The sequence below is a fragment of the Magnolia sinica genome, chromosome 14 (genome assembly GCF_029962835.1).
Source record: "Magnolia sinica isolate HGM2019 chromosome 14, MsV1, whole genome shotgun sequence".
Taxonomy (NCBI): Eukaryota; Viridiplantae; Streptophyta; class Magnoliopsida; order Magnoliales; family Magnoliaceae; genus Magnolia; species Magnolia sinica.
In genome coordinates, this window is record NC_080586.1 from 82539937 (window position 1) to 82612025 (window position 72089).

The window sequence follows — 72089 nt, forward strand, 5'->3', positions numbered from 1 at the left end:
AATGAAGATGATAAATCATGGAGCTTGCTTAGGGAGAGGAAGTTTACTCACATAAATTGACTTGGTAGTTCAACTCGTCCTCCATTCGAGCCATAGACCCGCTCCGTGACTCGACTCAGCTGAGTCGACCCAACTCGACCTCAGTAAGGCCAGGACCAGGCCCAAGCATTATCTAGGCCAGCTGAACTCGGCCCTAACTCGGTTCCAACCGAGTCGACTCGGCCCTTCTTCAAGTTTCTCATCTTTCCTCTCTCTCTCTTTTTCTTCTTCTTCCCTATCTTTTCTTTTTCTACTTTCTTCTTCCCTCTCTTCCTACTAGAACCCAGCTAGACCTAGACCAGTCCCCTGGTCAACTCGTCCCAGCTGACTCAGCGAGTCAACCCATAGCTTAGACCCAGACTCTCTCTTTCGTCCTCTACTCTCTTTCCTATCTTTTCCTTTCTTCTTCTTCTCTCTTCTACTTTTGCCCCTACATAGACCCACGCGTCCAACAAGGTTGCTGGAGTGAACCAGCACAACTCAACTGAAACAGGCCTAGTCAGGCCGAACTCGACCCAGTTGACTCGGCAACGAGTTAGACCATAACTCAGCCCCATCTCACCCTCTCTGCCCTTTTCTTTTCTTCTCTTCCTATCTCTCTCTTTTTCTTTCTCATTTCCTCACCTCAGCAAGATCGCTGGGCCGAAACCTGGACACCAACTCGCACCAGCGAGTAGCGTGAAGTGGTGCAACGGCTGCACACACCTCCTCTCTCTCTCTACTCTATTTTCTTCTTCCTTTCTACTGTCTGCTTCCAGAAATGCCTGGAGTGAGTCATCCCGACTCAAGCTGGTGCAACGGGAGGTCGAACAGTAACCCCCAACTCAGTTTGAGGTCGGCAGCAACCCGTGCGCATGGCCAGCAACTCGGTTGGGCTGAGGCAGTGCGGCGGACCGCACCCACGCACCTACTTCTTCCTTCTTCTCTTTTCTTCTCTTTCCTGCTACTGGAAATGCCCAGCAAGGAACGCCAGCCTGGCCTGACTCAGGCTCGGCCCGGACTTGGATGGTTGGTGCAGTGGAATGGCAGGGAAGAAGATGCAACGTTAATGGCAGATTGCAAACGGGAGTTTATTTCTTCGAACTGATTGTTGTAGGTGGTGTGTATGAGCTCAGAGGAGCTTGGAGAATGGTTGGAGTGAAGCTCCAGGGAGGTTTTCATGGTGGGTTCAAGGTTTGAAGGTGGCGGTCGATTTTCGGAGGTAAGGCTGCTAGGGACGGGGCAGTGAACTGTTCATCGTATTTATCCTCTTTTCTTGAAGCCCTAAGCCTCACAACACCGTTGGATGGATGGTGGATGGTCAGGATTACATCCTACAGTCCGGTTTTCACAAAACCGTGGGAATGAGCTGAAACCGTCCCCGGTTTCACCTAGAACGCCCTAAAAAAAATGGATGGCTGTGATAGCACCGGGGTGGACGGCTAAGATTTAGAGAGGAGGGCTCACACGGATCGCCCTCGAGGCAGCAGCGGAATGGGATTTCCATTTTTAGCAATTTGTGTTTGTAGGGCTGATTTGCGCCGTAAACTATGCCCACACACACGCGCTTCAACACGTGAGGTGAGTTGGGTTTTGGTGGGGCCCGTTGCCCGAGTCAGATGAACGGTTTGGATCATTGATATGGATGATGAAGGTGGGCCACCTCACGTCCCAAACGGACTCTGTCCATCGGCTGTGCAAAACGAAGAGAGAGAGAGAAATCTCTTTTTATGGAAATTACGGGTAAGACCCGTTTGACCGTGCTGGGCCGACTGGTGCACAGCGGGTGCACGTGAAATGTGCGCATGCAACATTTAGGTGGGGTCCACAATGGTGTTTGGATGAAATCCACTCCATTCACTTGGTTTCACAGATCCAATTAGGACCTTAAGCTAAAGATGAGGTGGATCCAAAGCCTAGGTGGGCCATACCAAGTGATTCTTGGCCTTAAGTACGGATCCTCGCTGATCCGCTTGTCAGATAATCTTGAATTTGGATGTCAACGGCTAAAAGAGTCCTAGGGACTTATTCAGGCAACCGGGACCACTTACACTATAGATTTAGAATATTAAATGCTATTACTAGAATAAGTTTTAATGTTTACTATTATTATTATTATTATTATTATTATTTTTCCTTTATGTATTTTATCATATATAATTTACATTATCACAAATTGTTAATATACAAATTATATGAATATCAGTAAGCAGAGATTAATAAGTATATATTATTATTTGTATGGTCAGATATGTGTTAGGTTTTTAAACTTTATACAAGTCATTAAATTGTTTGAAATATGATATTCATTATAAATTTTTCCAGTATATTTGATGTATTACAATTTCTATAGTTTGTAATTTACATTAATGATGTTGTAAGTATATGCATATAATATAGGTTATAGTTACATATCATTTTAATATGAAACTTTAAATATTTATAAAATATATAAATAACATTTCATAGTATATATATTTAGGTTGTGTATATATATATATATATATATATATATATATTATGTTTTTATATTAAATTACATTAAATGGTAACACTCGAGTACTGGAAAGTACGGGGTGTTACAACCATACCACAGGAAAACAATAGTGATTGGATATCACCATTAAAATTCTCCTAAGGCCCAATGTACTGTTTATTTGACATCCAATCTGTTGATTAGGTCATATAGACCTATATGAATGGAAAAAAACAAAAATCAGCTTGATCCAAAACTTTTATGGCCTCAAAAAGTTTTTAATGGTCGACGTTCATTCAACACTGTTTTCCTGTAATGTGGTCCACTTAAGATTGAGATATACCTCATTTTTGGTCTCATACCATAAAATGATCTAGATACATAGATGGACGACATGGATGAAACACATACATCATGGTGGGGCCCACATAGCTCTGACCAACAGCCATTGGCTAGTGGTAGGGGAGTAGCCAATCTATTTCTGCGGACGCGGATTGGAAACTGACAAGTTGAGTAGCGAGACTCATTCACTGAAGTTACGTCACAAGTTATGTGGGCCACATCATGATGTATTTTTTTGTATCCACGCCATACATCCATTTGGAAACATAATTTTAGGTAAAGATCCAAAGAATGAGTCAAATCCAAAGCTCTAGTGGACCTCACCACAGAAAACAGTGAGGAGAGTGACGCCTACCATTAAAAATTTAAATAGGCCACAAAAGTTTTTGATCAAGCTGATGTTTGTTTTTTACCTTCTATCATGTCTGTGTTAACTTGTGAATAGGTTGAATTTCAAATAAAAGTCACGGTGAGCCTTAGGAAGGTTTCAATGGTAGGCATCAATCTCGCCACTATTTTTTGTGGTGGGGTCAACTACATATTTAGATTTGCCTCATTCTTTAACTCATACTTTAAAATTAAATCCTCAAATAGATGGACGGTAAAGATAAAGCACATACATCATAGTGAGCCCATGGAACTTGATGACGTCGCGTCTCTAGCGAATCTCGCTTCGGTACCTCACACCAGCTATACAGGTGCTGTGTTGACGTAAGCAAGTTCTGTAGATCCCATCATGAGGTATGTGTTATATCCAAACCATTCATCCATTTGGCGAGCTCGTATTAAAGTTTGAGACGAAAAATAAGCTGCAAAAAGCGGCGAGGGATTGAATGTCTGCTCTTGAAACCCTTTTTGGGTTCATAGAAGTTTTAAATCAATATGATTTTTTTTTCTTCTTCATACATGTATTTGTGACCTTATGAGCATATTGGATGGAAAATAAACTTAAATAGGCCACGGAAATTTTGGAACAATATGTTTTCACTTCATCCAATTGGGAATGACCTTATAAGCGTACAACATATATAAATATAAGGTGGGCTTTATTTGAAGGTTTTGTTGCTACTGGTGTTCAATCCTATACAACACATCGTAACAATCTTCCCACTAAGAGGAATTAAGGGCCTTATGATGATATTTTAGTTTTTTATTAAGTATTTTAGTTTATTTGAATTAAATATAATGATTTTATTTTCATTTAATAAAAAAATAATTTCTTTATAATGTAAAACATTTCCAAACGAGAGAATGGGGGTAAATGTGTCAAATTAACATATTTCAGATATTTAAGATGTTTGTTAACAAGCAATTTGTTTCAAATTCAGTACTTAATTTTTAGACTTCAATCATAATTATCAAACAAGTTTTTTCAGATTCAGGCTTTAGATTTCAGATTCAAGCTTCAGATTTCACATTCGGCCTTTAGACTTCAGATTTAACAAATGGGGCCTTACTATTTTTGGTCGAAAACCATTCGCACTAGTAGGCATCACGGCCTTGTATAAATAGTAAGTTTACTATTTATAGTAAGTTGTGAATTCTAGGAATTTTAGTTGTAGTTTGATTCCGAAACTTTTTTTTTTTTATACACTCACGGACACCCCACACACTCACGCTGGTGGAATTTCACCACCTATGTGACACAGGGATGAACGTGATAAGGATAACTACTCCGAATCCACTGAGCTTCTCTGGACTCCTCACAGAGACTTCTCGAATCCATGAGGAAAGAAAGCAGAAAATAGAAATAAATTCTAAGAAATTCAAAATTGATTAATTGATGAATAAAAACGAGTTCACAACCCTTTAAATAGGGGTACCAAGCAATGTGAAAGAAATCAAAATCAAACTACAACTCAAACTCCTAGAATCCGCGACTTACTATAAATAGTAAACTTACTATTTATAGACGGTCGTGATGTCTACCAGTGCGCAAGGTTTTCGGCCAAAAATAGCAAGTGTCCTATTTGGCTTCACCAAACCGTTCTCCTAATTATTCTAAGCTCTTTTCACGTTGGGCACAACTCCTAAAGCCCGATGGATGAAGAGTTATAATCAAACTAAAACTTACTATTTATAGTAAAAATGAAATTAAAACAGAGAAACGACCATCAATCCAGGGGTTTTTCGTAATTCCGGGCTGCGCAACCTGGCTAAAGTAGCTCGTTCTACCCCAAAATCATATATTTTACGTCAGGTAACTCATTCCAGATTGCGAAATACGCTCAATCTAAGATACGGCGATCCGGATCACTTCTGTCGTCGACCAGGCCTTTTCTGATCCATCTTGGCCATGAAACTGTCTGCGACCCGCTCTACATCACTATTGGTACTCGAACCCTTGACCGAGAGTTGAAACTCCCGAGAGTCTACCACCCAAGCAAGATTAAGGACCCTTGATTCCGAAACTTCTCTGTTGGCTTAGTATCCCTATTTACAAGGTTGTGAACTTGTTTATTTAAATCATCAATCAAATTACGAATTTTATAGAATTTATTTTCTATTTTTCTTGCTTTTTTCCTGTTGGATTTGAGAAATTTCTGTGAGAAGTCCAGAAAAGATCCGTGGATTCGGAGTAGTTATCATTGAGGAAGACGGTGATCGACCTCAACGCGTTCATCCCTGCGTCATGGCCACATAAGTTTTATATCAAAATGAAAATTGTGTCTACCGTTTATCCCAATTGCAATGACTTATGAAATGGTTTGGATGGCATATAAGCATTTCATCTGTGCAAGTTTTCTAATTCTCACTGATTTCTATCCGGTGGCCCACTTGATTGTTGGATCATCCGAATTTGAGACCTTGTCCTCCCGCGAGCTTGAGAATGTCTGGGAATCTCAATGGCCTCGTGTAGCAAAGGGCCCTCGTGTAGCAATGGGCCCCGGATACAGGCCTGATTTGTTACAGACTCAATTGAAGACATCATAACAACTTTAAAACATATTCCATGTGGACTCGTTTCTAATCATTATAGGTGGTCCAATCAAATCCCACCATGTTGTATCACCACACCAGACAATCTGCTCCAGGTGGTATGTCACAATATGGTGCAGTTACATACCCACACTAACTATAGAAATTCCATGGTAATAAACCATGGTAATTCGATTCATCAGGTCAGCCATACCCATGCCAAGAAAACAGGCCGTTAAAAAAAAGTCATGCTGGACATAAGCCCATGGGCCTACTTGTGCTTAATCATTAGTGCATGAGTCTCATAAGGTTTATCTTCTTTTTTTATTATTTCAATTTTTTTGAAATTAATATTTGTTCAACTAGCTTTTTCCTTAAATGATATAAGCCATAAATCGTAATCCAAAGCCATATATACAGTAGAACCAGACTAGGATAATTACACTCATCTACTCCAATTATGATTAGGTGGACCGCTTGACCTGAATCGTTCATCCTCAACTTTATATAGGCCCCATATCATGTAAATCATCTGATTCTGAGAGCTCACTCTTCCGCATAGACTTTCATCCCATTTGTAGGATATCTATCCATACAGAAGGTGGCCACACTACCTACCACAAAAGTGAGGCTGATCCACTCATTGGGTGGGCCATGCCAATGCACTAAGTCATACCAACGGATGTCCATTAATATTGATGCTGTATCTTGCTCTATGTGTGCGTGGACCTGATTTTCATATCAGATGTTCATCATGGTGTGGCCCACCGTTTGTTCCAAGTAGATATTCAACATATGTGATCTATTGGCCAGCAAATGTGGTTATAATATGTGTATCAGAACATTTCCCCATTTAACATACAAGTGTAGTCCAGAAAAAAAAAAAAAAAAAAAAAGCCAGGCAGGGTTTCGAACAGAGCATGTTCACGTGGAGGTCCACCTAATATATGGCTCTGATTCCGCCAACTTGACATGACTCAAGCTGAGTCACTGGCCTTGGCAAGAGCCCGAACTGTTGTGATAATTGAATACAACTCCTTTGACCATCTTTTTAATTTTAATGTAACCCGGTTGAATTTCGAGTCAATATCTATTTATGCCAAGCTTAGGTTTTTGAACTATGGTATTTCCATGGATCATAATATATACCATTTTTTATTTTTATTTCTTTCATTTGGGTCACACCTTCAATGGACCATGCTTAGAAAATCTACTCAATAGTACGACCCTAAGAAGGATGGTTCATCATGGTGCGGGACCCAGTAGGCCAATGGTCTCCATCAATGAACCATTTATCTCTACTCATGAGGACCATCAATAATTTCCAAGATCAGGTGAACCCAATGACATGCTTACCTAATGATGGATAACATTCCCAGGGACTACATTCTACAATCCATCAACTCCACTTTCCAATCCTAGAAGCCAATCTTCCAATCCTGAAAGATCCATCTTTAATTCGAGTGACACATACCTCCCAATCATTTTCATTTTTTCCAGTAGACACATAAAGAATTAAATCCAAGTTCTCCACAAATGGACCGTGATTTAATGGGCCCACAAAACATTGCACAGAAAATGGACCATATCTGCCATCCAACGAACAACATTCCATGCATGCATGTCTGTGCATGAGCACACATGATACCCCATGGCCCAAAGATGGTGTGTGATGGTACACAACTAAAAGGGATTTCATTGTAGGCCTGATCAATGGTTCAATGAAGTAGCAGGTCCATAGGTTCAAAAATCAAGCTCATCTAATTAGCTCACAACAGCTGATGTTGATTTGATTGGATAGATTTTTGGTTCGTCTGATCATTATGGTGGACACATATGTTGGACGAATGTCAAACACACATGTGGGTTGCAGTTTAAGGAACAAATAAATGAAGACATTTTAGTAATTTCTTCTTATAAAAATAGTTCCTCCATGCACATTAAAACCCATAGCAATATTGGGCGCACACACAATCATATACGTTGTAATCTGTTTGGTGTGTCTCGTTAACATTAAGTGGCTGTTTGGCATCACTATTAATAAGAGCTTATTGGCTTATTCTTTAAAAAAAAAAAATGAGTTCTTATTTTTTAAATAGACAGTTTAAGAAAGTTTTAATTTCAGAGTTTATTGTAAAAAAAAAAAAAAAAAAAAAAAAAAAGCTAAAAAATTCTTAGAAATTAAGTGAAAGGAAAATTATTTTTCTTTTAGAGTTTATTTAGCTCAAGTGAGTAGACATTTTTAGTTAATTTTTGAATAAGTTTGCCCCTAAATTTTTTTAACTAATTCCCGTCTTACCTCGTCTCTTCTCTTTACAATCTCAATAAGGTGGACCCACAATGAGCAACCTATGTTAAAGGTAGGCTCCATATGATGAATGGTCTATATCAAGGTGGGCTCACATGATGCACAGTCACATTAAAGGTGGGTGCTACATCAAAGTGTGGCCCTACAAGATGGACAAACCACATCAAAGGTGGGACCCACATGATGGATGGTGGATAGTGAAGGTGGGACCACATAATAGAAGGTTGACATCAAAGGTGAGCCCACATGATGAACGACCCATATTGAAGGTTGGGCTCCACATGATGGACGGTCCACAAGCCCACATCGATATGTGGTCCCACATGATGGACTATCCACATCAAATGGACCCCGCATAATGACGGTCCATAGATAAGGTGGGCCCCATGTGATGGATGGTGGACATCAAAAGTGAGCCTACATGATAAACGACTTATATTGAAGGTGCCCCCACATGATGAATGGTCTACATCAAGGTGGGCCCACATAATGCACGATTCACATCAAAGATGGGCCCCACATGATGGATTGCCTACATCAAAGTCTGGCCTAGCATGATAGACCATCCACTTTAAGTGGGTCCCACTTGATGGACGGTCCACATCAAAGGTGGAATCCACATAATGGATGATGGACATTAAAGGTAGGTTCACGTGATGGGTGGTTGACATCAAAGGTGGACCCACATGATGAATGATCCATATGGAAGGGGGACCCACATAATGAATGGTCTACATTAAGGTGGCCCACATAATGGACAGAGTGGGTCACACGTGATGGATGACCCACATCAAAGTGTGGCCCATCATGATAGAGGGTCCACATTAAGTGGGCCCCACCTAATGGACAGTCCACATCCAAGGTCTCGCATGATGGATGAACCATATCCAAAGCAGCCCAACATGATGGATGATCCACATAGAAGATGTGCCCCACACGATGGAGGGTGGACATCAAAAGTGGTCTCACATGATAGACAAACCACTTCAAAGGTGAAGCTCACACGATGCACACATCAAATGTTGATTCCACGTTGTGGGTAGTGGATAGAGATGTTGTTGTCTTTTAAAATTACATCAACAACTTCTAGAAAAACTCTTATTTGAATGTTTTACCAAACATGCTTATTACCTATAAGAACTTTTTTTAATTTTTTGAAAATTTAATTTTATTAAAAGAGCTTATTTAAAACAAGAGTTTGAATAAAAAGACCTTATTAAAGTTTCTTTTATTTGAAAAGTTATTATTAAATTAGAGTAAAGATGAGCCATAAGGCTATACCCATCATGAAACGATGATCCATATTTATTATAATAAAAAAGGTACACATTACCACCTAACATATGAAATAAAATTTTGACGATTCATCCTTCTTCTTTTTTTTCTTTTTTTCTTTTTTTAATTTTATTTTACCATATGCATGTGATAAATGTCAAGTAAAAATAGCAACACTCGTCGTTACAACTTACAAAGAGTCCTAACTCCTAACTAATCGCCAAGTATGTATTCATCGATTTTGGCCCTTCACCAACGTAATCCTCAGACTGCACATGACTAGTCTACAATATGTTTGCCCTTGTCAAGGCCTATTGTAGCTGAGCCTGGACCCGTGGCTCTCAAGTGGACAATCAGAAAATGATTTTACCATATGCATGTGATAAATGTCACGTAAAAATAGCAACACTCGCTGTTACAACTTACAAAGAGTCCTAACTCCTAAATAATCACCAGGTATGTATTCATCGATATTGGCCCTTCATCAATGTAAGCCTCAGACTGCACATGACTAATCTACAATATGTTTGCCCTTGTCAAGGCCTACCGCAGCTAGGGCCTGGACTCGTGGCTGGGGTTGGACGTGTGCTGGGGCCTAGACCCATGGCTAGGGCTGGATGTGTGCTGGGGCCTGGATCCATGACTGGGGCTGGACGTGTGTTGGGGCCTAGATCCGTGCCTGGGGCTGGACGTGTGCTGGGGCTTGGACCTATGGTTGGGGCTTGATGTAACGACCTTGGAATTTTTGTGCTAATCTTTCCTTAAGTAGTTGTTTTTGGGGTAATTAGCGCTTTACTTGATTGCTTGTGAAATTCGCATCAATCACTTTAAATTGTATCTGCATGGCTCTAAACGTGTAGATTAGTGAGCGCTAGGTTACTCTGAAATCTGGGATCCATCGCTAAATCCAGTTGTTCTGGGGAATTTTTGGAAGATCTGGATCGGACCTAGACCGCGCGTCGAAAGTCCGATGGCGATGATCTTAGGCTGTTGCGGTCACTGAGTTGGGCTTGGTCTTCACCTCGAAAATCAAGTCGATCTGATGTTCTGGGTCGATTTGGTTGAGCTCGGAGTGAAGAGTGTGAGAACGGTTGGAATTTATTAAGCTTTTATGAAATGTGAGTCGGTCGCTTGTGTGACGATTTTAAGCATTCTGACCATTGGATTTCGACCCAATTTCACCCTCGATCGGGATGGTTGGCCCAGGCATATCCTAGTGCTTGTGGACTGATCGAGTTTCCGTGACCGTAGAATTGAGTGTGGTCCGCCACGGTGATCGAAGAGCCGGTCGGTACGAAAACTCAACTTGACCTAGATCCATGGTCGGTGAGCTTAAGTCCGACCTTTCGTGGTTATAGGCCCACCGAAGTGCTTCGTTGGATCGAGAAAGGCGTACTTTGGTTATAACCTAAGTATACCTTGACCGGGTTATTTCCATCATTTTAAGGTCTATATATAGTCCTTAAACCCTAGCTCTCATTTCCATACGAATTTTCTCTAACCCTTGCTTGGAAAGAGAGTGGAAAAGAGAGAGGAAGTGAGAGAGATTAGTTGGTGAATCACCTTGATTCTTCCTTGTTCTTCTTCACCTTTGAACCTTCACTTTGAATCGTTCCTCTGACGATTCTGAGTTCTTTTGGGGTAAGTTAACCTAACCCTAACCTGTGTTAGAGCTTAGATTAGACTTGGTGTTGTTGTATCTCATTTCTATCCTTATTTTAGGGTATTCTTGCGCCGTTGACGAAGACAACTCGTCTAAATCAGTTCGGCGGTTCTTTCTTTGCTTAAGGTGCGGACTTTAAGTGTATAGGTTATGGTTTTCAAGGCTTTCAATCCCAGTTAGTGATTTATTCTTGTTATGGATGAGATTTCACATGTCAAATGTTATGTTTGCATTGCTTTCCTGATATGCATGTGCTATATTGAGATTTGTGTATTCTAAGTGTATTTATAAAGTACCGTATACGTATAAAATACGCACTTATGTTTGCCATGATTAATTGTCATGTATGTATGCTAGATGCATGTATGACAACTCCTTGGGAAAAGGAAATGTCTAAGTGCATGTGTTTCAACATACGTCATGTATGTTGTTCCATGAATGCTAAGTGTTTGTAGAAATGCATGAATGATCTAAGTGTAACTGATTACACTAATTGTGGGCGTTGAGAAGTGATTCTCAATACTCCTATCGATGCGCATGTTTTCCTTTATGCATTTACATTTCAAGTTATTTAAATTCAAGCATTCATATGCTTACATTTATATTAAGTTGATTATTCTTCAGATGTGTATGTAACATGATTTGAGTTGTTGATCCATTACTGTTTTACATTCCATATGAATATCTGTCGTAGTGTAGGATGTTTGGGACTATGCCTTAGTCCAGGAAATCGGTAATTGACCCTATGGTCGTGGTTGAGATTGCTTTCGCCACGTGAGACGCATTAGACGAACCCGAGTCGTATTAGAGTTGTCGGCAGTGGTTCGACCACGCGGAGTGTTTGCGCACTCCATGTCGTTCAATTCAACGTGCGCTCGTGCTAGTCGAGTTCGTCAAATAACCCGATTGTTCCAGTGTATGTTAACCATGTATGGACGCTACTGCTTGAATCTAGGGTACCGAACTTACCAGTGAAATCCTAATAACCATGGTACCTGATCCGCTAAGACTCATGAGCCGGACATGGTGGTATGGGACACCGTGGTCGAGCTGTCGGCCTACGCTGGGGTGACGAGCCTCCCCGTAGTGACCAGTGAGCAACTAAACTCGTGAGCCGATTATGGTGGTATGAGACACTATATTCGTGTTGTCGGCCTACATTGATTGGTGACGAGCCCTTTGTAGTGACCTCGAGCATACCTGGATACCGCAAGGAGGTGACGAGCCGATCTGTGGTAGTAAAGGCATGAAAAGCGTGCATTGATTGGTGACGAGCCCTTTGCTACGACCTCAACTATATGATCGTATGCAATGTCTAGGATTGACGACCCTAGTATGGATCACTGTTTGGATGGTGATATGAGGAAGGTATCTTAGCTTCCCAATCCTGTTGTGTGAAATGGACTAATAACAACTTGGTAATCATAACCATGCACCGCATTTGCATGTGCTTTGTAGATGTGGCGCACTTTGAGGCGATGTCATGCGTAACGTAAGATGAAGACGCTGAGGGTGTACGTGTGAGGGCACGCATCATATTGCATTCATACCTGCATTAATAAGAGTACTTAGGATTTATTTAATTGTCCTGCTTTATCATTACTGTTTGATTGAACTGATAGCATGTTAACCAGTGCCTTATTGTTCCACTGAGTTGATCACTCACTCCCACGTTTAGGCGGTGTTACACACCCACCAGACTCTGTCTTAGGCCCTGATGTTGCAGATGTGGATGCGCCGTCTGAGGCAGAGCGGGAGCTGGATGACGACGAGGCTGCCTTCTCCTATATGCAGTTTTCATACGGGTTCTAGCGAGCCTCGGTCTGTTGCGCGGGATCTATGGGATGACTATTTTGGGAACTGAAATGATGTAACTTGTACTTATAATTTTGATAAATAACACTTTTACACGATCTGGTTGTATATGTAATTCAGGGACTTACACTTGTACACATATTTTACTATAAGTCTTCCGCTTGCTTTATTCACTTACCCCTGAATCATATCTGCGTTTTGGCTTAATCTATCCCATGTTTATGTGCTAATACAGTCAACATACATCATTCATTAATTATGTTGCATAAGTAATGTTTTGGAACTCGGGAGCTGAGTTATGCTCGACCCCCGAATTTCAGGGCGTTACACTTGACTTGTGCTGGAGCTTGGATCTGTGGCTGGGGATAGAAGTTGCTAGAGCCTGGACCCATGGCTGGGGCTAGACATATGCTCAGTGCAGGAGAATCACAACAGCTCCAGCCATGACGATTCATCCTTCTTAAAAGTCACCTTAACGAGATGAACTGACCATCATAAAAATAGTTAAGAAAATGAACAAATTTATTTTTATTTGTATTTTTTCTCTAATAAATTAATAATAATATGAAGAATAAAAACAGCTCCACTATTCCATGATTTTACATAATATTAGAGAGTTGATCCCGTGCTATTAATTGTTACCATTTGTTACGTAATTTTATATGATTTGATTTTTGTACTCCTTATAATGATTTGACAAGCCTTATTGGGATTGTCCATGACAAGCAAATCATCATTTGATAGATATTAGCAAAATTCAATTAGAATATACTTCTTTGTTCAATCATTCTCTTCTACTGCAAATTTGAGCTCTATTTTTGTTGCCCACTCAGTTCATGATACCTATATCCCTTCATCCCCAAGCTTTTCCAGTCGCGCCGCCCCATTCATCACCAGCAGTGGCAATGAATAGGAAATTAAGTTCACTAGGTATGGGCAATGAAATGATAAAAAGAGATTTTTTCAAGAAATATAAATGAAACAAAAGTAACATTTTAATATTATTTTTTTTTTATAAAAGCAAATGTAAAATTATTACTTTCGTAAATTAGCTTCGGCTCTACTAAACATCTTTTTGTTTGATACATGTTTAACAATAACACAAATGATGTGTAACGCGCATGCAAGAAGAAGTCAATGCTATTAACCTATAAAAGCCTTGTGGCTTCGGCTCTACTAAACATCTTTCTGGGTCCTTGCTCTTGCTCGAGTGGTAGACTCTCGGGAGTTTCAACTCCCGGTCAAAGGTTCGAGTACCCATAGGTGGTGAAATTCCACTAGCGTGAGTGTGTGGGGTGTGTGTTATATATATATATATATATATATATATATATATATATATATATATATATATATATATATATATATATATATATATATATATATAAAACCTATGATTTCAAAAATCAAGCCAGTCCACACTTTTGGCCAACATAATGAATGACCCAGATCCCACAACTTTTGGCCATAATGGGCCATATAGGACATATCGCGTCTTTAGCATGCTTTGGTTACCTTGAAGAGTATGATAGTTTCATAGGCATGCATTCATAAATTTTGTAGCAGGCAAATGTGTAAGTCAGATCTAATCCTTAAATTTGTAGAGCACTCACTAGATTGATTATAAACGACAAATTCAACTAAGATGATGACATCTAATTATAATGGAAAAAATCCAACTATTCAACTACCATAATCAAATTTGAATTTTGATTCTCCAAATATTTAATTCTAGAAATTTTATTTTGGCATTATCGTGAAAATGATAATGATATTCTAATTATACAATGAGTAGCATGCAAATCTAGATGGTCCAAATTGTTACCCCAACTGTGAACAGTAACCCAAATATTAGACAGACTATTTCCTAACCATCTTATTTTTCATTTATAATTTGGAACACCTACTATTTTACTTTAAACTATCTGATTTGATAAATATCAATTACATTGTTAAGGTTGCTTAATGGGAGCTCTTTTAAAGTTTATCCACAATGTTACCATATAATCAGTGCTCTAAAATATGAGTATCACGACAGATGATAGGAACTTGAATGACTTGTAAAACATTAGAATTTTGATGCTCCGCCAATCTGACTAGTAAACATTCTATTAATAAAATAATGACTCCTAGTGTGATAAAAGATACTTATTTAAATAATAAACATCTTATTACATAAGACATTTTTTTGCATTTTCATTTATATAACTAAACTACCTACAAATATTCAATAAATTTTTATTTCTGGATTTAAATTATTAAGAGCATTTCTCTTATGTCACTTTAAGTAAATTGTAGAAAAATCTAATTAATATTATTTCGGTCATAAAAGTATTTAAAAAATGAGTTATTTTAACTTTTATATGTTGGTAGTATAGATAAGAATGTGTGTGTGTGTGTGTGTGTGTGTGTATGGTTCTATTTATCTTTAGTTATCACTAATTGCATCTTGTGCATAAGCTTTGTGATTGATAATTAGCAAAAGATGGATGTTTTAGAATGGTAATTGATCACTTATGACATCGGTACTACAATACTTATACCACATCATCTTTTCTGTGATGCCCTGAAATGTAACCCACCGTAAAGACATTTTGCACAAAAAAAAAAAACTAAATTAATTTTTTTATGAGGTGTGTTGATAGTTTTACTCAACATATAAGTGTGGCAACATATCAACCTGGTTTTTAAGAATAATAATCTTCTAGAGTAGCTTATCTTTTCATGGTATTGGTGTCCCACACAAGTGACATGTTGGATAAATTTGATGTGATACTAAGTTGAATATTAGTGATTAGTTCTCGTCTAGGAATTTAATTAAATAATGATTTCAGCACATAAAATGAAAAGAAAGGTAGCTATATAGATAATTTCATTATAGACTATCAATTGAAAAATATTTAACAAATGAACTAAATACTTACATGTTTTGTGTGTCATGTTTACTCCAATGTTTTACTTTGTTGCTTGTAAAATGCTACACATTCACTTGATATACAAAAAAATAAAATTAAAATAAAAATAAATTATATTGTCTTTAACTTCTTATTTGATTCTAACAATAACTAAATCAACTAAACTATCAACCATCATGTAAAGCATCTATAATATGAATAAGATGAATTGGTTGTGATCACGTAGAGCGGCTCATCGAGTGCATAAGAAAAAGATGTACCACATTATAATATGCTTATATTTATATTACAAATTTTCAAATTAGTGGCATTCTACAATATATTAAAATATATTTCTATTTTAGTAATCTTTAATTAATTGTCAGTAGAGAAAATTCTAAGGCAGAAATATCATATAATCACTCATGGCATGAGCACTACAACTTCTGGTATATATCGTATATACCATATTTTTGGCTGTAAGACATCTAGGCATGTGTACTACGGAGAAGAAGGTAACCACACCATGAAAATTACCTTACATAAAAATCAAACTAATTCCTTACAAGAGACGACAATCTATCTAAACACGTAGGTGTGGCCAACCTATTTAGAGAATCAACCTAATTTTTAAAAAGATCAATCTTCTAGAGTTGCCTAAACTTCAAGTCATCACAAGTGAAATATTGGCAAGAGATAGGATATGATGCCAAGTTGACCATAAGTAATTTGATTGAAAAAACTTCTAAGCACAAAATGAAAATAAATTATACAAATTAATTATTTCTTGATAACCTATCAAATTTAAAATATTTAACAAAAAACAAATACTTACGCATTCTTTGTATCAATTGTCCTCCAATGTCTCATTTTTCTACTTATGAAATACTTCAAATATAATTTTTTAAACAATTATGATAAATAAAAATTATTTAATTAATCCAACAACATTTAAGAATCATCTCAAAAACACAAGAAAATCTATACTTAAATATACCATCAATTATAGAGAGGGTAACAAATGAAAACTCTCACTGAATTAAATAAAAGAGCAACTTGAAGGGGAAGAAATGAGGAATAAGTTCAACAATCATAAGAAAAGCATGTTTTCACATGAAAAAATTTTTTGTGTGATAATTAGGGTGGCTAGCAAGTTGTGTGAATAGGCAACGAAGCATTTAATACTCTGGCGGCGTATGATATGCAGGAAGTTAGAAAATGTGAAGTGTAAGAAATTAACTCAAATTAAATCCACTATCGATGAGTCACGATCCAAACATTATGTGATTGCGTATCATCTATCACACTTTGTCAGAGTATCAAAGACCTCTTCATCCACCAACATGTCAATTACGTACCATCTATAGGGATCCCCATGGTTTGAATGGTTGGGATTGAGTTACGTGTGTGCAATGGACCGTGTTTCCATGCATGTATGGATCACCATGATCTATGTTGATGCATGCAAGTAATTAATAAATAGAATACCTGTACGTTGATCAGAACCATCCAAATTGAAGGCATCATTTTAGATGGGTCATACGCCAAAAAAAAAAAAAAAAACGGCCGGATTAATGAAATTTCTTTGTTTGGGCAACGTAAATGATGCTGCTTGACAACAGCTAAAGTTCTCACTTATGTACATGATATTGCAATATAATCATCATGTGGGGCCCACATGATGAAAGGACTATATTATCTGCAGGCGTGCTGCGTGTGAACGTGAGGGACGTGGATTGCTTGGAGACCTGGTCTCCGGTTATATCCCTGATGATCCGACTCTGTGGGGTCCACCCTTCATCCTTTCAACGGTGGGTATTATTATTATTATTATTATTATTATTGGTATCCCCCCTATTTCCTGTCGTGTGGTCCACTTGAACTTTGGAACTGCCTCGTTTTTTGGCTCATACCCTAAAATGATCGGGCAAGAGGGATGGATGGCTTGGATAAAATACATACTTCTCAGTGGCTCCCCAGTGTCAGGTCATCAGGGATGTCCCTGGAGAGACCCATATGTGAAATCCGCATCTGAACATGAATGAGTTCATTGGCAACTCCCACTCAGTCGGACGCGGATTGCGTCCTACCCCCACCCGGACGGTAATCCGTCCGGGCAGGGCTCTGTAGGGCCCACAGTGATGTAAGTGTTTTATTGACGCCGTTAATCGCTTTTATCAGACCATTTTATGCTATGCTTTTAAAAATGAGGCAGGCCCAAAGCTCCAGTAGACCACACCAAAGGAAGCTGCAGTGATAATGACAACCACCGTTGAAACCTTTCTTAGGGCCACTGTGATGTTTTTTTACTATCCAACCTATTAATAAGGTCATGTAGACGTGGATGAAGTGAAAACACAAACATAAGCTTGATCCGAAACTTCTCCATCTCCCAATAACTTTTTAATGGTAGAAGTTCAATCCCCACTTTGTGGTTCATTTAAGACTTGAACCTGCCAAATTTTTGGGATCATACATTAAAAAGATCTGAGAAAAACGACGAACGGCGTGGATAAAACACTTACATCACGGTGGACCCCACAGAGCGATGTGCATTTGAATTACCGCAGGAATACTGCCCTTTGGGTATATAAGTCTTAAATCCAACCGATTGGACTATAAGTGAATAACTACCAACCTATCATATAAGTGAGAAATCCAACCCTTCCGAAGTTCGGACTAGTTAACCTCACCATGAGGACCGGCCGTGTGCTAAAAAATGAGCCCCATCCACTCACGTGATCCACACCAAAGAAAACAATGCCTGGCCATTGATAGATTACAACTGTGGTCCACTCGATGAGTGGATGTTGCTAATTTTTTCACAATGTGATTATAATAATGAGACCAACCTATTGGACCGCTTGGATGCCACATGCACACGAAAGGTTGAAAGTTATCCACTGGATGGACGATATTGTGTCATCCAACCGGTTGGACTCAGACCTCTTACTCATTTGGTGATACAAAAAGTGTGACTTATAAGTGGGTGTCAAGGATCACTAATAAGCTATACCTTACCAATTCTTATAAGTGGGTCCCACCGGACAGATCACCAACCTCAGTACTAGAAAAGCTCTGTTGGCCCCACCATGATGTGTGTTTTATCCAAGCTGTCCATTCATTTTGCAAGCTCATTTAATAGGAAGAGCCTAAAAATAAAGCAAATCCAAGCTGGAGTGGACCACACCACAGTAAACAATGAGGATTGAATGCAGTGTTCATCAACACACTCATCAGGCACATGTGGACTGAAGTGGCCTATGGTTGTAAAAATATTAATACCCTAAAGAGTATGATAGTCTCCTAATCACACACCTCTTCTCTTAAGCTAAGCATCTACTCTTAAATGTTGTAGGTGAAAAACATATAATTTAGATCTAAACTTCCAATTCAGATCTGTTTTGGGAGGACCTCACGTGGGGCCCACCGATGTATGTGTTTTATCCATTCTGTCCATCCATTTTTCCAGCTCATTTTAGGGCCTGAGCCCAAAGACGAGGCAGACCCAAAGCTCAAGTGGACCACACCACAGGAAACAGTGGTAATAATGATGCCTACCATTGAAACCTTCCTACGGCCCTCCATTATGTTTATTCGCCATCCAACCTATCCATAAGGGCCCACCATGATGTTTATTCGCCATCCAACCTACCCATAAGGGCCCACCATGATGTTTATTTGCCATCCAACCTATCCATAAGGGCCCACCATGATTTTTATTCCATCCAACCTACCCATAAGGGCCCAACATGATATTTATTCGCCATCCAACCTATCCATAAGGTCACGCAGTCGTGGAAGAAAGAAAAGCACAAATATCGGCTTGATCCGAAACCTGTGGCCCACAAGAATGTTTCAACGGTAGGCATTCGATCCCCACCGTTTCTGTGTGGTCCACTTGAGCTTTGGATCTGCCTCATTTTTGGGTGCATGCCCTAAAATGAGCTGGTAAAACGAATAATGGCATGGATAAAACACATACATCACAGTGGGTCCCACAGAGTCAGGTCGGGTCACCCAGCAATCCCATCCCTACAAGAGGTGGGACCTGCTTCAATCGGACCTCCCAACCCACGCAGGTGAAGATTGTGGGACCTGGTTCAAGAGAACCGACACACAATCAGCTTCCGTACACGATCACAAGCTGGTGTTATTTGATATAATCTCTGGCAGAATGCACTCCCAGCCGTCGTACATTTACATGTAAAAAATCCAAACCGTTCAGTTGGTGGGACCCACTATATGCAATTTTGTTCAGAAATCCTGAGCTCTGGTTGGTTGAAGCTGTTTGTACCATCTGACTGTTGACAGTTTTTCATTTCAACCATCATTACAGCATCCGTGGGGTCCATGACCACTATCAGAAAATCATCTAAAATGCTCCTCAGTCCCTTGAAAAGACAACTTAGAATATTTAAAGAACATGGTAAGACATTTTGAAGGAAGTTGAGTTTTGCTCCTGTTGTTTAGATTTCACCTGTAAAAACTCTACAACGGCTTAGATTTTCCTGCATCTTTTCCTCCTTTGATGTGAGTAGACAAGCCATGATCTTTGCTGCACTAAACCAAATTAATACTCTGGCAGAGCAGGAGCATCAATACACCAGCAAACAGCCACCTTGCAAACATTCCCAAACTGCCCAATTTATTGGATCCACTGTAGATAAGGCGGACACGAAAAATCACATTGAAAGGATGGTAACTATTTGATTGTGCCCCATCAAATGGAGGGTTGATATGAAAAGACAGAAGTACAAAAACTTAATGACCCGAATTCAATAAATAAATGTCCAGGGAGATTAGAATAGACAAATCAAAGTGATTTTGGGGGATCTGCACCATTTGCAGTGGGGCCATCATTTGGACCGTTAGGATTGAGGTACACAGTTAACAAATGAACGGTGGCTATGGCATGTGGATCATCACGCTGCCAAGGCATCATTTTTCTCTTTGATACTACCTAGAATATGCCAGGATTTTTATCAGTGCCGTCGTTTATGAATTGATTACCGAATGCTTTGTTACTAAATAAAAGAAGAAAAAGAAAAGACTGACTAATCCAACATTAATACAAGGGGGTGCCTTCTATGAGCACTTACAGTGGTGTTGTACAAAAATAATCTCCATGAGGATTCCTTAAGTTCCGATGATGTAAATTCATGTGGAAGATCAAAACAAGTGGACCAAAAGCTCATTGGCTGATCAACCTTTCGCTTACTCAATTTCACCTCTCACCTCTCGTTCTCTCGCTTCTCAAATGCAGTTGCTCCAACTGAAATTTCATTAGTAGCTGTCACAGATTTAGATGATTTTAATGGGATATAATGCGCGCGCACACACAAATAAATTTAAAAAATAAAAATAAAATAAATAAATAAATAAAAACACTGGCATTTAGATAATTATGCATCATATATGACAAGAGGATTGTCAGGGTTCTTAGTTTGTAAAGTGAGGCCCCATGGTTTAGTAATCCAAAATACTGATATGATGGACCCACCATCGATGGCCTCATGCACCAAGAATCTCCCAGATGGAAAAATCTGAACTCTTCAATGGGTGGTAGGTAGCAAATAGATGGTTAGAATATTAGAAATGGTTCGAATTCAACCTTAAAAGGCCAGAGGATCAGATGGCTGGGGTATTCTAATCTGGGATATTTTGGGTGCATGATACAGGGCCTTTCATGTAGCAGTTTGAAACATTGAACCATCAGCCCACTTATAGAAACTGAAAGCTCAAGCAAACCGTACCAATTCAGACATAGAACATATGGTTTTTTGACGCTGACAAGTGGGGCTGATGGATCAGTAATCCAGACGGTTGATCAAAACAGGACAATCTTAACATTTAGATCCATTGCCCACAGATCAAAACATTGGCCCCACTGGAATGAGATACTAAGAAGAATCCAAACCTTGAAGCGGTTCCTCAAATGAAGGTAATGCCTCTGCTTTCTGTTCAGCTGCAATTACTGTTGGCTGCTCCTCATTTATGGGTGCCTCTGCTTTCTGTTCAGCTGCAAATACCGCTGGCTGCTCTTCGGTTGTGGGTGCCTCCGCTTTCTGTTCAGCTGCAATTACCGCTGGCTGCTCTTCAGTTGTGGGTGCCTCCGCTTTCTGTTCAGCTGCAATTCCTGTTGGCTGCTCTTCAGTTGTGGGTGCCTCCACTTGCTGTGTTGCTACGGATGCTGTCAACTGCTCTTCAGGTGAACCTGTTGCCTCTGCTTGCTGTTCAGCAACAGGCACCGTAGGTATCTCTTCTGTGGCTTTCAGTGCCTCTTCACTGGAAGACAAGCTGTTTGTGGGTGGGGTCCCATCTGCATAGTGTCACTCACCTTTTATTTTGATGCAAGACGAGATTTATAAGGAAGAAGCAAAATCGTACAAAAAAGAAAACAAACGAACAGTTCCAAATAATGCAATTGCAAAGGAAAGGAGAGAAACATGATAAGAGGAAATGCGAAGCTCGTTGTCTGGTGTCTGCGAAATATTTTCTAGTTAGTAATGATAAGCAGACACTAGAATATTAGTTAAGTACATCTCATTGTGAATAAAAGATCCATGCGGGTGTAGTTCCAACCTATAAGTTCATTGAGGGTGGTTGGCATTTTGTTAAGAGGATGGATGTGCCACTAAATGCAAATATTTAAGTTAGTCATCAAGCACACAATCTCAGTACACATGGCATGCACGTATAAAATCTAGACAACTCATCTTTTGGGTCTTACCATGGATGGGACCTTGCTCAAAATTACATAGATTAATCCAAGCTAATGTTGTCAATGGGTACCTGCACCCATAGGTATCTGATGGACTCAACCCAATTTGAACAGATCCAAATCCAATTTCCTTAACCCATTCAGAAATTGAGCCAGGCCCCAGTCAGCCATTTTGTACCCAATAAAAAAACAGGTATGGTTAGGTTCAGGTCATGTCCACCATCTTGGACCCTGTTAAAATCAGGTCCGGTTGGGTCTAGGTCAGTTCCAATTAAATTTAGGAGTAATATTATATATTAATTAAATATAGAATTATCACAATTATTTAGAGTCAGCTACATGAATGCTGTACCACCAGCCATACCTACAGTTGGACCACAAGTCATCAAGTCTTTTCTTACTACATCCAGTTAGACTATATATATCCCAATTGATATATATTTAACATAAGAAATGCACCAGTGGTCTCAGAGTACTGTAACTTATAGTGCTCCTGGTTGCATAAGAGTAACTTCGACAGTTCAATAGGTGGATCTAAACTGTCCATTGAGTCTAGAACACATTTCAAGGACTACCATGCATCCTAGATCGGCCTTATTTTCTTTAGCCATCAATTTTTCCAACCCATGGATGGGATGGCTAGGATTGCCTAACGGAAGTGATTCTTTAGAATGATAACAATCCGTGATGGGAACTATAAAATAGATGGATTGAACAATTGGTTAGACCTACTTTTGTACATGATTTTGACAGTCCATATTAGAGACCATTGTTGGATGGTTAATATCATTATATCAGTGTGACATTTGGAATGTGCCCATTTAAATCGTCGGATCGTACAGTTTGAAAAATATAATTTGGGTTATAGTTTGGTCGCAAACAGTGACCTAGACAAACTTACCTTAGTGTTTTTTTTTTTCCCATATCCTGAAGCCATTAAAAGGTCTTTTAGACCTAAAAACTATTTTATTTTGTAAAGATTGGAAAAGAATATGGAGAATAATTTGAATTGTACATGGACATTCCTATTCTAGCACATGCAACAATAGGTGTAAGCTGTTATTGATGGGTTAATATGAATGGTCGCTGAGAGCTGAAGTCACAATCGACGGTCAATATATACACTCCCTTCCACATGCCCCTCCACATCTCGCTCTTCAAATCTCCTGACTTCTCTCCTCTCCCTCTCACTTTTCAGATCTTCCCTCCTTCGCATGTAGATCAATTTGATTCCTTGGTTGCCAATGCAAAGCAGCAATTTTTCATGAGGAACTGATCTACCCAAGGCAGCAATGGCATGAACCTAGGGTTTTGTGGGAAAAGGGGGCCGGATCAGACAATCATCCTACTCAGATGGCTTGGGATGGAGCAGTGGCATCAGATGACCTATGCTGACTTGTATAGTTCAAGGGGGAGCCGTGGCATTTTTTGTTCCGGTGAGGGATCCTGATCAGAGGTTTTGACCTTTTTGGGCCCCATCTGTAATCGAATGGCCCAAACTGCATTCAAATTAACTGGTGGCCCCCACTTGTGATCGCACATCATGTGTGGAAAAGAAGAAAAGTCAACTGCAGACCCCTAAAGGCCATATAGAAGAATTCAGATATCCGTTTACTTTTCTTTATCTATTTAATTGCTTCTTTATTCGCAACAGACAGCTAGCAGTCGGATTAGCTAGGTCTTTTTATTAGTTTCCTTCCGTTATTAAAAGTCCTAATTGGAGGATATGCATACCTCTTCCTAATTAAAAGTCCGAATTCAACCATCTGGGAGAGCTTTGGGTCATGGTCTAACAGTTTGGGACTTTTTAGATGAAGGCTGTCATCTCTTTCTAAATAACATCACAAGGAACTTCTGCAAGACACCTTGATCCGTAGCTCAAGTGGTAGACTGAGTGAAAGATACCTCGTTTCAACACTGAGGTCTTGGCATCAATCCCTAGTGGGGGTGGCTAACAGTGAAGTGTGATCTGACAGTAGGGTGTACTAACAAGCTAACAAAAAAAAAAAAAAAGAACTTCTGCAAGGACATGCTAAGAAACATGATTCTGCACTTAAAACACAGATGACTCAACATTAATGGGAGCATTGTGGGGACTACCAAAATATAACACCCAAAACAAAGTGAAATGCAATGCCTTCTCAAAAGTCACATTATTTCACACTGATGATTGAAAAAAACCCTTCAATTGCATAAAGTTAGCTATTTGAAAATTTAAAATTTAAAAAAAAAAAAAAAACAACAACAACAACAACTTACTTGGGTCAACCTTGGCCGGTGGCTTCTCAGTCGGGGATGAGGGTGTGGAGTTAACAGTACTCTTTATTGAAGTTGCAACTTCATCAAGACCAATCTCCCGCTCCAGTGTGCTTTTAAAATCCCTGGATACTTCCTGCAGCAAAAGAAACACACATAACAATCGCCATCAAGAAACAAGTTCAGTCTACACACAGACAAATGCCTCTACACAGCCAAATGTGACACGGATAGAACATGTGTGATATCTGACCCACTCATAAATTGGGCCCCACCATTTAACGATCTCGCCCAATACTTAGGCAGGTCCACTCATTAGGCAGGATACGGATGTATATTAAATGTTCACTTGAATGTGGGGCCCACCTGATGAGTTCCCTGGCTTATTATTTGGGGAGGTCCCCAACATATTGAGGCACACCAAATCAACAGCTTGGATGTTGCACACATGCCCGGTACCACACAGGTGGGAAAATGGAAAGGTGTGTGGAGTGATGAATGCGTGCATAGCAAAACTCTTAAAAGAATCATATAAAAAGTATCATAACCGCCAACTGAGTTAATATTCAGGTTAACCTATCATTTCTCTGAAAGAACACAAATGCCCTATCAACAACTCTCTGACAATTTTAATTGAAACCTATTAATCTGAGTTCCACACACCTGAAGTTCTCGAATTGTGGGTTGAAAAGCACGGAGAGTCTGCCCCAAATTCCGAGCTACCTGCATTTTGGATTACTTAATTGAGAGATTGCAAATATCAATCCAATCTTAAAAACATCAGAGCTGTTGCATTTGCTTAAACATGGAAAACAAATAATTCATGTGCATACTTCCTGAATGTTTGCTTCTTTCTTTTCTTTTTGGTGTCGAGGTAGCTAATATAGAGCAGCATTTATCACAAGTCATATTCTTCCAAAATGATATGATATTTTTGTGATAGAATTTAGAATTTCTTTTCACTTTATTTTGTTTAACGTATCAATTAATCATTTTCGTACACATGGAAAACATGTACGAGAACCAAAGTCGATCATCAAGTGGGCCCTACCCTGATGAGATGCATCCCAATATTCACAGCGATTGGATAATCCTGATCCTTGGATTGGAGGATCTTTAACGCTTGGATTGGAAGGTCGTAGGATTTTTTTTGACTTTTACTTATTGACACTTCCTTACTTCCCACACAAGTCCTCCAATAGGGTGGTTACGAATTTCATATCGGTGCGTTTTTTGGGACATGTGTATAGCATACCTGATGATTGGTTTGGATGTCCTACGTGTTTGCCACCAGTGCAAGTTCAGGGAAAGAAAGTGACTAACATCAGTGTAGCCCATATTTTTAATCATTTGTTAACAGGAGAAAATAGAATATTTGGTTGATACATTTATCAACAGTCACAAGAGACAATGAGGTTTTCCATCCCTCACACATGCCATCTAGACGTGTGCATGAAGATGGTCCAGCCAAAAAATCAGGTCAGCAAAACCATTAGGTATACGAAAACAACGTGCAGTGTAGAAACTTCAACTTTTGAGTACCATGCATTATTTTCTTAAATTTCTGGCCTACCTTACTGTTGGTCATCTAATTTCTGCATCCCACCTGATACGTGGCTTGGATTTTCTACACACATGCAAGCTTGGCTAACATGGCTGCATGTCAAGGTACATTTCGGGCCAGCAAACCTCTATAAACTAAACCTGCAAATTGATGAAAATCTTCCACTAGAACTAGTGTCCTTGTGGATGAGATCCACGATGTTTTTTTTTTTTTTTTTCTTTTTTTTTTTTTTCAAACGGTGAAGAGCCATGATGTTTTTTGTCAACCTTACCAGAACAATCGCCATCCAAAAGTTATGTTAGTCCATTCATGAGGTTTTGTCAATATCTATGGAATTCATGCAGCCAAACACAAGATTTTTGAAGCCAAGCTCCGCCAACCACAAATCCAATCTTTGAACCTAAAAGGAGAACCACTACAAATGGTCCAACGAAATAGCTTTGTCCCATGCCATTAAAATGACATCATAAAGTGTTCCTACCAATCAATCAGAATCAAATGCAAAATAAAATTAGCAGCAGTTGCGGTAGGAGTCTTGAGTCTTCATGTTGCCAAAATCTCTTTATTATTATTAGCAATGTTGTCCAATCGCATAGGCGATCCTGCGCAACTGGGGGAGGCTGTGCACTTATGTGATTGAATAATTGCATAAGCAATCGCAGTTAACAGAAATATTATTAGAGACATATAGCCGAAGCAAAGCAGGAAAAGAATACTAGGGGAAAAGGAGAAAAAAAAAAAAAGAACCCTCCCAACAGGCACCCAACAGACCAATCAACACACAAAAAACAACCCAATCTGAGACTGCTAACAAGATGGAAACGTCAGTCGCCTCTATAGATTTAGAAATGTTCCAGAAGAGTCTTCGGTTTTTTTCACCCCATAAAGCCCACCACACTACCATCTATGTCATCAGCCACCTCTCTCTACCCCAAACTTTCCACCGTGCCTCACACACACACACACACACACACACACACACACACACACACACACACACACACAGAGACACACACACAAAATAATTAAAAATCAGGAAATTTATTTTTTTTTTAAAAAGTGAAAAAAGGTATATGTACTACAAGTGTCCCTCACTCTAGAGAGGTTGAGGCTTCGTTGGTGGGTGGAAAGATGCATGCAAGATAGGTGTCCAAACCCATTTATAAGGAGAGTCGGTCACATTCATGTCAGGGTGTCTTGAGGCGATATGCGTCCTGCCTGTTTTGGCGGTGAACGACTGTTAGGCATTGGATGGGACTTGGGAGCAGGAGCCAGCCTAGCAGTAGTGAGAGAGAAGCTCTCAGCAGACCAACTAGCAGGATATCATCAGTGATATTGTCAGGTGGACAAGTGTCAATGGAAACCCCCCTTTTTTTTTCTCTTTTTTTTTGGGTGTGGGGGGGGGGGGGGGGGGTGTAGGGAAAGAATAGAAGAAAATTACCTTTTGAAAAAAAATTACCTTTTGAAATAATAATAATAATAAAAACAATAGAAGAAAAATAAAAAAGAAAACATAAATTCCAGAGGAGCATGCTCTCATACCAGAAATATTGATGGAGATAAAGGCTAAAAATCAATCCAGCCTCAATCCCAATCCAACAATACCACAAGGAACACATTTTCCAAATTTCAGTAGCTTGACAAGATTATTAAATCACCTGTATGGGCATGCTCATTTTTCTGCAGGGCATTTGAAATGAAAACAATATTTATTCATAGATCCACCCAAAAAAATTGAAAGAAAAAGAAAAAAAAAATCCACAGAAATCTACTTTCCATCGTTTGCAAAGAAAAGGGCATTGAGTCCATTTTCCATTCCAAGCATATCTGCAAAAGGTGTGGATATTGATGTCGCCCTAAAAAGGTGTTAAATCTATTTCGAGGCCGGCGACCATACGACCATTGACATTTTTGCACTTCCACATGAATCCATGGAACATTGCACTATAATCCATATGAGAATTTATGGAATCCACTATTTCCCATTTCCTAGAGATTCCATGTTCATTTTCCATATCTGCATTTTGCATTTAACAAAAACAAACGCAACCTTGAAGTTCTTCAAATTCCACTAAATCACTCATAGGAAGCATATTGCAATAAAGAAAATAGGGCATAAAAGATGGGAGTTTTGCTACACTCACACACAAGGTATCCCGTATCGGTATCAGTTGGCGTAACGGTGCCCTCTGATACCGATGCGGATACGGGGGTGTAACGGCGATACGGGGGCGTAACGGCCCGTAACGATGCAATTTTTTTTTTAAAAACCAAAAAAATATGAAAAAATATGGATTAAATCCGGAATATTCTAAGCATTCCAAATATGCATTCATTTATAAATTGGAACATGTTTATGCTGGTGTAACGGTCCACTCTTTGGCAAGAAGTTGTATCAGACTGTCTGATGAATTTATGAACCAGATAACCTGAATTTGACTACAAAATTCATATATTTTCTAAATATCTAATTTATATACTTAACAATTTGATATCATTTCTCCCAATAGTTCTTTTAAAAAATTAAATTAAATTCAAAGTAGATCGCGTTGCCAATTTGGGGCTGACTTGGAGGACCAATCCATGCCCCAAATCAACCTCAAATTTATGCAATTTATTGGCATTATCCCACTTGTGAATTGATGGACATTTATTGGATAGTGAATCATGGAAAAGAAAAAATCAAAAGGCCCTATTTTAAAAAATAAGCATCCACAAATTAACAATTAAAACTATTCAAACAATTTGATTTTGGCATTTTGAGTTAGCAATTACAATCCATAATTTAATTGGTAAATTTTAAGTTAATACATGTCTCGTGTACAATTTTTTAAGGGCCCGAATTAGGTAGGACTCGGATTGTGAAGTGTAGCACACGAGTGTCAAAGTTTTTTGGACCCCACTCGTGATGAATGTGTTATATCCACACCGTCCATCCATTTTGCCAAATAATTTTAGGGCATGACCCCAAAAATGAGGCAGATCCAAAGCTCAGGTGGACCGCACCATAAGAAACAACAATAATTAAATGACTATCATTAAAAATTTATTGGGGCTACAAAAGTTTTAGATCAAGCTGACATGTGTGTTTTCCCTTCATCCACGTCAGTGTGACCCTGTTAACAGGTTAGATGGAAAATAAACATTACAGTGGACCCTAAGAAATTTTTAATGGTGAGCATTCTATAACCACTGTTTCCTATGCTGTGGTCCACCTGAGATTTGGATCTTACTAATTTTTTGAATCATAAACTAAAATGATGTGGCAAAATGAATGGACGGCATGGATAAAATACATACATCATGATGAGGCCCATGTGGCATGTGTACATTTTATTAAATTGTGGGACGCTGCTGCGTAACTCGTACGCGATCCATTCATGTGACGGAAGCAAGTCCTGGGGGTCTAATCATGAGGTATGTGTTATATCTAAACCGTCCATTCATTTGACGAGCTCGTCTTAAGGCTTGACACGAAAAATAATACAGATCTAATTATCAAGTGGACCACACTGCAAAAAGCAGTGGGGGATTGAACTTCTACCATTGAAACCCTTTTTGGGATCACATAACTTTTGGATCAATATGAAATTTGTTTTTCCTCTTCATTCAGGTCTTTTTGACCTTTTGAACAGATTGGATGGAAAATAAACGTTATGGTGGGCCTACGAATTTTTTAACGGTGAAAATCATCATCTCGCTGCTATTTTTGGTGTGGTCCAGACGATCTTTGGATACAATTCATTTTTTGGCTAATGCTCTAAAATGATATTTAAAAATAGATGAACGGTGTAGATAAAATAAATACATCACTGTGGAGCCCATGTAACTTTGATCTCCTTTGAACCGTTTGTACAACTCGGAGCTCGAGGAGTGTCAGCGCTCGTCTTAGCATGCCACGTACCTACAGCAGCTATACTGGTGTGTGGTACACCAGTCAATCCGCTTCCGATTTTAAAAGAAAAAAACGGGAGAGAGGGAAACCAAAAAGAAAAAGAGGGAAAGAAGAGAGAGAGAGAGAGAGAGAGGAGGAGGAGGAGGAGGCCCGGGCCGCAGCCACAGCTGCAGCAGGGCGAGAAGAAGAAGAAGAGGAAGAAGGAGGAGAAGGAAAAAAACAAAACAAAAAAAGGAATGTTTTTTTTTCTTTTTCTTTTTTACCATTTTTTTTCCATTTTTCTTTAGGGTTATGGACCGTAACGTTTGTTATGGTACCGTAACATTTGTTACGGTACCGTAACGGCCGTAACGGCCGTTACAAACCCAAAAAACAAAGGTGCCCCGTTTCGGGGCCGAATCACGTAACAGTTGATGTCGTTACTGTTACTTATTGGCCGTTACGGCCGAAACGTAACCGATTTGGGATACCCTGCTCACACATGTGTACTAGCCTTAGCTAATGCACATGCCACCACGTGTGCCAGCATGGCAGACAGGTGCAATATCCACGCCATCCGCCAGAAGGATACCACTATGTGTGTGCGTGTTTTCGTGTGTGTAATACCTATTATTATTATTACCAACATCATCATCATTACAAATAATTTATATATATATATATATATATATATATATATATATATATATATATATATATATATATATATATATATATATATATATATTGTAACATCCTCGATTTTCACTGAAGAGTGCCAAAAGCCGGCACAAAACTACAACCCAAACAAAATATACAACATGCACAAGACTTCAAGCATGAGGCCCATCCCAAAACCTCGAGCTTAATCCTCCTCTTTCTTTTTTCATTTTTTTCTTCTTTCTTCTTTTTTTTTTTTCTCTTTTCCTTTTTTTTTTTTTTTTTTTTTGGAGGGATAAAAGTTCAGCCCTCTTAATAACCTACAACATCAAGCCGCTTTTATTTCAAAGACAATGACTATTCCTTTCCTCCGAAACATCCCATAGAACTGCCATTAAGACCAACCACCATATTATCCTACCTTTTTTCCAACCCCACCATGCCAAGCCATGAGGAGCTCTTCAATTGTCCTGGGCATTACTACTCAGTGTTTTAAATAGCGGTAGCGTGGTGCGTAGCGCTCAGCCCTCTATAGCGTGTAGCATAAATACGTAGCGTGTAGTGTAAGCTACACGATACTTCTATTTTTTTAATTTAAAAGTAGGTTAAATATAATAAATAGTGAAAAAAAAAAGAAAAAAATTATAAAAATGCCTAAAAGATGATTCATTTTATCAATTCTAAGCATGTTCAAAAAAGTTATTAGTTATCATTTATCAAAAGCCAATCCACATATATAAGCCAAATCAAATAATTATCACATCAACAACTTTCTAAGCAAACCACTTGAATTTATAATGTCTAATTGAAAAGAAATAAAAATCCCATAGGTTAAAAGTATCAAGTATAATATAAGTGTCACATTCCTCAACATTAAAAACAAAGAAAATGTGAAAAAAATAATAAAAAAATAAAATAGTAAAAATATACATTGTAGCTTACGCTACGGACGCTACGTGCTACGTAGCTGTAGCGTACGCTACGACCCCTGTAGCGTATGCTACAGGGGATTTACGCTATTTGGAACGCTATGTAGCGCTACGGCCACGCTACGCTACGTAGCGTACGCTACCGCTACGCTACGGGCGCCATTTGAAACACTGTTACTACTATATAGATTTCCTAAGCCGTGAATAGATCAGTATAATAGTCAGCTGGGCCACAATTAACTGAACAAGTGGTGGTGGTGAAAAAAAAAATAAAAAATCGGCTGGTTTTCTAACTCGTCCACTTATTTCTAATACTGTGGCACACCAACCAAGTGGACCACCTTTATCTTTCAGCAGTAGCAACTGTGAGGTGAAGTCCACATGATGGATGGTTTGGATATTTCACCTGTGTGCCACCTGGCAGATGTGGGGGCATACACAGCTCACTAGTACATGCGTGTAGGCTTAAACAGCTCCAGAAGATAGATAAAGTGTTAAATAGGGAAAGGGGGATAGTTTTTTTTTGTTTTTTTTTAAGACACAGGGTGTTCCCACCTCTTTTTTAAAGTGTTAAATAGGGAAAGGGGGATAGTTTGTGGAGTGACACCGCATGAAGAAGAAAATAGAGTGTTACCCTTACAAAGTGTCTCACCTCTAGAGGATTTTTCCAATCTCAGGAAATTAGAAGGAAATAAATTTTATTCATTTATGGGCCTTAGAAGCATATAGTTTTTCATGGGCTTAATTCCACACATGTGGGGCCCACCTGTTAATCTAAAATGCTGTTTGGGACCTCTGGTTGCAAACGTGGGCCCCAAAGTGATTGAAACTGTCCAATCAGGCCCCTTGGACGGATGTGATTGCGTGATCCGTCCACTGGGTAGGTTGGGGGTCCACTTGGGCCCTATTTTAGTGATTGTGCATGGTCCTACATTGAATTCCCAAATCGAAGCAAGAGAAATAAGTCTAAAATTCACAAAAAATTGCCTTCATATCTGCCAAAAAACGAAAAAGAAAAAGAAGAAGAAAAATTTCAGCTTTTTACTTTCACATGACCAACAGCTCACCTCAGCAAGACCTTTGGGACCAAAGACCAACAAAGCCACCACTCCTATAACCAGAGCCTCTGGAGCTCCAACACCAAACAAAGAAGCATAAACAACCCTACCTTTACACCTTCCCTTCTCTGCAAAACAGCAAAATTGCAAATGCATTAGACATCAAAAGAAGGTATTGTTTCATAACATACAAAATAACATCAGAAGAGGAGAAGTAACACCAAAAACTAAAGAAAATAAACTAACAGAACCTAACATATGTGATATATCCATGACATTTTCAACCCATCAAAATAACAACAAAAGTAAAGTACATTAAAGACAAAATGATCCAAATGGTAAAAAGAAGCACCTGTTTTCCTTTATTTTTTCTTAACTGACACACAAATGCCTGCAGCCATTCCATGGCAAGAAAAAATCAAGGCCCAACAAGGGAATCGGTGTGAAATGATCAGACTATATGAATGATAAAAATGAAGAATAGAAGACAAAACAAGGAGCAGAAAGAGGTCTATATTTTCACACCCATAAATGGACCAAAAATATAGAGGAATGGTATCCACAATCCAAGGAGTGCATATTATCCCTGGTTTTGAGGTTGTAGAATTGGGGGCAATGGTTGTGAACATGGTCAAAAGACCCATATTGGAGATCACAACCATCAAACAATTGTCCTCTTTTTAGTTGAATAAGGACCATTGTAGTATTCCATTCTTAGTCCTTCATTTCCAAATTGTAAATTGAGAAGAATTTAAGGACATGTCCATGTTGGGGACCACCATTTCTACAGTCTGGATCAGCAAACCATGGGCTCCATTGGTGTTGACAGGTAAAAAATATCCAAGAACCCTCAATCCCAATGTTTTCAATCATGGGGACAGAGGGGATAATGGCCAGCCTTATAACCATTACGGCACAGCCTGTAACGTCTGTTACAGGCCCTGTAACAGTCAATTTTTCTTTTAAGGATGAAAACGTATCTGCCTCCTATCGGACAGTAATGACTATCAGGGCCATTGCAGGCCATATTTTTCAAAACAGGCATCGCAGTCCCTTATTGCACAACAGCACCCATCATTTTTTTAAGAGAGATACAACAGCACCCGTCCTCACCATTACATAATGGCCATTTTTTTTCTGAAAGTTAACGGAAATTTTATTAAAAGCCGCAAAAAGTGAAAAAAGAATGTACAAAACAGCAAGGGAAAAGAACTAAAGGCCCAACAGGGCGATAGTGACAAAAGGATCCAAATCCTTCAAACCCGAGGCCCAGTCTACTGTCCAAGACAAAGCTTTCCGAAAGGAACCCTCTGCGGAATCCATCTTGTTTTCAAAACACCTCCTGTTTCTCTCTACCCAAATAGGCCACAAGGTAGCCATGGCCGCCAAGTGCCAAACCGACTTGCCTTCTTTACCAAAGCCTCCTTCGTCCCATGAGGCTAGAAATGAGGGGATGGAAGCTGGCGTAACCCAACTGATCTTCAGAGTCGATAAGACCCATATCTTCCCTGCGAAAGGACAATGAATAAAAAGGTGGTCCACGGATTTTGCATCCCTCATACATAGGAGACATATATTTGGCAGCACCATGCCTCTCCTACGAAGATTGTCCACGGTAAGGATCTTGTTCCTTCCTACCAACCAGACAAAGGCAGACACTTCTAGGGGAGCACTGTACTTCCAAACCTGGTAGGTATAAGAAAGGGCCGAGTTAGAAGTAGCTAGCTTCTTGAAAAAGATCAAACAGAAAAACAACCTTATTTCTAGTCTCTCCAAATCAGCAAATCCTCCTCTTTGGCTAGCACGGCTGTTTTCAACCTGCCCAAAAGCCTGATGAATGTCTCAACTTCCTCATCACTCAAACCTCTACGACATGGTGGTGCCCACACTCCCCACTCAGATCTAGAAAAACAATCTGCAATACTTACGTTCTTGTCAAGAGCCAGAGCATCCAGACTTGGGAAAGCATCTTTAAGGAGACAGTCACCCAACCAATGATCTTCCCAAAATCGAATCCGGGAGCCATTGCCCACCAAATAGAGGACTTCTTCCTTGAATCTTGGGGCTATCGCGAACACAGCTTTCAAGATGCCCAAAGCTATGTATCTCAAAGAGCCCTTTAACCACCACCCCCCATGGCTTGGGACATATTTACTGGATATCACCTCTTTCCACAAGCTTTCTTCTTCTGTAGCGAATCACCATAACCATTTACCCAGAAAAAACATTGTTCATAATGTCCAACACTCTCAAACCAGCTCCACCCTCTTGGATCGGCTTGCAAACATCCTCCCATTTTACAAGATGGAATTTCTTCACAGGGTCTTTACCCCTTCGTAGGAAGTTACGCTTAACTTCTCCAATTTATCAAGCATCGTTTTTGGGCACTTGAAAAGTGAGATGACGTAAATGGGCACGTTAGAGAAAGCCGCTTTGATCAAGGTCAAACGGCCCCCTAGCGACAAATGCCTACCCTTCCAAGAAGAGAGCTTTCATTCCATTCTCTCGATCACAGGGTCCCACAAGTGCCTAGCCAGCTTTTCCAATAAACAAAGGGAGACAGAGGTACATGGACGGAAAGCTACCTGGCCCACACCCAAAAATCTCCGCTTACCTTCTAATCTCTCCTCTGCCATGTGCACTCCAAGCAGCTCACATTTGAGATCATTCACTTTCAGCCTTGACACAACATCAAAGCAAGCAATATTCTTTCACAAGTTATCAACCATAGCAACCTCCACTTCATAAAATAAAATAGTGTCGTCCACAAACTGACAATGGGTAACTGAAGGCCATGTTCTCGCCACCTTGAACCCACGGATAAGGCCTGAGTCTTGCCATTTTTGGAGCATTTTGCCTAGTGCTTCTACAGCAATCAAAAAAAGAAAAGGAGACACGGGGTTCCCCTGCCAAAGACCTCTAGAAGCCTTAAAGAAGCCTTTCGGAGAACTGTTCACTAATATCGAGAAGGAGGCTAAACCCACACACTCCAACATCCATCTTCTCCACAATAGACCAAAGCCAAGCCGCCCCTACATATAGATCATGAAGCCCCAATCGACGTGATCGTAAGCCTTTTCGATGTCCAACTTGCATACTACACTTGGTTTGCCTTCGTTGTATTTGGAGTCGATGCAATCGTGCGCAGGCAAAGCACAATCCATAATCGATGTACGTCTGGTTCCCTGAAATTATGCAAGGAAGGACCTGTTGGAATCTGGTGGCAAGAATCTTTGCAAGGATTTTGTACAGACTCCCCAATAGACTTATTGGCCTAAAATCTTTTAAATTTTCAGCACCTTCGATTTTAGGAATAATAGCAATAAAAGAATCCTCCATCTCCTTGGACAATATCCCTCTATTAAAGAATTCTTTCAAGAAAACCGTAACGTCACTCTTTACCTCTTCCCAAAAGACTTGGAAGAAAGCAAGAGGGAACCCATCGGAACCCAAGGCCTTATCTCTCCCAAGAGCATCGACGGATGCCTTCACTTCCTCTTCCAATACTGGTTTCTCAAGGTCGAAGGCTTGTGACTGAGATAACAAAGTGAACTGAAGATGGTTGAGACGAGGCATATCCATGCTCAATCCGGACCATTCATAGCATCAAAATCATTCTATTTCACATGCAAGTACTCCCATAACAGTAGATCAAGCTTCTATGGTCATCAACAATAGCCAAGAACTCACGATGACTTAGATGGTCAATCCGACAGTTCAACATCACACTAACAACCACATAATCCTCAAGTATAAGTCAGGTCAAGGTTCACAACATAAAGAGTGTCCCCAACAAGCTCAGGAACGTTTGGATCCCAGTAAAGTTTTATGTTGTAAACACTTTACACCTGAAAAGAGTTTCAGGTGTAAACCGTTTACATGCTATTCTGTTTGCCTTTTAAGTGGTAATCTATTTACAGGTAAACAGTACCAGGTGCCAAAGCAGTTTCTGCTGCACAAGTCAACTCTTTGTCCATCCTCCATGGCACCTGAGGTCAATCTAGAGGTTTAAGAATACACCAAGGATGTCCACGCATCAAGTGCACAAGTAGAATGAAAAAGAACTCAAAATCAAGCATTCCCACACATGTTGCAACATGCGAAGGCCTGTGACACAAGGTATGTCACAAATGGTGTGCCGCAAGCGACAGCCATGCCGCTAGGCATCACCTGCGGCAGCCATCCAGCAATAGGTGCTCCATCATAGGTAGTTATAATTATTGCCTACAAGGGGGGAATGTGCAAATGTGATCCTTATCGCCTCCAATGGTCTCCAGAGCCCTATAAAAAGGGAAGACCATCAGAAAGGTTCCCAAATTTCAGCAACACCAAAACTCTGTCAAAATTCATTCCTGGAGTCTACAATGCAAACCTGCAACAGCATGAACCTCTAGTTTTCTTATTTCTCTTGTTGTACTTTAATTTAGAGTTTAGAAGAGTGCAAGGTATGCACCCCACTCTTGATTCAGCGAGTGATTGAAGTGAGTAATTCTTGTATTCGAGCATTCACAAACCTATCAAATTAAAAAAGGATGTATTCATTGTAAAACAACTGGTTACACTAATATAATCTCATAGCACAACAAACACCATCCCAAAATGTTATCATGTTTCCAGCACCGTCTGTGGGAAATTTGCAACTCCAGCAACTCTCCATAATAACGAAGGTGTTGTAATAATGACTTCCTCGAAGCTTGTGGTGCACTCTCATCAACATAAATTCGATAAATTCCTCAATGCAATGGGGCAAAAGAAACTTGGGGCCTCCCTCAAAGTCCAAATGCCTGGAAAATTGCCCAAAGTTTGCAACTGGCGAATTCCAATAACACCTCACACGACACATTTCGTGTTGTGGAGACCTATCATGCAACCTCTGGCCTGCCACGAAGGGCATGTCACAGAGAAATATACCTGCCGCCCAGCCCCTGTCGTGTGGCTTTAAGCCTATTGCTAAGAGTGTGTTGCAAAAGATGAAAATTGGCACCTAGTTTGAAGCGCAACTCTAAGCCTGCTGCAGCTAAGTTGGTGCAAAAGTCTAGCTCTGCTACAGCCCAAAAAGGTGAGCGGCACCAAACTGGATCTACAACGTGGAAGTTGTCAACTAAATACCTGCCACATGAAAGGCGGCATGTCGTGTGGCCAAGGCTCTGACGTCCAAAATGCATCCCATGACAGGCCCAGTAAAGGCAATATGTATGGTTCCCCTGACACCCTTAGGGGCGTCCAGGATAATATATAAAAATTTAAATTTAAAAAATATATATAAATAAATCCTACAGAATCTTGCTTTAATGGGCTTCACCATTGTGCTCTGCACAACAGATATTCTGATGCAAAATCTGTGATGCATAACAGTATCTTGGTGGAACCCACTTCAAAACAAACACATTAAAGCCCCAGTCGGATCACCTTTCTCTCACACCAAGCTCTGAAGTCAAAAAGAGGAACCTAAAAGCACCTCAAGACAGACCATATAAGAGCGAATTTAAGTTTTCACAGACTATTTTAGAGAATTCTAAGGCCCAAATTCATAAAGACTTGCCTCTCAAAGGGCCTCAGCTTGGGACAAGCTATCTTTCCCAGTTTCCAGTGGGTTCGGACCTCTTGCCACTACAAACCAAAAAGGTCAAACAAAGCACCATGATGCATCGACACCTAGAGAAGAAGAAAAGGCACCCACTGATTGCTAGGTTCAAACCGGACTGGAACTACCCCCACCCACTCAAAAAGAAAAGGCTACCACAATAACATCCCAAGAGGGAAAGCTAGTCCTTCAAAAAAGCTGGATAGCGAAGAAAAGACCGCCCCAGGCAACCACCTACCACATAGGCCTACAATTGGCCATAATCTACCTCTCATGCCCATCAATTCAGCATTCTCACCATCTCCTTTTGCTTTCAAGCAAAGTCAATGTAATGGCGGCATCGAGCAACTCCAAGACATAGAAATAGACATGAGCTCCAGCATGGCTACAAGTTCAAATGAAGTTAACAAGGAAATGTGTTCGAGTCAAGGGTGCTGCTTCAAGCACTCTCACATGTTAGGAACACACCTCAAGTCAATGTCACTCAATATAAACTTGCAGCACCACTTTCAAAGAATAGGTTGCCATTATCTCCAACAGCTCACATATGTGACACATTGGCAGGAAAGGTGTAGCATAGTAAGCTTAGAATGATATGGTTCTATGTGATAATTTCACTGGACAAAAGAAAAAGAAAAGGAAAAAAAAAAAAAATGGGACCCAGATGATAAAAAGAAAACACTTAGGCAGTGTCGTTAAGGGTGAAAATGCATCAAATCAGATCAAGGGTAGTTCCAAACCTGACATGTTTATTAATTGGGTATAGATGTCCACCCTCTACATGGCATTCAAGAATGGTTACATAATACATAACAGCCATAATGGTTGTTATGTAACAGTAGCTTGGGAGCCATTACACGATATGGGGCTGTAATGCCCATTCTGAAAAAATGGCCCATAGCAGGCCAATAGGTTGAGTCAAAGATTAAATGGAGCCAGCAGTCTAGGGCTTTATGGTTGAAAGAGCATGACAAGAACGCAGAATTCTTCCATGCAATGGCAAGCACTCAAGCTAGAATAAATAAAATAAAGTTTGTAATGGTGGAGGGAGAAAGATTTGAAGGCAAAGCTAAAGTGTGTGCTTCAATAGTTAACTTCTATAATAAGTTATTATCGAGGGAAGCTTGGATAAGACCTAAGTTGGATAACTTGTCGTTTGATTCTATTTCAATAGAGGCGGCGGATTTGTTAGAAAAAGTTTTTTATAAGAGGAAATGAGGAATGCAATTTCTGATTTGAATAATGATAAAGCTCCTGGACCAGACAGTTTTCTATTTTTTTGGGATCCAATAAAACGTGATGTAGTTGGTTATATAAATGAAATTTATGAAAAAAGGAATTTTATATAAGATTTCGGCAAAGTTCTTGGCTTCAAGATTTCAAGCAACAATTGGGAAAGTTATTTCCAGGTATCAAGGAGCATTTGTGGCAGGGAGGCAGATTGTAGATAATGCGTTGGTGGCACACGAATGTATTGATTCATGTAATAGGAAAGGCTCGAAAAGGGTGTTTTGCAAGTTAGATAGCAAAAAAGCTTATGATCATGTGGATTGGAATTTTCCTGGACTATATGCTAGGGCATTTGGGATGTGGTGAGAAGTGGCGAGCTTGGATTTGTGCACGTGTCGAATCGACTAAATTTTTTTCCTGGACTATATGCTAGGGCATTTGGGATGTGGTGAGAAGTGGCGAGCTTGGATTTGTGCACGTGTCGAATCGACTAAATTTTTATTTTGGTTAATGGCTCTCTAAATGTTTTTTTTTTGTCATCTTCGAGAGGGTTGGGGCAAGTGATGCAAGTGCATCTCTGCACTGGGGTGGGGCGGCCCACGAAGTGAGGCCTGTGAGATGTAGGATGGTCATGGGGTGGGGCCCATTGTGGGACCCATGAAATGCAGGGTAGCCTGTGGGGACATCTTGATCGAGTTACCTAGGAGAGCCAGGATAAAGGGATATTCCAGTGCTTCCTCAACAGCTCTGGAGCTTTTGGTGAATTGTTTAGTACTCCTTGCATCAAGTGGTATTAGAGCGGGAGGACCAGCGTTCGAGTCTCCTTACCGTTGTGGGTTGATGATGCAAGTGCGTCTCCACATTGGAGTGGGGTGACCCACGAAGGTGGGAGGTCTCGGTTGGGTTGTCTGGGAGCGCCGGGATAAAGGAATATTCCGATGTTTCCCCAACAACTCTAAAGCTTTTGGTGCATTGTCCAGTACTCTTTGCATCAACAAGGAGACCCCTTGTCTCTAATTTGTTTGTGGTAGTGATGGAGTCTTTTAGCAAAATGATTAATAGAGGTGCAATTGTGGGCTTTGTGAGAGGTTTTGGAGTTGATATTTCAGAATTACACACATTTATAGAATGTGGATGATACGCTTTTGTTGTGTGAGGCGGAGCCGCGGAGGAACCCATTATAGATAACCTTCGCATGATTATAGATGCTTTGAAGTGGTCTCCGGTTAGAAAGTTAATATCAATGAAAACGAGTTATTGGGGGTTAAGATTTCAAGGAAGGAGGTCGCTTCATTTGCTAGTTCACTCGAGTGTAGAGAAGGATTCGACTTAGCACTGATGGGATAAAGTTATAGAGAAATCTGAAAGAAAAATATCTCAATGGAATAATAGGCACTTATTGTTGGGAGGGAGGCTAACTCTAATGAAAGTTGCGATGTTGAATCTTCCAATTTACTTCATGTCTCTCTTCAAATGTCCAAAATCAATTTTGGCCAAATTAGAATATATATATATATATATATATATATATATATAGGTGGAATTTCCTATGAAAAGGGGCAGAAGAGAAAGAAAGGTTTCATCTTATGAAGTGGGAGGATGTTTGCAAGCCATAGGATCAAGGGGGAGCCGGTTCAAGAAGCTTGGAGATTATGAATTTAGCCTTACTAGGAAAATGGGTGTGAAGGTTTGGGGTGGAAGAGGGTAGTTTATGAAGAGAGGTGGTGGGTCGGAAATATGGGATTGAAGAAAGGAGTTGGTGGATTCGCTACTCATCGTTGTATAAGTCATCTTATCTTTGAAAATTGGTAGCATTGTTAAAAACTTGTGGGAAGGGGTAGGTTTTTCATTGGGCAATGGTTTGAAGATAAGGTTTTGGGAGGACATATGGGTGGGGGGAGCAGAAATTGAGTGAGGTTTTTCGTCATCTTGCAAGTCTTTCGGTAGAGGCAAATGTTTTCGTTGTTAGCTATTTCAGTGTGCAAGGTGGGGAAGTTATTTGGGCTCTGTTGTGCAGAAGAAATTTAAACAATGTTGAGGTTGATGAGTTGGTTAATTTGTTGAAATTGTTGTCCAAGGTGCATCTAGTGGTATCAGAATTCGATTCATTGTTTTGTTATTAGAGAAATCCAGTAAATTCTCAGTTAAATCTTTCTTCAAAATGCTTAGTGGCTGAGGATCAAGTGTTGGGGTCAGTCAGTCTGCTTATGTTTGGCTTTATAGCGCTCCTCCTAAGGTTGTTATTTTACCTTGGCTGGTGGGTTACAACAAGGTGTTCATGATCGACAATCTTTGCAAGAGGAAGATGATCCTTCCGAATGTTTGCTTAATGTGCTATTAGGATGAGGAATCGATGGACCATCTATTTATCCATTGTTCTTTTACAAGAAGGATGTGAGGAATGTATTTTTTTTCAATTTGTTCGGAATTGAATGGGTTTGGCTGAGATCCATTGGTCAGTTCTTGTTTATGTGGCATGGAGGTGGTTTAGGAAAGATTGGTAAAAAAGTTTGGTGTCTATGTTTAGTAGCGGGGATTTGGTTACCATGGCTAGAAAGGAATAATTGTTGTTTTAGGAATTGCGTGGCACGAGTTTTTGAACATTTTCACTAGGGCTAAAATGCATGTGATGGAATGGGCAATAGCATCAAAGGTTATTACCCAATTTCCTGTTAGCTGCAAGAGTTGTAGTTTTCTTTTTTGGTTCTTTTTGTTGTTTTGTATTCTTTAGTTACAGCCTACAGCCTTTTTTAATAAAACTTCCAATGTTAAAAAAGATAATGAAAAAAGGCCAATACAAAGCCGATACAGTTTCCTCCTTTAAACTGTTTTTAACCGTTATAGGGGCCATAACGGCTCTTTAAAAAATTGATTGTTATGGGCGCATAACGGCCATTATGGCTGTATCGTAACGATCATAAGGATGGATATTACAGCCACCATTACCATTATGGAAAACCACGACCCCATACCGAATCCATTAGCGCATGGGTTCGGTTTAGGTTGGGTTCAAGTTCAAACAACTGCCTTTTGGTCGGGTCTAGACTAAGGGGATCCAGAATCCTTGGGTCGGGCTTGGACTTGATCTAAGTTGGGTTAGTCTAATTCCCAATTTAATAGAGACTCTTGTTAAGCACCCAACTACTTGTGTAGGGTTTCATAATTTCCTTAAATTCTCTAATTACCTTAATAGAAGGAATTTAATGGTCAGTTCTCAATCGGATTCCAGCCTTTCCAGTTTCCACTTTTGAATGGTACAAATCTGACCCATATAAAAGTCAGCTCTGGGGTGGAATCAGGATAATATTTTGGACCCAGACCTTTAGCATTTGATAATCAGAGAGGTGTTTCGGACCTAAACCCGACCCAGCAGATCCAACTTCAGATCCAACTAGTTTATTATCAGATCAGGTCCAATGGCCCAACCCATTTGCACCCCTACAAGCATTCTTTATTAGTCAATGATGTTGAGCTTCTTTGCTATCCACAAAGTTTCCACATGCGGAGCAAATGATTTGTTTATCAAGCCCGTTGATCTGATGGCTCCATCATGGATTGCTAGCACCCTAAAATTCTTCCAAGTTGGAATATCCTATCCATCCCATTTCCGCCCTTTTTTTCCACCAATGCATACTTTTGGCATATTTCTTCTTGCCATCTAATTGCAAGCCAACAATTCAATGGTTAGGATTGTTCCACTGAGGAAATTTTCACAGGCACCATCAGCTCAATTGTTTGGACCCTTAAACCATGGGCCCCAAATGTAAGAACTTTGTGCCAATTAGGGAATTTCCATGCATGCCACTCATAGAAAACTCTACCATCCAAAAAATTTCTTTTTTCCTCCCTCGATCATTGCCAGATTAAGATACCTAAATTTCTCAAACTATGACAAAACATTCAAAACAAAAAAGACCCAATTCAGAAATTGATGTAAGAAAATGAGATGGCTTTACGATATATGCAATGACGGAACTGAAAAGAAGAAAAAAAAAATTACAAAAATGATGCAAAACAATCACGAAAAAAGCAAAATAAAAGCACCCAACAAAATTTCAAATACATAAAGGGGGGAAACGGCCCAAAATGATGAAAATGAAGTACCTCTTTTCACATATCTTTGGCTGATTGAGATACCCAAATGCTTCAAACCACTCCAAGGTGAGGAGAGGCCAGCACCCATCTGAGAAATTGAAGCGGGATGATGAAATTTTGGGGTTTTGGGGTTTGAAATGAAGATAGCAGAGATGGAAACATTGGGAGATTTTGATTGGATTGAAGAAGGAAATGAGAGGAAGAGAGTTGCAGAGGCGGCCATTGCAGAGGAGGAGGATTTCGCTTGTCTTGCTAAGCTGAGTGAGGGAAAAAAACAAACAAGAACAAAAGAAAGGGGACAGGAATCGTCTACGGTTATGTGGGTCCCACCTTATTCTATGTGTAAATCCAATCCATCCATCATGTGAGAACCCTTATTTTAACTGTAAATGAAAATTACTATAGAAAAAATCCTATGGGCCACATCAATAGGAACAATGTAAAGTTACTCTCAAAATCATTCGTGTGGCCCACCATAGAATTGGATCAATCTAATTTTTCTAAATTCTCTTCATCCTAGTTATTTACACCTTATTAACGGGTTTGATGAAATATACACGCCACCGTGGGACCATACACTAACCTACAGTTGGCATCCCATCCCCATTGTTCCATGTGGAGTGGCCCACCTGAGTTGTATATCTGAATTATTTTTTACCTTATAGACTATAATCAAGGTTAGAACCTGATGAACGGGATGGATTTTACATATACAACTTTTAGTCTCCACATGCAATTGCTGTGGACGATTCCTGTCCAAAGAAAGGGCAGAGAAGACTGTCGGCTGTTGGGCCACTTTCGTCATTTCGAAAAAATTCTAACGAGAAAGAGAAAAACTTAGATAATGTGGCAGGGTGTGATGGATGATACGCAGGCACTTGGAACTTGCAAACGTGGCATACAAGTAGTCACATTAAAGAGTCCAAATTATGGTGGCTAGTATAGATGTATCATGAACAAAAAAAATTATGCCTATTCGATTATATGTGCATTGGATTAGTGGATATTTATTGGACGGTTAAAATAAAAATATCCAACTGTCCTATGTCCACAATCAAGTGTCCATGAATCAAAGGTTAGGATTGTTCAACCAATCAGATCTTAGGATTTTGACACATAATATAGTCGGTTATATTTCTCTAATATATTCCAAGTGTACTGTTGCTGTGGGCCTGCGTATCAAGTGCCATATTCAGCTGAATATCAAATCAAATAATAACTGCAAGAAAGGAGAAAAATCTGAGGTTTGCTAATTCGTGTGATCCCTACCGATGATGTGTTGCCATATGAAACACGTGTTTAATATCTGAGCCTTCCATAGATAATCAGGCAATTGTATTGCTTAAGTGGGCCAGATTGTACAATATAAACTGACGGTTAAAGAAATATTTCTGGCCGTCTATCTGTTTCTGCCATCGGTCCTGGTAGGGGCTCTGTGGGGCAACCTTAATGTATATGTTTTATCCACTCCGTCCATTCATTTTCACATATCATACTAACACATGTGTCCAAAAAGGTGGAAGATCCAAGGCTCAAGTGTGCCACACCATACAAAACAGTGGTGATTGAACCACCGTTGGAACCTTCCTAGGGCCCACCGTGATGTTTACGTGTCATCCAATCTGTGTATAAGGCCACATACAAATGGATTACGGGAAAACACAAACATCAACTTGATCGAAAACTTGTGGCCGCCAAGAAGTTTTCAACGGTATATGTTCAATCCCCACTGTCTCCTATGGTGTGGCCGACTTGAGTCTTGGATGTGCCTCTTTTTAAGTATAATATCTTTAAAAAAATCTCTTAAAATGGATGGACGGAGTGGATAAAATACATATACCACGTTGGGTCCCACAGATCCCTTGCTAGGACCGAGTCCGTCCTGGTCGGTGTAGGACACAATCCGCGTCCGTAACCAACGTGTAAAAGCTCAGATAGACTATACCAAAAAAAAAAAATGTGAACAACGTGATAGAAATCTCGGACCGAGGGTATAAAAAATGTAAACTACGTGATATAAAGCTCAGATCTGGCACGCGCATTGTATATTAAAGCGTGCGATACTCGAGCCGGATAATCGTTTAGGGGCATTTTAGTCATTTGGAAACTTGTAGGATAAGAGGGGGAAAATAAAACATGCAATCCTCGACCCCAGGATATGTCAGCCTAACACTGTTTAATAAAGTGGGCCAGGCCAGGCCAGGCTCATCTGCAGGTCCATTTGGACATCGTGGCCTGTAGAGATGGACCGAAACAAGCGTGGCAGTGCCGGTGTGGCCCACTTTCTACTTTATGCACGGTGTACTTTGGTTTTCAGTTGTACAAATGGGGTCCGTTGATTGGTTACCTAGATCATTGATCTTTCAATCGTGGCCTATTTAAATACAACGGTCCAGAGACAAATAGACGGTTGTTAATTTCACATACGGTTGCAACTGGGCTGCATCGAGTAGGACACGGCTCAAGTCTAATCCGACTCGGCACGACAACCACAAGACACAATCTAAATAGGGGTTGACCTGGCTGAGTTGCTACTCGACTCAGGAGTCACCGAGTCTTAAAACAATGGGTTTCCGAGTCAGACTAGGTTCAATACAAAATGGTTCGGTACTTCCAAGAGTTATCCCATCTAATTCGGTCCTGAAACTCGTTTTGGTGACTCTGTACTGTTCCACTGGAGCTCGTGTTTTGTATGTGATGGGTATGCATCAAGAGGCATCTAACGTAGGATGAGAATTCGCTATACCACCTGTCACGGGGAACCAATGCAAACAAAACTGTGGGGTCCACCGGGATATCCGCTCCGTCCAGCAGATCCGAAAACTTGAGTGGGCCACACCAGAGAAAAAAGGTGGGGATGGAAAGGCCTAACGTCAAAGCCTTCCTGAGGTCCACCATGATGTTTATACGCCATCCCATCCAACCCTTTGATAAGATCATTCTCACCAAGATGAAGAGAAAACACAAATATCGATCTGATCTGGGATTTCTGGACCCAAAAAGATTTTGATTGAGGGGTCACAATCACCACTATTTCTTATGTTGGGGCCTACTTTGAGTTTTAGATCTACCTAATTTTTTAGTTCATTTTCTAACTTGAGTGGACACAATAGATGTATAGAATGAAAGGCACCAAATGAATCATTTTAGACAGTCTAAAAATACGACCCATTTAAGTAAAGGGAAAGGGCTTGGTTTGAACCCTACCCAACCTGGCCCACCATATTCAGTTGGTCAGCCTCGAAGTGCATCAAGTAGGGTCGAAGGGTAATGGGTCGTAGGTTGCGTTTAGGAGATAATTCATGGTCGATATAGTAAATGGCCAGGCTTGGGCTACCTCCTACACAGTCACTATGTAAATAGAGGGCCAAAATAAGTGCCAGACACTCAATAACAAAAAGAATGGCTTAAGATTAGTGTTATCAGGAGACGGAAGGGTTCGGAATTGAAAATCTCTCTCTTTTTTTTTCCATAAGCGGATTTGGCTCATCAAGTTCTTGTTTGATCGGCCTGTTAGAACACCACAATATTCATCCTTTTGGGGTCCAAACCCCACCCATTGCCACCTTTAAATCCTGGCCATCCAATTATTGACCCATAAATGGAGCCATTGAAAAGAAACCATGACCAATAGCCTGAATGCAATTGGTAAAACACCAACCTATTAGGGTTGTCAATGGCTGGGGTCTGGAGTTGGCTTCGACCTGGATTTTGAATTGTTCACGGCATCCGGTTCAAAATTCAATTTTGCCCATTGACAACCCCACTACGGATCAGATAGATGGATGGTTCAAAGGGTTCCACCCAGTGAATAATTTCCGACCTATCATGTGCCAGGAACAGCAGTAACCACAGATATTATTCTCAATCAAAAAGAGCTAAAGTAATATGTGTTTCAGTAACTATTGGTGCCCCCATCCAACTCTTCCAATATGTTGGCCCCACTGTAAGGATCACCTTGAGCAAAACTCAGCCACATCGATTCATCAGGTGGGCCTAACCATGCAAAACAATATAAGCCATTGATAAATAACAAAATACAATTGTGGCCAACTCAGTAAGTGGATTTGGCCGGTTTTTGCACAAGGTGATCCTAAAGATGTAGAGGCAACCCATTAGTAGAGTTGGGTATCATAACCACATGTAAGTTTGGAAATTATCAGCCTATTGGATGGTAACTTATGTCCAATTGGTTGGAATTTTGAGACATTTTAAGAAGGCATTTATAAATATTTTAAAAAATATATATATAGAATTACAGGCAACAAGTTCCGAAGCCGGATTCAATTACAGTGCCTTGAGCAAAAAAAAAAAATAGAATTATAGTGGGCCTCTTGTTGCTGGAGTTAGCTGTCATTAGGGAGAGGGATGTGGATTGCTGCTGCTGGTTCTTCTGTACGGGCGACTTGGGTCGGAGGCTCTCGATCTCGGGAGTTGTCGACACAAGATGGGGCGCATCTGGTGGCGGGTTCCGGCCACCACCTCCCTGCCAAACCTTCCCTTGTCAGAAAAATTCCTCACATATGCCTGTAAATTTGAACACAAGCAGAATTGTTCAGAACAGAATTTTTGCATATCAGAGGTAAGCTGCAGTGGTGCATGCTCCACGGCAATGACTGTGGAGTTTCACACTGTGGTCAGTACCATCGATTTGATGGGCCACAGTGCAAGTATTAAGGTAAGCATACTATCAAAGCCATCAGATTACTGACGGCAAATGGACAGCTCCCTCAATTTTGATAAAAAAGAATGAGCAGTTGTTCTGGTTCAATTACAGCGAACCCAAAACAATGTGATTGTCAGGATTAACCAATCAATTAAAGTTTTGGTACTGATGGCCTACTATATAATCACTTGCATTTTGTACGGTGGTGACAGCACTTCAATCTCCCATATAAATTTAACTTTGCTAAATCAATAGGAAGAGGTAGAAGGTTTGACAATGATTGTTGTACCTCAGCATTGAAATTAGACGACGATAACCCTTTGACGACAGTTAGCCAACCAGAACGGATGTCATGGTCCTCCCCAAACAGCTCAAGCCTCCTCCGCCCAAGGGAGAAATGCTCGATTATGCGATACAGATCTTCAGGCTTCCTGGTTGAACCTGAGATTGTAATCAGCCACAAGTTTCAGAAACCACAATGACTCTGAATAAAAAATCAGAGACTGACTTGTCAAAATATCAAATCTTGTCACTGAAACCATTAGATTTCTCAATAGTGTGTTTCAGGCCATGTCACTACCTAAGATCACCAGCATGTGTACCCACATTGGGGCCCACAAGTAGAGACCTGATGATGGTTGGGTGTTCATGTTCTGGGCCTCTAGACAGCACGCAGCAATAAACTGAGTGGACTCTCACAGACCACAGCAATCAAACTGTGGATTGCCAAACAAGAATTTTCAATTGCCCAATGTTGAACTCCACAAATCAATGGTCAAGATCATCCTTTCAGGGTGATGTAGAGCGGGTCGCGGACAGTTTCATGGCCAAGATGGATCAGAAAAGGCCCGGTCGACGACAGAAGTGATCCGGACCATCGGACCTTAGATCGGGCATATCTTGCAATCCGGGATGAGTTATCTGACGTAAAATATATGATTTTGGGGTAGAACAAGCTACTTTAGCCAACCAACCCAGCTATGCTGGGTTGCGCAGCCCGGAATTGCGAAAAACCCCTTGATCAATGGTCGTTTCCCTGTTTTAATTTCGTTTTTACTATAAATAGTAAGTTTTAGTTTGATTATAACTCTTCATCCGTCGGGCTTTAGGAGTTGCGCCCAACGTGAAAAGAGCTTAGAATAATTAGGAGAACGGTTTGGTGAAGCCAAATAGGACACTTACTATTTTGGCCGAAAACCTTGCGCACTAGTAGACATCACGACCGTCTATAAATAATAAGTTTACTATTTATAGTAAGTCGCGGATTCTAGGAGTTTGAGTTGTAGTTTGATTCTAATTTCTTTCCCATTGCTTGGTACCCTTATTTAAAGGGTTGTGAACTCGTTTTTAATAATTCATCAATCAATTTCGAAATTATTAGAATTTATTTCTATTTTCTGCTTTCTTTCCTCGTGGATTTGAGAAGTCTCTGTGAGGAGTCCAGAGAAATTCCGTGAATTCGAAATAGTTATCCTCTTGAGGAAGACGGTGCTCGACCTTACGTCCTCCCCTGCATCACAGGGTGACTATTGATCCATATGTCATTCAAAATAGCATCCAGAGGATGAATGGTTCCTACCATCAAACCATCTCTGCATGTAGGCCCCCCCATGGAGTAACACATGCTCCCTCCCTCTTTTGTGATGTGAGAGGTAGTTTCAATCATTTGGGATTTTGAGGAAGGTTTCTGCCTATTTGTTTAAGGCTGGGAAATTAGGTAAGTGGCATATGAATGTATGTCATAAACAGTGTTTTGGAAAGCAGAAGCAGATGGTCTCTCAATAATTGTCTCTTATTTCCTTTAAAATAAAAACACTGTGAAGTGAAAAGGACAAATAGACAAATTAAAACAAAATGAGGGAACATGTGAAATTTATTTAGAAGTAGCCATAATAAGCACAAACCATCAATATACATGAATACTTCAAATGATTACATATTATGAAGAAGTACCCAATGCTCTATGCTAATATTTTAGTTAGCTATCAAGCGGTAAATATCCATACACATGGCACACATGCATAGGAGTCAGATGGTTCAACTTCGAAACTGACCATGTTTTCCAAGCAGTACAGGGGACAGTGTAAACCTCAAGTGCCAAGGTTCTACGCACAATGCTAAGTCTGCCACCTTTCATGTGGCGCCAAAGACGACTAGGGGAATGCATGAAATTCATACCAGATTGATGATTAAATTCCACCTCAATCAAAAATCAAGATCGCCTCAAATAAAAGAGATATGTGCAGTCACGCTACCATGAAACTATAAGGAGACACTTTAGCCAGTAGAGCCATAATGATTGGGTCGCTAAAAATAGTGATCCAGATTGCAAATGATCCATAATCCAGATTGCAGGACTCGGAATGGAATGCATAGGGGGGTTGGCAATTTAGGTATTGTTGATGCATAGGATGTTGGCCTGAATTATATGGCCAGGTGATGCAAACCCGAAAGGGAAAGCAAATAAAGTTATTCCCCGCCTAAAACTAAAGATATGAAAGAAAGAGCAGATTTTTATTTTTATTTTTTTAAGGATAACTGCATTCATTAAAAGGAAAAGATACAATTAAATAAAAATAAAAAAAAATAAAAATAAAAAATAAAAAAAAAGAGAGAAAAAAAAAAAAGAAAAAGGAAAAGAAAACTGCTGAGATAGCAGTAAACGTAGCCCCCTAAGAAAAGCAAATCTACATCCTTAAGCCCGAGAACAATTCCCCCCCATTCGAAGATCAAGTTTTTAGCTCTGGACCAGACTGATTGGGCCGACACAACTTTATGGTTAAAACACCTCTCATTTCTTTTCTCCCATATAGACCACCATACGGCGAGAATAGACATCCACCTGCGAGTCTTGATTTTACCAATCTTGACTTCATGCCAGGGCGGAAAGAGCAGATTTCTTAACCTAGAAATTTGAAAAATAGAAAGTGAGGAGGGTTAAAAAAGGAAGGTGGTCCTTTTCTTGTACACACATGCAGAGCATGCACGTGTGGGATGGAGGACGATTGCATCACCAGGCAAAGGTGTGCATGCAAAATACATGCACAAGAGACGGTTATCAGATCATTAAAAAAAAATGTTGCAGCACCATGGTACCCACGCATGAGCATATTACATGAGGGATTTATGCATGCATAAACCAAATGTACAGATGCATGCACAGGACATGTTTTATAGTGGGTCAGGAAACTGGAAATACTGACCATAGGGAGGTTCTTCAGCAATAACTATATCTGTGTCAATGTTTGCATGGATGATATGACCATCGGTGCTACGTCGAACAGTTCCTTTTATGCCCATCAAGGAGTGTTCCTACTCGGCAGGATAAGGCAATTAATATATTTCAGAAAGCAGGAAATTTGCGTACCAATAAAAAAGGAAACACATGGAAAACTATTTTGGTAGCATAAAAAATTTAAAAATTTAAAATTTTAAAAAAATTTAAATTAAAATAAAAAAATAAAAAAAAAATAAAAAACAAAAAAAAAAAAAAAAAAAAACATGAAACTAGTGAAACATTGATGATTCAGAAAAGTTGACCGATCCTTCATCTATTTTTCATAAACAAGCTGGCTGAAAGCTATTACCGACCTTTGAGTGCTGAAACAAAGTGTGAGAATCATGACGCAAGCCTGGAGTTGCACTTGATTTGTTAGTCTTCACCCAACATATATCCTCGCACCTCCGCAAGCCCCACTACAGAAACAGTATGAGAAAATTACCACACAAGACCAAACAGAGATCCATCTTGGACGAAGAATAAAAGGATAAGTCACTGTACAAAAACTGTTATCTTATTCTAGCAGAGCAGCTGCTTGACTTGATAAAGACCATCAGTGCCCAACTACTCCAATGCTAGTGAAATAGTACTTCCTCTCAAACTCAGCCGACTTACCTTCTTTAGACACTGGCGGCCCTGCGCAAGACCCATACCATCACCAACCCAAAGGAAGATAAATGAAGGAGTGTCCGCAATTGCCTGGCAACAAAATGTAACGGTAAGACTTGAAATCTAGAGAACAAATCACAAGCACATGAATTAGTGAATTGGTTATGAATGCTACATATTTGGATAGAAAAACTCAACAAATAAATATCACAATTCTGAGTAAGGCTGAGAGGAATTATAGCGTTATCATGCATCAAGACATGAAAGTAGTATCATATGCCATGAAAATAGCACAATTTTGAGTTAGGCTGAGAGGAATTATAGCGTCCATCCCTCACTGGAAGCCTTCCTCTTCCTCCTCTCCAAGCCTACTACCCCCTTTAGATCCTTGAGGAACAGCTCTATTGAAAGACCCCAGTCCCAGGTATCCTGCACCAATACGACTAGAATTCATTGCCCCTTTCGACACTCTGCCTTTCGCACCCTGCATGTCAAAATTATTTCTATCTAAACTCATTCCCATAGTTTGATCTGAAACGTCTTCTGGATATCTTTCCTGTAGCTAATCACCAGGGCCATAGATATCGGCCTTTCTCATCCTGTCCTCAGGCAAATATCCCCTTTCGGCACTCTTAATTCCCTCCCACTTCCAACCCTCAGACGTGCATGCCTATCCACGTCCATATTAACAGACCTCTCCCTACTTTCTGCACCATCACGGCTGCTGTGTTGTTGTCGATGCTTCTCATTTTTCTCCTCATGGACTCTAGAGCTCATCCTATTGGTGACAGGTTCAACATCCTCCCCTGACCCATCCAATTTCTCTCTGACTCTCCTCTGTTTATCATCTCTAACACCATCTGATCTCTCCTCACAAGTGATGGTAACTGCTCTACCATCTTCTTCTCGAGCCTCCGACCTGCCTCTGCTCTTATTCCTCTCTCCATCAACCCTTTTCTCTTCCCTGCTGCTGGATCTGAGATTTTTATCCGTGTTTGAATCGACAGGCCTGCTTTTGCTCTCGCCTGATTCGATTCTCGCATCGGTTGTTCTCTCCCTAGAAGACCCATGCTTATGATCAGTAAGTCTTTCCACTCCTTGAATCACCCTTATCTAAATAGCTACTCTCATCCACCTTTCTGGCAGAGTCCGGCTCATCCCATCTTCTCTGTGGATTTCTTTCCTGCTCACGGGTTCCATGACCTTTCTCTCTGCCACTCTCCTTCCTTTCTGAATACCTGAAATTTCTATCCTGTGCCTTCTCAAGGTCGCGTTCATGGGGATTGTCGACCTTGCTTCTTGCTTTGCTCTGAGGAGTTTCATGTGAAGAAGGCTTTATGCTTGCTTTCCTTGATAAGCCCCTCTCATTTTCATCAGTGTGATCATACCCTTTACTCTCTACAACATCTCTGCCGCTCTTTCTGCTGCTTTCTAACTCCTTATCTGTATACCCACTACTTGATTTCCTCTCGCTTTTCTCATCATGATTTTTCTTTGCCAGCTTAACAAGCAATTCCTTTCTTGTGTCATAATCTTCCTCGTCACCGCTGCCTGCCCTGCTGGAGCCGCCTGACTTCTTTCTGCCATCATTTCTGTCCCCGGAACTCTTCCTCTTTCCACCACTATCCCATTCCTCTGCTTCGTCTGCACTGTTATGTTTTTTGGACTTGCTTGAACGTTGCTTCCTCTTATCAACACCCTCCCAGTCATCCTCGTCTTCAATCCTGTCAGCCTTCGGTTCCAAACTCTCCTCAAGATCCCGTTTCATGTAACTCCGACTAGGTTCGGGTGCATCCATTGCAAGAAAAGATCCTTGGCTACGGCTTTCTGTTTTTCTCTTTATAAGAATGCTTACCTGCCACTTAGTTGCTGCAGAAGTGCATGGGCATGCTAAGACAAGCGAAAATCAACTGCTCACCAACTCAACCTGAAAAAGGAAAAACATAATCAGATCAGTGCAAATAGAATTGAAGGATCAGACAAATAGAAATCAACTGGCTAAGCAACTTGTCTTGAAAAAGGAAAAAGAAATATTTCATCTTCCATGTCCTTTTTTTACAATCAATAGTCACACATAAACCAATTGGGCTGTTTTCTAAACAGCTTCCCTGGTACTTGGACAATCCTAACCATTCAAGCAAAATGGACTCTTGCATTTTAAATGTGGTCCCCACCCTTTTGTTTAATTGCCTCTCTGCAGGCAACTGATTATATGGCAAGGGTCATCAAGTGAGTGCATTTTTGTGGAGGGGGCAATGGAAAGATCGGCAGCCAACGGGTACAGCGCGACAGTGAGGCATACAAAACTGAGCTGTTAACTGGCTGTGTTAATCAGGAGTTCTAATGGGCGGGTTTGCATTCACAAAAGCCCAGAATCACTCAGATATTACTTATGATAGTAATTTTATCAGTAAAACAAGAGTGTTTAAACTTTAATGCCAGCCAGCCAGCCAGCCACCAAGCTTTTGCCAAGAAATCAAGAAAACCGACCCCACATAGCAGGAACAAGCTATAATGAGGACCATGATGATGGTTACAATAAGGGATACCTGCAAAGCAAGTTTCACCATGAAGGAGTTCTTGTTTGTAATTTTTATTAAGTAAAAAGCCCTAATCTAAATTTGTTGATCATGAAAGTGCAGCACTTATTATTACAAATTTTTTTTAATGATGACGGGGTGTCCACATATAATATATAATTGATGAGAAATAATGGAAAAACAATTATTAATTTGATTTTAAACTTAAGTTAAAGGTCGTCAACCCGCATCCACCCGTTGAGTAGACTTCTACCTTTCGATAGGCTTGAACATAACTCGCATCTAGTAATGCTCTACCAAGTTCGATATTTCTTTCAGGGGGGGCTTCTGGAATCGACCATATATTAATACGTAAAAGCAATGAATGAGGGATGATGTATGAATGTATCATTTTCATAACTGCTATATATAGTTGTCTAAATAAATAAATTTAATATACAATTATAATTTTATGTAATTTGGCACAGATTAGCTTATAATTTATCGCATTATAAAATATTGTAACAAAGCACTCAAATCAGTACATTAACTTACTCAATCTGCTTCAACCAATCTTCTACTATTGATGGGTAAGATGCACTATTGAATACCGGTCATCGCAACTTCGTAAACATTTTAAGTAAATCTACCTCACGAGGCTGATCAAATCTTAGTGGAGATATGTTCCGGTGATGTTGGGATGTCTGGTTCAAGGTGGCTGACATGTCCCACTGAATGACAAACTGATACTGCTGTTGTTTTAACATTGCCGTCATTTGCGCTACCAATACAAAGGCAACGTCCCATGACTGAACATTTGGTCCTGAAATGTTAACTCGAATAATGGGAGTTGTGTGTTATGTTCAGCATCTACCATGTTAACTAGAGGTGGTGGTGGTAGAGGAGCTTGTCTTACTTCATTGACTCCATTCTCATCTTGCTCGTTAAGAGCTGTTCCAAATTCTTCGAAAATGTGAGAATTTAGTAAAGAATTATCTGAGAGAATTGCACTTACAAAGGGTATTAAATCACGAACATTACACGTCTTCTTAAGGGCTATGGCTCCTATAAGATTGAACAAACATATATGGTTATATATAGATATAGATATATATATATATATATATATATATATATATAGATATATATATATATATATATATTTCTGTATATGTATTTGTATGTATACGTGTATGCACATGTATATGTGTGTACATGCATGGGTGTATATGTATACATACATATACACACACATACACACACATATACATATACATACATATACATACACATACACACACATATACATATACACACATATACATATACATACATACATACATATATATACACACACATATACGTGTATATATCTACAGATATACATATATATACATACACACATACACGTATATCTATATACATATAAACATATATACACACATATACATATACATATATATACACATACACACATATACATATACATACTTATACCACACACACACACACACACACACACACACACACATATACCCGCTTGTGGGAAAACTCAAATCCTCCAGGTATAGCATAAAACACCTAAGTATATATGACCCAGTATGTATGAAAGTTTTTATTCACACTTACATTCTATAATAAAAATAATGTTTCTCACAAAATAATTAGTTTAGCTTTAGAATCAGTCTAACGAGTTATCTAAATGAGCTCAATAAAATTACATACTTTTATTCAAACTTTTTTATGCGACAATTTGATTTTTTTAACAATTCTACATTCTAAACTCCAGTTGGTGTAAATATAAAACATTTTACCTGTAATTAACTTACAGGTTATCCAAACAAAGAAACTAAGTTACCTGTAAGTTAGTTACAACTTACACCCAAACAGCTGTAACTTTCTTTCATATGTAAGTAAGTTACCTGTAACTTACTTACAACTTAAAAAACTTACAGATATCCAAATGCAGCCAAATCAAGATTACATGCTTTATGAAAAAGGTGAAATTGCAAAAAGAGCCTAAAGGAATCGAAAGCATGAGAGAGATAAGAGAGATTTTCATACCTATTGAATATGAGAATCAGGAGATTTAGGTGGCCAAAGCAATCAGACGATTGCCATCTATCGTCAGTGCTTTGTGTAGAGAGAGAGAGAGAGTAGCGGCTGGAGAGAGAGAGAGAGAGAGAGAGAGAGAGAGAGAGAGAGAGAGATTCGCGATAATATCCCGAGAAAACCATTCGACTTTGATAATATCTTTAGAAATTTCCTGGAACGAGATATTTTCACTCGTGCTACTGCTACGGAAGACACTCGTGCCACCAGCATGACATGTGAGACTGAAAGCCAAATGTGAAGTATTCATCAAGTGGGACATATCGCGTATATTCCATGTCCCAAAACTGGGGCCGTTAGGAGGGACACAGATTCTATGTGGGCCCCACCATGATGATGTATTTGTATTATCCACACCGTCTATCTGTTTTTCCAGCTCATATTAAGGTATGATTTCAAAAATGAGCCAGATCCAAATCTCATATGGACCACACCACAGGAAATAGTGGTGATTGAATGTCTACCATAAAATACTTTCTAGGGTGTGCTGTAGTATTTAGTTTCCATCTAACCTGTTGATTAGGTCACACGGACCTGGATGAAGGGAAAAGATAAATATAAACTTGATCCAAAAACTTTTTTGGCCCCACGAGCTTTTTAATGGTGACTGTTCAATTGCCACTATTTCCTATAGCGTGTCACCTGATATTTGGATCTGTTGTCTAAATTCGGGCTCATGCCATAAAATAAGCTAGCAAAATGGATGGACGGCAAAACACATGCATCATGGTGGAGCCCAGAGAGCTTTTCCTCTTGCACCGGTAGGTACTGAAGGGTCACCGCTGAATCCGAGTCGGATTAGGACTAACCTGCGTGGATAAGGTAAGATCGTAAGGTAGGGGTAACGTCATTGCAGTTGAGGACCTGACCATGGGGCCAACATAGATCCATGTGTTGCTTATCCATGCCGTCCATCCATTTTTTAATCTCATTTTAGAATGTCATTCAAAAAATGAATCAGATCCAAATCTCACGTGGACGACAATACTGGAAGAAATCGGTGATTGAATGTCATCATCAAAAAATTTCAAGGGCCCATTGTAATTTTTATCTGCCATCCAACCTGTTGATAAGGTCACACATACCTGGATGAGCCCCCAGAAGTTTGTAACGGTGAGAATTCTGCCTCTTTTTTAAAATAATACCCTAAAATAAGCTGGTAAAACAGATGGACGGCATGGATATACAACGTAAGTGGACCCACAGGACCTCCCTACTAAACTGTTACCCCTGTCTCACCCGATCCACGCTCGCCTTAAACCATCGACAACACCTGCTATCCGCAGCTCGTAAAACAACCAAGGTCTTTGGCTACTATGTTTTTATTCATGAAATCCACTCCGTCCATCAGGTGATAACCCAGATATTAACCGTACGTGTAAAATATCAGCCCTAGAAAGAACCCCGATGAGTCATACCAATAGGGACAATGTAAAATTGCACCTGAAACCTCTTAAATTTATGCCTTGCGGCTCATCGCAGTTTTGGATTAGTTTGATTTTTGCATCTTCCTCCCGTCCTGGGGAGATGGCCCTGATGAACGGGTTTGATGAAAGACAGATACCATGGTAGCCCTACACGAAAGCCAACGGTCGGCTACAGGTGTCGCACGGGACTACGGTTGGACATCAGGTCCAACACAGGCGCGGATTGCCTAACGACCTTGCCACTGCCCACATCCGTGGTGGAGGACTCTGTGGGACCCACAGTGGTGTTTATTTATCATCCAACCTATTCGTAAGGTCACACATACCTGGTTGAAGGGCACACACAAATATCATTTTGATCCAGGCCCTAAGAAGTTTTCAACGGTAGCCGTTCAATCTCCGTTTTTTTTTTTCTGAGGTGTGGGACCGTGGATGTGGATCATGCATTAGGTGATGCCTACCTTTAATGTGGATCATCTATAATGCAAGCCCACCTTGCATGTGGGCTATCCATTATATGAAAGATTGGATGTGGATTGTCCATTAGGTGGGGCCCATCTTTAATGTGGACCATTCATCGTGTGGGTCCCACCATCCATGAATGTTATTCATCATGCCATCGATGTGTGTCATCCTTCATGCTAGGCCCACCTTGATATGGAGTGTTCACTACGTGCAGCCCACCTTGATGTGGATCATCCATCATGTAGACCCACCTTTGATGTAGACCATCCATCATGTGAGGACCACCTTTGATGTCCACCACAGGTGCAACTTCAGTGGATCCCTGAATGTCAGGGCCATTATGATGCATGTGCCTTGCATCCACATGTAGTCCATCCATTTTGAAAGCTAATTTTAAGGCATGATTCCAAAAATAAAGAAAATCCAAATCTCAAGCGGACCACACCACAAGAAATAATTGTGATTGAATACTCATAATTAAAAATTATGAGGGCCAACGAAAGGTTTATTTTCCATCTAACTTGTTAATAAAGTCACAAAGACTTAGGGTTTGTTTGGCCGGACGGATCCCATGGGATTAGGAGGGATGGGATGGATTTTAAGGTAACGATGGTAGTGTTAGTGGATTGGTTTAAGATCCATAGGATTGTTAAATCTCGGGACAAGTTCACTGAGTCTGTTTGGCACGCTCGGCATATCTTGAGATTTTACCTTCCAATCCGTCTAACAAAACACGCCCCAGGCACGATTGAACGGGATTAAGAGGGATGTGATGAATTTTAAGGTAATGACATTTTAAGATCTATGGGTTTGCTATATCTCGGGACAAGTTCATCGAGTCTGTTTGGCTTGTTTGGCATACTCTAGGATTTTACCATCCCATCCCTCCTAATCCCTCTTAATCCACTCGGCCAAACAGGCCCTTAGTTGAAGGGACCACAGAAATACCAACTTAATACAAAACTTTTTGGAGCCAAAAAGTTTTTAGTGATCAATGAACATTGTGTTCTTGTAACGTGGTCTGTTTAAGATTTTGATTTGCTTCATTTTTAGAATAATACCCTCAAATGAGCTGTCAAAATGGATGGACACGCCTACATGTAAGGCATATATCATAGTGGACCCCACAGTCAAGGATCCACAGTGGATATGGGGATCTACGGAAGCCGCATCAGTAGACTGTCCATCTTGTGTGCCCTATCTTTGATGTAGATTGTCCCTTACCCCCTTGTGTGGGCCTCACATTCAATGTTGGTCGTCCATCTTATGGGCCCACCATCGATGTGAGCCACCTATTATGTTGGGCCCACCTTGGATGTGGACCATCCATCATGTGAGGCTCACCTTTGACGTCCACCATCCATCACGAGGCTTGACTGAAACCATGCAGTTCTCACCGGTGATGTGGTACCTACCTTTGATGTGAGCCATCAATAGTGTGGTACGCTCCTTTGATGTCCTATTAAAAATTTTCCTGGAAAATAGTTTGTTTATTAGTTCTTTTTTTTTTTTCTTTACTAAATGTGGATCTACTTAGGGATTGATTGGCATTTCTATTCTAATCAAGCAAGAGTTTTTCAATAGAGGTATTTTGATAAGCTCATTTTGTTTCAGTTCTTGTTCTTGTTGCAAATAAACTTGTTAGGTAAAATCACGTTTTTCAAAAAAAAAAAAAAGAAGAAGAACAAGAAGAACTGTTATTTGAAATAAGCAATTTTTACTAAACTTTCAAGTAAGAGTTTTATTATTATTATTTTATTATTATAAAAGCAATGATGTCATTTTTAAAAATTACAATAAGTCCATTATAAGAGCAATCCAAGCTGTTGTTTTAATGGATCTCATCACACATGGACCATGCCCCAATTGGCAAAACAATGGGATAACTAGAATATTCTTGTTTTAAGGTATTTGGGCTGTCCATTATGTCGAACTTTGAATGTGTATTGTCCATCATATGGAATCCACTTTTGATGTAGACCATCCATCATGTGGGTGAAACCTGGGTTGTCCATCATGCAAAGGCTCATCTTGAATGTGGACCATTCATTAATATGGACTAACCTTTGATGTGGATCCTCCACTGTATGGGGCCCACCTTGATGTAGGTCATCCATCATGGGAGCCAATCATCAATGCTAATTGTCATTTATGTGGGGCCCTTCAATGTCTACTACCCAGCACATGGAGTCCACATTTGTTATGTCCATTATGTGGGCCCCACCTTCAAATTAAGTGGGTTGTCCATCATGTGGGGCCCACAGTTAATGTCTGCCATCTATTGTTTAGGCCCACCTTTTACGTTGATCATCCATCTTGTTAGGCCACTTTGGATTTGAGTCGTCCATCATGTGAGACCTTGGATATGGACTGTCCATTAGGTAGGGCCTACTGATGTGGATTGTAAATCATGAGGGGCCATATTTTGATGTGGGTCATCCATCATGTGAGGCTTGTGGGCCCACCTTGATGCTGACCATTCATTAAGGTGTGCCCCACCTTCAATATGGGTCATTCATCACATGGCCCACCTTCAATGTCCACCATCCATCATGTGAGTCCTACTTTTGTTGTGTACTGTCCATCAAGTGGTGCTCATCTGATATGGATGGTTCATCATGCTAAGCCATAATTTGATGTGAGCCATTCATCATGTGGGGCCCACCTTTGATGTGAACTGTGCATTATAGGCCCACCTTGAAGTGGGCCATTCATCACATGGGCCCAACCTTCAATATGGGTCATTCATCATGCGGACCCACCTTTGATGTCCACTGTGCATCATGTGAGTCCTACCTTTGTTGTGAGTAGACAATCATGCGGGGCAACATTTTGATGTGTGCCATCCATCATTTGGGACTCACCTTTGATATGAACCATGCATTATTTGGGCCCATCTTGATGTAGACCATTTATCATATGGGGCCCAACCTTGAATATGGGTCGTTCATCATGTGGGCCTAGCTTTGTTGCCAACCTTCCATCATGTGGTCCCACCTTTGATATTTACCATCCATTATATGGGTCCCACCTTTGATGTGGACCATCCATTAGGTGGGGCCGCTTAATGTGGATCATCCATCGTGGGGCCAGACTCTGACGTGAGTCATCCATTGTATGGGGCCCCCTTGATGCAGCACATTCATCATGTGAGGCCCACTTTAACATGTGTCGTTCATTAGGCTCACCTTAAAGAGATTATGAAGAGAAAAAAGAAATGCATTATGGGAATTACTTAAAAAAATTCAAGTATAAACTTGTTCAAAATTTATTTAAAAATATCCGAAGGTGAGTACAATGGCCTGAATTTTAGTATTCAGCCCTTATAAATACATCCCAACTTATATCTTTACCTGCAGACTGTAGCCCTAGGATCTAGGCCCTTTTGATAGCGATCGATGCCATTTATGTGATTGACCATCCAATGGATGTATTGTCTGATAACCAAAACAATATTCAAGACTGGAAGACCCTGTGGACGGCGGATGTAATGCAGGGACCCTGACATGTATTAGGCGGTTCCATGCAAGGACCAGAAACCCAATGGGCCGACCCTTTCCATGGGTTGGGTCAACCTATTTAAAAGCCTGGTTTGGGCTACGTTTGTTAGGTTTTGTGTTGGGCTTGGGCCCAAAAAATGTGTCCCTTAAGTAAATGGGTCAGCCTGGGATTGATCTCATACGCTGGCTAATCCGGCCACACATGGAGCTCTTGGCTGAATTCACCGATCAATGGGCTTGAGTTTTTATTGTGCGCCCATGGGCTGGGCTTAGTTTTATTTTTGGCCCTCCATAAGGTCATCATGGCTTAAATTCTACAACATTTTCTACCCGTGGTGTTGCTCTAGCTCGATGTGGGCCCATTTGGCTATATGGGCTCGAGCTCGAGCCTAGCTTTAGAGCAAACAGGAAGGACCAGGCCTAAAGTTCAGGCTTGGAATTTAAAGGGATAGGGCTCGGACCACAGCCATAAGAAGCCCGGCCCGTGATAGGTTAGAGGCTGCGGATTGCCAGTTTACTTGCATGCATACACAAGCGCCAAGTCCTGTCTCCCTACACGTGCCAAAGGGGCACACGTATGACACAGATCTGGTGGTTCCACACACACACACACACACACATATATCGGGAACTGTATTACTTAAATATGAAACCAGTGGTCCTACTACACTACAAAGTGATGGGAAAATCCACTATTAAAGCAATATTACAAGAGATGGATCAACTTATTGATATGAGGAAACCCTTCAGGAAACATTTACCTCTTACTCTCTGAAATCCTAGAAACATTTAAACCCTCTTAACCATACCTTAAACCTGCAATTACACCCATATTTATGATCAAATATGTGAAATAAGAAATAAGTTGTGCAATTACGCAAAAACCGCGCGCCCATCAATCTAAGCATTGATGGGTCGAATAGGCCTTTCTTGAACAAGAACCACATTCCGATTTATTAAACATAATTAAATATTTTTTGAATACTGTCAATCAATCAACCCGAGTGTTTGATCGATCAAAACTATCCATAACTGTCCAATGACTAATCTGTATAATTTGGGAATCACTCGATTGATCCAACATGGAATGAACATAAAAGCACCATGTGGTCTTGTGCATAGGAGACCAAAATTGTTAAGGCTTGTTTGGATAAGAATTTAGAACTTAGTTTGAAATGCAAATTTCATAATGTAATTTTCCAAAGCTCATTTTATATTTGGAAGATATTTGAGTGCATGGCTGGTCTACAGGAGACTTTTAGAGCACATTAACATTACATATTCAATGAAAAAAAGAGATGTCAACTTTATAAGCTATGGCCCACCTAATTGATTCCGTGTTTATGTGTGCATCAAATCAATCCAACAGAGGTTGGCCACATAATGACAACCACCTTGTGCAAAATTCTATCCCATTGACTATATCAACTCATTGATTAGACCACACTTGTATTTTGTTATTTATTAATAGCTGCATATTGTTTTCATGGTCTGCACCATCTGATGAGTAGATAAGGTTGATTTTGCACAGCGCAATCACAGTAAGGCCAATCTATTGAAAGGGTTAGATCTCACATGCACTTGAAAGTTCTGTTGGGTGGACTGAACCTCTTTGTAAAAAAAAAAAAGCCACATTGGCCAGTGTGGTGAATGTCCCCACTAAATCACCATCAATATTTTTGCTTGAGCTTAGCCCCATTGACAGTTCACCACCATTTTAAAAATAAATGATGTTGACTCTTCAACCTCAGGAAAAAAAAAAAACACAAAGATGTTGTGCAGCAAGTCAAGCCACTGAAACAGCAGAACCAGCTGTAGATGAAATACATCCCAAAAGTTGCACTGAGAAAATGATAGTAACCATCTGATTTTCCCTTGTAATTTGGACCGCTCACTAATTTACTTCTAATAATCCATATAGATGCTTGACCATGGCGATTTTAGAGATATACTAAATCCAAATAAGTGTAGCGGCACACGCACACAGGTGCCACATGTAAGGAGGACTGAGTCCTCCAATTTTCAAACTGGTGGGAACTACACTTTCAAGCTTGGATTTTCAATTCCTATTTTGTCGAGTGGGACATGAGAGGGATGTTTACAAAATGGTTCCATACGCAACAACAACTGCTCATTTGGGGTTTTAGCCTCAAAAGCCCCATTCTTAGGGTGCATCCAAACAGGCCCTCCAAGATCAAATAAGCTCCACTGCAAATGGAATTTTGGGGAGCAAAAAATTGCCTTTCCACTCCGTGTCCTCATAAATGCCGTTAAAAAATCACACACATTAGACAATCCTATCCATCAACTTAACTTGCTTTGAAGCACTGGTCAGATGTATAGGACCCTATGATCAATGTACCGTTTGATACATCAGTGTGAGGCGTGCTATGGAGAAATGGCTCTAGCCTACCACTTCTTCTGTACCGTTTGATACATCAGTGTGAGGCGTGCTATGGAGAAATGGCTCTAGCCTACCACTTCTTCCACTTCTACCATATCATCTCCCCTAGCAACACTTGTTCCACTTCGACCATATCATCTCCCCTGGCAACAGTCCATGAGCCCTCCCAGTGCAGTTTCTATCATCCAACCACAACAATTTTTTGTCCATGGAATCTATGGCAGGACAGACTGGACAATCGGCTGCGATCATGCTGATATCATGTGACCACACTTGACTGGCTCTTCTTGTTTTTATTTTAGTTCTAAATAACTAAACTGTGATATCTTGCATTCTTTAACTTCTATTTTCAGCAGGGGGTATTGGATGTGCAGCACACCTGGAAAAGGTAGGGAGGAAAAAAGGAGAAATGGATTGGGTGCAGCTACATGCAGAAAGAAAGAAGCGCATTTAATGGTGTGCAACCCATCTCCACCTTATTTGGGTACTGTGGCCCACTCAAGGTTCAGATCAGCCTCATTTTTTGGGCCAAAGTCCTAGCATGATTGGCACAACAAATGTACAGAGTGGATGTCACAGTCATCACAGTGGGACCCACAGCATTCGTTGCAGGGGCTTCCTAATCTAAGTACAGGAAGGAAAGGTGCAAGTCTGCATGAAAGAATTGAAATGACAAAGGTGCCTTCAGACGAGGGCCAACACCATCCCATCTCCCTTCTAACATCAAAAGTGAAGGGAGATGGGATGTGGCCAACTCATTTTTGGACAGAAATCCTAGCATGATCCAGTACAATCCCGCGCAGGAGATGTACAAAATGGATGTCACACAGTTATCATAGTGGACCGCACAAAGCCTTTGTTACACAGGCTCCCTAATTTACATCTTTAAGTGTGGGCTACATGCAATGGGGAGGAGACAGGCAGGCTGCTTGCATGTAAGAATTGAAATGACAGAAGTGTCCTCAGTTGAAGAGGGCACCACATGCCATTTCTATTCTAAAAATCAAAAGTTCAGTCCTCACCCCAGGACTAACTACAAGGCTAAAATTGTCCAAATGTTACTCGTACTCGCGTTATATATCTGGTAGAGATATAGACATTTTAACAATATATACATGGCAGGTATAAAGACATAAAAGCTAAATCCAGATTTACATGAAGGTTTTAAAGAGTACATGAAGGCAACAAATGATGCTGTCAAAGAAGCCTAAGTCTTACAGTAATGAAGTAAGAGTCTGCTGTAAACAGACCCCTCCCTCTTTATATACACCCTTACCTTTTTTATGTCATCCTTATTGTTGTTGTCGTCATCATCATCATCAATGCTCGGCTGCAGCTGCAGCTGTGGCTGCAGTAATGCTGACCCGGATGACTGGACCGTTCCGGTTGCTGCCCACAAGCACGTCTTTGCACCATGAGATGGAGCCCAACATCTGGTTTATCTTCTGCATTGAAATAATAATGTTGATTTGAGCATCATCATCATAGAAAACAACATTTGTTAGCTATACTACCAAGCACCTCCACACATCCAACATGGAAAATGTGTGCAGGATCCAGGTTGATCATCAGACGGACCCCTCGGTGCTAATCCAGTGGTCATTGGGGCAGCCACATGGGCATGTTGAATGTGGACAGTTGTTTACCCTCTTCCCAAGCTATTAACTTTTGGTAAAGATGCGGCCATAGTGAAGTAATGAACATTCAAAATGGGCCCATCTAATGAACAGAGCAGATCTCATAGAAGCAGTGTTTTAAGCATCGACGATATCAGCTGATATATCCCACGATCTATCTTGTACCCCACCTGTGCGATACGAAACACACAAGTGGTGGGATATATCCAAATGCAACTTGATACGCTGACAGATAAAATATTCTGGAATTTTTGCCTGTCCGTGGCTTGTTTTATGAATTTTCTTTGATGGGCTGGAAATGCTAGTTGTCTACAAGTCCAATGTGGCAACAATCAATATTGTTGATTGCATCTCCGACTCATCATTTTACTAGAAAGAAGTGCATTTTAATTTCATATCAATTGGATGTGGACAGGTATAAGATGGTCTTGTTTTGGATAAGCAATAGATAACCTGGTGATGACACGGGTTATTCTATTTGTATTGGTAAGTGCAAAATACTTCCCAAGAGAGGAAATAAAGTGAGTAGTGGAGGGATCAAGGTTATCTTACAAACATTTCTCTTTTTCTTGAAAACCAGGCCTTTATATATATTGCTCAAAAGCTAAAACAGATCCAACCAAAATGAGGGCTGAGATTGCCCAATATGTATTGACGATGAATCAAACTACTCCTTTGGTAGGAGCCTATCCTTCATCTCATGGGCCTCTCAATATGCGACCAAACCTGACTTCTGCACCCAGTATGAGAGAAGGGTGGATATGGATGTAGCCAAATCAACATCAGGCCTATATTTTAGCAGAATCGGTAAAAGGTTATCTCTGCTGTGCATTGGGGTGTATTGGAAAAACAGGAATTGCCTTATGCTGGATTGTCTGCTCTGCATCAAAATCAGTATTCATAGCTTCCCGCATCCAACATGTAACTTTCATAATATTAATTTAGGCAAAAAGGGATCCCATCCACCCAATTATCATCATCGTCTTCAATTGTCCCCAACTATTTGTGGTCAGATTTACAAATTCTGTTCTGCCAAAAATTCTGAAGGCTTTATCTTTTTTGGTACGTGAAAATACCATTCATGTCCTTTCTCAATGCCTCAATCCAAGTCCTCTTAGGCCTTCCGCCATCCTCTCAGGCCCTAAAAAAGGTAGAAATTCCAACTCATGCATGGGGAACGTGGGACAGTCAACATGCAGACTTGTCTACACGATTGAAGATTATATATTTAGTCATAATGATATGTAATCAATGGGAAAGCTTGTACGACTGCATCCTTTTAACAACATTAAGTAAATGCATCGATGTGACTACTATTAACTATGGAGCTTCGCTATGCATGTGCAATAAAGCTCATGTACACACCACATATGTGTGAGTATGGCACATCGGTGCAAGATCCAATCCATCCATCAGATTGGTCTGACCTTGTACATGTTTTCCCAAAAATAAATCTGGTCCACTCAGCATGTCGACCCCAATATTGGAAACAGGGGGTTGAGCTCAAAATTTTCAGTCAAGTTTTTTAGAGTCATACAATTTTTTTAAAATTTTTTTTGCAAACTATGGTCCACCCAACCAGTGGATCAACCTGATTCTTGGGCTATGGCATCAATATAGTGTGCCTTTCTAACAGATGGATTGGATTTCAGACCTATCATGCCATGCTGGCACATGTGGTGTGTACATGAGCTTTATTGCACACACTTCTAAGCTTAGCAAAGCTCTTATCCATGCATCAAAATAGAGAAGTGGCAGAAATAAGAATCAGATGCATGATGCAATTCCATAAACAGAAAGAATAGCAACTGGATTACCTCATCATTGATACTGCATTGCCACTTAAGTTGCTGAATCTGCCAGCTCTCATGTTGCCGCCGCTGCCCATAAATTACAAGCCCCAAAAAAGCAGCAGCAGCAACGACAGACCAAAATGTGTTTCCCTCCTTTGCATGGTTATATAACGACACAGCTTGCCTTTTCCACCATGCTTCACAGGGAAGAACAGACTCATTATGCTTATCTTCTTTTTCTCCCTTTTGAGACTCTGACTCAGCCAAAGGAGAATCTGAATTTAGCTGGGAAGGGTCGTTGGATTCAGAAATAGAAGTGCTTTCATCATAGCCAGTTGCTCCACTTATATCCGTTTCGGCATGAAAAGAACTGAATTTAGCTGTATCGTATTCATTCTGCTCCTTTTCAGCAAAATTTAGACCTTGCAAAGCCTTGACTTCTTCAAATTCTGTGGCATGAAAAGAGAGATTCCGGTTCACTTTGTTAAATAAAGGAATTCCGTGTATCTCATGCCCATCAGAATATCCTTTGATATTCCAATCTTCTTCCACGGTTTTGCCAGGTCTATCACCTTGCACTGTCTCCAGCCCACATGCTTGGTCCAAACCTTCTCCTCCAAGTCCATTATGAATTTCATTGTTATCAGGCTCCACTGGAAAATTTTCATGCTGTTGTGGTGGATATACAAAGTGACTGGACATGAACATTGCAGGAGAGGATTTCTCCTCATCGTTGGTGACTACCTCATTCTTGTAATCATAGAACGACTCGGATCCTTTTGGCCCAGGTGCAGCAGCATATGTTGATGCAGTCAGTGACACAACTTCCCAATCGTTCCCGCGGGAGGAAGTTTCCTCTCCATCACTCTCATCACCCTTCATTTCTCAAAAAAACTAGCTTCCCTACAATCATGTGTTCCTAAAGGTCAGCATTCAGCTAAGTAGTTAGGAGAACACAAGATGGATAATTAACAGAAAAACAACTGATCTCGGCAGAGTGCTGATGCCACAAAAGAAAATAATCCTTTCTCAAAATGGAAAAAAAGGTTCCTACAAACCATCCCTTTTCATATTAAACCCATTTGGAGATTAAATCATGGAATGAAAAAGTACATACATGAAAGATAAACCCATAAGAAATCAGATCATTAGTTGGAAACCAAACTATCCATAAAACATAAATTCCTGAAAATATGATGTTTATGCTGAAAACAATTGATAGAAAGCAATATAAACAATTCTCAGAGTCAAACTCATTGATAGAATTGGAGTCCTATAAATAAGCCTCTGGACATCAGACTATTCAATGAAGTTAAAACCCACAGTGCAAAAACCAAAGCCACCTCCCTCCACTGAATGAAAAAGAAAACAAAAACCACAAATAAATTTTTTGATGTTGGAACAATTGACAAGTGCAAGAAAATCAACAACACCGTATCTATAAGAATAGCCTAAGTATCACTAGCTACATCATGAGTTCATCATTCTCCAAAATGCCAAAGTTCCTACACATCACCCTCTTTAGGTTATAATACATCAAGATAAATATTATAAAAATTAGAAAAAAGACCAAAACCGTTCAATTCTCATTAATTAGCAGAAAAAAAAATAATCACAAGACCACTTTATACGAATCTATTGCATCAATCAGAAGAAGTAAATCTTTTAACATAACATCACTGGAATCCAATGAGAAAAGAAAATTTACTTTCTAAACATATTATCCGGTTTTCATGATGTACCATCAAACAACAGTAAGAAACAATGGTGATTTCCAAGCAATACAATTCTCTTAATATGAGGTTAAAAAATGAAAAAAAAAAAGAAAAAAACAAATTCACATAAATAAAAAACTACTGTCAAGGTTTATTTACAAATAGAACTTTTTACCATGTCATTATAAAGATAATTAACACACGCTCTCCAACAATTTAACCCACAAAAACTGGCATTCATCTGGATATCTTGACGTGGATGGATGCCATGAGAAGCCCGCTTCTGTAGAAATTTAAAATTCCATCTTGCTTTTAAAAGAAAAGAAAAAAAAAAGTTGACAGTTTCGCATGAAATCAAACAAAATTTAAGAAATCATGAATTCTAAAGATATACCTGATATCTTTAACTACAGAAACCTTTGAAAGCTGATTGATATATTGACATTGGGAAATAAAAGAATTCTTCAAAAAATCCCAATTTTGCAGAAATTGACATTTCTAATTATATCATCACGAATTTCAATAAAATTCCAACCATATGCATATGATAGTGATTTTATTTATAGAAATTTCATTAGTCAATAGAGATACTCATATTGTGAGTGGAATAGATGCCATGAAAAAACAAAAAATTGCAAAAATTCAAAATAATCACCAAGTTTTCACACGCAATTCAGAAGACGTCTAAGAAACCACAACTAATGATTCCATCCACATAAAACTGCATGAAGAATTTACTATGTTGATTTTCAAGTCCGTCTCTGAGATTTACCACTCTGAGATAATCACACAAAAAACCAGAAATTTAAATCTATCACTGAGACTTCTCTAATAAACTCAACAGCTTCACTTGAAAATATATGGTAATCAAGGATAAAATTCTTCCAAAAATTATATGCAATGGAAAATCACAATACCAATAAATACCATGGTTTATAGACTCGGTGACTCGGATAGATTTGTTCGGTCTTGGTTGAGTCATGACTTGACTGAGTCAGGGGGGTGCATCCGCCCAACTCACCCAAGTCACTCCAATTTGACTCGGAGGGAATCGTCGCAGTCTTACGACCATGATAAACACATTGACCTTCACATGCAACTTTCGAGTGGAAACTTGAACTTATTGCCAACGTTTCTCTCAACCAATTCAACAAATTCACATGAAATTCTGTCAATTCTATTCATAGAGAGATTGAACCAAATAATAATCCATGAAAAGATCAAACGATCAAGCCAGGATTCAAAATTGTCACAGATTTCTCCGTCAATTTCACATTTTTGCAAGAATTTCCAATAAAAATTAAGAAAAATAGCATCTTCTGATGATAATTAAGGGGGGAAAAAAGCATCTTCCAATCAAGATTTTAAAAAAGGCAAATCAAACCCTAAAAAATCCATCCAAAATCGAAATAATTGAATGACATCAATCTCTCATTCCAAGACGACAGAAAAAGAGAAGGAAAAACCAATTTCCAAATATCATCCCAAAATGTCCAAAAAACAGAAAAAAGTCTTAAAATTTTCCTCAAAATTCAGTAACTCTTACAGATTCAATCTCATAAAATCGATTGATTTGCAGATTATGATCGAAAATTACCTTCGAATTATCTTCCGGAAGCGATTTCGAAGATGAAAAAGAACAGAATATAGGGTTTCAGACGAGATCGAGTGAAGAGCAAGAAAAGAATCCAAGGAAGCAAATAATCAGCGGCGCGACGGAGGCTTTTATAGGTGCTAATCGAGCAGGACATGAACCGAGCGTCCAGATGTACTGAATTTTTACAGTGGGCCCATGATTCGTTATTAGATACCGTTGATCTTATGTGACAGACTTTAGATGAGGATTGGACAGAAAGAATTGGGGATTGGGATATCTCAGCTATCAGATCTTTGTACTTTCTTCTCAACCGTTGATGTATTTTTCTTCACTGTTCTATTTTGGGCCATTGATCGAAGGGTTCGGAACCTCTAACCCTGGGAATATTTTCCAGTAATCTCCCATTCACAGTTCAAAGGATAAGATCAACGGTGGATAAATGAGCCCTTTTATACATAATGGGCGTCAGAACACGTTCCATCCATTTTAGAAGAGGAGTTCTGAAATATTAATACGTTCTGCTCCTCTTTAGGGGACACGGATTGCCTACTGAAGCCTGTGGGTCCCACATGATGTATGTTATATATCCACACCGTCCATCCATTTTTAAAGATCATTTTAGGACATAAACCAAAAATAAGTCAGATCCAAATATCATATGGACGAGATCACAAGATACAT

The 72089-nt window shown here is 39.9% G+C and overlaps 2 protein-coding genes and 1 pseudogene across 3 annotated transcripts; all 3 read right to left on the reverse strand.

Annotated features, from left to right (window-relative positions):
- Positions 1-20707: 20707 nt before the first annotated feature.
- LOC131224767 (sec-independent protein translocase protein TATB, chloroplastic) lies at positions 20708-43962 on the reverse strand. Of its 2 annotated transcripts, none has more exons than XM_058220116.1 (6): positions 43694-43962; positions 32785-32903; positions 25354-25413; positions 24694-24826; positions 21631-22032; positions 20708-21003 (listed from the first exon to the last, which is right to left on the reverse strand). In XM_058220116.1, the coding sequence occupies exons 1-6, from the start codon at positions 43905-43907 to the stop codon at positions 20945-20947; spliced, it is 987 nt and encodes a 328-aa protein (XP_058076099.1). In that variant the 5' UTR covers positions 43908-43962; the 3' UTR covers positions 20708-20944. The 2 variants fall into 2 exon arrangements, with proteins under 2 accessions (XP_058076099.1, XP_058076100.1); XM_058220117.1 differs by having other exon boundaries at positions 20708-20985; positions 43694-43961.
- Positions 43963-47939: 3977 nt separating this feature from the next.
- On the reverse strand, positions 47940-56970 carry LOC131225094 (N6-adenosine-methyltransferase non-catalytic subunit MTB-like; annotated as a pseudogene).
- Positions 56971-65713: 8743 nt separating this feature from the next.
- On the reverse strand, positions 65714-71561 carry LOC131224768 (ATG8-interacting protein 1-like). The gene is made up of 3 exons (XM_058220118.1): positions 71409-71561; positions 68121-68999; positions 65714-66111 (listed from the first exon to the last, which is right to left on the reverse strand). Exons 2-3 carry the CDS (start codon positions 68976-68978, stop codon positions 65986-65988), a joined length of 984 nt encoding a protein of 327 aa, XP_058076101.1. The 5' UTR covers positions 68979-68999; positions 71409-71561; the 3' UTR covers positions 65714-65985.
- Between the last annotated feature and the right edge of the window lie 528 nt (positions 71562-72089).

Bases quoted from the DNA above. Each gene is read 5' to 3' on its own strand.
- LOC131224767 (XM_058220116.1), bottom strand. From the start codon at position 43,907: ATGGCCGCCTCTGCAACTCTCTTCCTCTCATTTCCTTCTTCAATCCAA. The intron at 32,904-43,693 runs GTACTTCATTTT...GCTGTTTTGCAG, and splicing joins CCAAAGATATGTGAAAAGAG to AGAAGGGAAGGTGTAAAGGT. The intron at 25,414-32,784 runs GTGAGCTGTTGG...TCCAAAATGCAG, and splicing joins GTCCCAAAGGTCTTGCTGAG to GTAGCTCGGAATTTGGGGCA.
- LOC131224768 (XM_058220118.1), bottom strand. From the start codon at position 68,978: ATGAAGGGTGATGAGAGTGATGGAGAGGAAACTTCCTCCCGCGGGAAC. The intron at 66,112-68,120 runs GTAATCCAGTTG...ATTTCAATGCAG, and splicing joins AATGCAGTATCAATGATGAG to AAGATAAACCAGATGTTGGG.